General features: G+C 45.3%; 1 long non-coding RNA gene across 1 annotated transcript; it reads left to right on the top strand.

The window, feature by feature from the left end:
• Positions 1-24,230: 24,230 nt before the first annotated feature.
• Positions 24,231-68,372, top strand: LOC144825157 (uncharacterized). The gene is made up of 3 exons (XR_013609304.1): positions 24,231-24,544; positions 62,821-62,979; positions 68,234-68,372. It is a non-coding gene; the product is annotated as an uncharacterized LOC144825157 (long non-coding RNA).
• The last annotated feature ends 3,717 nt before the right edge of the window (positions 68,373-72,089 follow it).

Here is a 72,089-nt window from a genome sequence, read left to right as displayed (position 1 = left end):
GAATTATCCGATAATCCCCCTAAAAGAATGCCTGCATCCCTCACCCTGCCAGCCGCACCTAATGGCACGAATATATAATCCAATCTTGAAAATGATTCATGTGCTGCTGAGAAATATGTATAGCCCTGTTCCCCCTATGCAACCTACACCAAGACTCAACCCAGACCAATGCAGACACCAGGGAACAATATTTTTTAGCTTGACAAACTGTCCATCTATCCCTGGCCATATCCATCAAATAATTCCAGTCTCCGCCTACGATTGCCAACCCATCCAGTACATCTGCCCGCAGGGTCATAAGGTTTTCCACCAGTGGCCAAGACCATGGAGGGGGGCATAGACACGACCCAGCACCACCTGTTCTCCATACATAGTACCCTTAATGAATATGTACCTTCCTTGTGTATCTGCCCACGTCTTAGAATGTATGTATGGGACCCTTCAGTGAATAAGAATAGCAACCCCCCTGGATCCCCTCGTGAACCCAGAATGGAACACCTGTGAATAGCCACATCTGAGAGAGCAGAGGGCCTTGGTTCCCAGTAGGTGCGTCTCCTGCAGCATCAAGACATCAGCCCAATATCGCTTGGCCTGATGGAGGATGGCTCCCCTCTTCACCTTATCCAAAGCACCCCTAACATTCCAGCTCACAATCCGGATATCCCCAGCACGGACCTGCAACCTAGCTGTGGGGCCTGTCAGCTACAGAGAGATAAGTAGCAATCAATGAGCAGGACCAGTGACAACCAGCAGCCAAGCAGCGGTTCTAGGTAGCGGCGATGCAGTACAGTTTCATGTTCCCAGGTCAGGGAACATGAAACAAGTATGATCTATAGTGCAGGTAATAACCCTACATAACAATAGACCAGTGCAAACAAAAAACGTTATCAACCCAACTAACCCCCACCCCCACCCCAATACCTCAAAACTGCTGAAGTATCTGTTGCGGCGAAGTTGGCAGGGGGACCCCTACGGGAGCTCCCGGCCTGCCCCCACCAATAGATCCCCTGAAACCCACCCATAATATACGGGCAGTCCCCGGACCTACTGAAGGTCTAACGAAAGTACTAGCCCCAATACTCGGTTCGTCGGTCAAAGCGGATATTCTCGAGAGGTCCCCAACTGAGAGAGAGTTTCATTTTATTTACAAGGTCGAATTCCCTGACCAAGGCACAGAGGCAGATCTGCTGGTGTCGCTATGGGACTGAGAGCGGTGCCTGGATCTTGATCTTCTAGCCCCTTTGGGTTTAGGCTTAGGTGGTTTACTGACAGTTTCACCAGTCGAAGAGTCCGACTCCAGCCTGGGTGGTGTGTGCGGCCGCACCTTCACCGTTTCATCTGTCCAATTGAAAACATCTTTGGGCGAATGAAAGAACAAAGTGCGTGACTGATAGACCACTCGCAGTCTGGCAGGGTACAGGAGGACATATGGTAATTTCAAATCACAGAGGTGTGCCTTCGCCGCCATAAAGGACTGCTCCTTCTGCTAAACCTGTCTGGTATAGTCCGGAAATATGAGGATGCAAGTGTTTCCAAATGGAGGGGTTCCTTGTGTCGGGCCTGTTTCAGGATAGCGTCTCTGTCATGGTGGTTTAGGATTTTTGCTATGACTGGTCGTGGCCTGGCTCCCGGGGGTGGCTTCTGCATGAAGGCCCTAGGCACCCGTTCAATAAGAAAGCAATGAGACTTTGACTCCAGGGGAAGCCAGCTGACGAGCCATTTGGTCAAGAACTGTTCCATGTCTCTCCACTCGCACCCCTCCGGGAACCCCACAAAGCGCAGATTACTCCTCCTTGCCCTCCCTTCTGCATCTTCGACGTGAGCAGCTAGTCCTCTGGTAATGGTTTCCAGCATCGCCACTTTCTTTTTTAAGGTAACAACAGATTCCTCCACCTCTGAGACCCTAGTCTCAGCCCCCGTAATTCACTCAGTTGCATTTCGTAGATCTTGTTGGAGGAGTAGAACTTCAGAACCCACCTCCCCAATTTTTGTTTCCAAGGCGGTTCTGGACTGCGTAAGGGCCGCCATGAGGACTGCATTATCCAGGATCCCCTGGTCCACCGTCTATGCCCCCGGCCCAGTATATCGGCCTAACGTGCTTTGTTTAGTCGAGCCCCCTGTCGGCTTATCTTTCGTCATAGTGGTGATAGGACTCCAATGCATTGCGTTGCTGGCAAGACAGGCCCCCAGATGGAAGCTCCAGCTCAAGTATAGCAGCCAAGTCCAAGGCACATAGATCCAGCACCTGTGCGCTCTCACCCTACATGGGTCGGGTCTGGTATGGCAGCTCCGGAAGAGGTGTGACACAGGCGGAGATCTCCCACCCACAAGCCGCACCAAGCACTTGCTCAGCCGCCTCTGCTGGCACTCGAAACTCCCCCCCTCCCCAGTGGGTGTCCACCAAACCCCAACAGCTCAGGAGGGTGTCCCAGCAGTCCGCACACAAGGCCCCCCAAGCGTCCGTCTGCAATCCCATGTCTCACCAGGCCTCCGCCAATGACGGCGTACACATATGACTGCGGGCATTCTCTATCTGTTTGGTCCCACCAGGCAGCCACAGCCACTCCCTCTGGTAATTTACTACCATGCTCCCGAAATTTAAAATATACATCCCAGTGAGCCAGGACAAGCCCCGAGCAGGCCGGCTCATTAGCACCCAGCACGAACGTCCCACGACCTCAGAGGTATCGCAAAAGGATGACCCAGGCTCCGGGGGCACCGCTCCCGCCCCCCAATGTGCAAGTCCGCGCTCCCCACGTGACCCGATCCAGCCACCGAAATTCAGCCAGGGAACACTGGGGGGAGATGATACCAAGGCTCCACCAGAAAGGCCCCGGACAACCAGGAATGTAGTAGCCACCGAATATTGGGGCGATTGGCCAACCTCCTCACACAGCCGATCTGACCGCCAATAGGCTGCAAGGGGATGCAGGGGGTGGAATCCAGGCACGCAACAACCATTGGGCTCACGGGGCTTCAGCCCTCCCCCCCGTCGTGTGTGTCAGCCCGGGCTGACACAGCTTTGCGGGCTGGCGACAGTCTGATTGCAGCCGCAGCCGAGTAGTTAACAGGTCTTTATTTAAAAGACCATTTACTTGTAGAAGAGGCTTTTGCTATGTTTTTTCACCCCTTCTTACAGCCACTCTCTCTATGTTTTTTAGAATTAGCCCCCCCTGAAATATTTTTCAGCCCCCCCCTCCCCGAAATTTGGCTCTAGGTGTCCGCCTGGTGCAATCCAAGTCCCCCACTGAATCACTGCCACCGGCCCCAACCTCCTGCAGTCCTGGTCACAAGCCACTATGGGCCAATGCAGTAGAGAGCGAATCCTCGGGCCCCCTCAAGAAATTACCCAGAGGACCAGTGTAGCGTTTTGTAAGGTTACTACGCATGCAACTAGCGTGCACGAGCTAATGATCACAGCAGACGGTAATTCTGGTTACACACGCGGCTCCGACTGATTCGCCGAGGCCACGCCTCTTTATTTATACCTGCTAGCGTCTGACGTCACGTGTCAGCGCTGGCGCATTCCGGCAGCGTGGGTAGGCTAGCACGCCTCCTCACGCGCCGGACATTACACTCCTTCCAACCTTTATCAAAACAGCAAACATTAACACAGTAGACAAAGAAAACGATGGATCTGTTACCAGTCTGCCAGTCTCAGTTCTTGAGGGTTACAACAGGTAATCGGCCAGCTGGGAAGAGGGTGCTGGGTTGTTCCTTAGGCCATATCGGGACTGTCCACCTCTGGATAGGGCCATCTCCGGGGTCCTGCACACTGGGGTGTTATGCTCCTCTCTGGGTGGGGAAGAACTAGGCAGGCTACCCCTGGGCGAGGCGGGCAGCGACTTGTTGTCACAGTCCACTGGGTCTTCGTTGTCATTTAGATATTGGTCCACCTCCTGGTCTTCTCTCGGTTGACTTGGGCTCAGTCCCTCCGGCTCCAGCGTGGGACATTGAGGTGTTCCGGGATGGACTTTCTTGAAAAAAGATACATCTCTGGTGACGGTTTCAACTCCTCTCTGGGCGGTCACCATTGTGCCCGTCCTGCGGGTGACAGTCCATGGTCGGGGTTCAAATGGAAGTCGAAACTTGCTTCCTGGGTACCGGTCCTTGACATAGACCTGATCTCGCAGTTGAATGTTTGACTCCCTGGCTCCTCTCCGCCGGCTGGCTTGGTCGTTCGTGTGAGTCCGATTAGCTAGGGTCTTTTCCTCATTGGCCTGTGCCGGGACCCAGGTTGGGTGGTGTGGAAGCGTGTCACTCACTATTCGGCCCATGGTGGCCGTTCCTGGCACTGCCTCTGTCGTGATGTGAGGGGTCATCCTGTACTCTCTCAGGAAGCTGTAAATCGCCCTTTCCAGAGGAGATCCATTCGCCAGGGCAATGCGTATTGTCTTGTTGAGAGTGCGCATGAACCTTTCCACTTCTCCATTGGCTTGGGGCCAGCGAGGGGTCACTTTGCGATGGTGAATCCCCCAACTTTTGAGGTACTCTGCAAACTCTTGCCCCTGAAAGGGGGGGTCCGTTGTCCGTTTTGACCACTTCAAAGATGCCGTGAGTGGCGATGTTTTTTTTAACTTTGCAATCACCTCTGCGGCTGTCTGGCTCCCCACTATTTCAACCTCTGGGTACTTGGTGAAATCATCGATGATGACTAAGGCGTACCACCCATCTGGGAGGAGCCCGAAGTCGGCGCTCACACATTCCCACGGTCTCTGGGGGTTGTCTTCTGTCACCACTGGGTGAGGGCGATCTGCCTGTCCCGCCGCTTGGCACCACTTGCAGGTTCTCACCGTTTGCTCCACCAGGACGTCCATGCCGGGGAACCATACTTTAGCTCTCAGTCTGCCTATGGTCTTTACCATCCCCTGGTGTCCTCTGTGCGCTATGTCTACGGCCTGCTGGGTGCGGCTGGTCGGCATGACCAGTCTGGGGCCTCGTAGAAGACATCCTTGGCTGTCAATTGACAGTTCTCCTCTTACCCTCAGGATAGATTCCAGTGTCATTCGGGCTTGGGGTGTCCTCCTACTCAAAGACTCTTGGATGGCCTTCCAATCCCCCGACTTGACTGCGTCCGCCACTATTTGAATGCATTTATCCCCTTTTGAGGCTTCGATGATGGCGGCTAGGCTCATGGGGAGAGGTCGTGATCTCTCGGTCACCAACCGGACATATTCTTCTGTGTCCTCCGCCTCTTCTCTCTCTTCCTGGGTGGCTTTCTGCGGGTGTCTAGACAGGTAATCCACCGGATTGGTGGACCCCGGTTTGTACTCCACACGGTAGTCGTAGCCTTGTAGTTGGAGTATCCATTTTTCGATTCTGGGTGGCGGTTTTGACGCAGACCCTTGGAAGAGGGGTATGAGTTGCTTGTGGTCGATTGCCACCATGAAATGGTGTCCGTATACATAGACGTGAAAGTGCCGGCAGGCACAGTGAATGGCGATGGCTTCCCGCTCAATTTGCGAGTACGTTTGCTCTGTTTCGGTTAGGGACTGGCTGGCGTAGGCGATGGGTGCCAACTCTCTATTAGTTTGAAGTTGAGCCAATACCGCTCCCAGGCCATAGGGGCTAGCGTCCACGGCCACATTGGTGGGCTTTGCAGGGTCAAAGTACGACAAAGTGGTGTCTGCCGACAGGGCAGCTTTTGTCGCTTGGAAAGGTTGTTCTTGTTCGGGGCCCCACTGCCATATGGTCGTAGACTTTGTCAGTTCTCTGAGAGGCTTGGTAAGGTTGGAGAGATCAGGAATGAAGCGTCTGCAGAAGTTTACCATGCCCAGGAAGCTTCTCGCTTCTGAGATGTTTGTCGGAGCCGGGGCTTCTTGGACGTCTTTCACTTTGTCCGGATCCGGGGCCACTCCTTGATCAGAGAATGTGTACCCGAAGAAACTAATTTTGTTCTGCAGGAACTGGCACTTTTCGCGGTGCAGAGTCAGGCCCGACTCTTTGATTCTCTTGAGTACTCCCCTCAGATACTGGTGGTGTTCTTCGATTGTTGACGCGTAGATCAGCAGATCAACGCTCACGTTTAGTACTCCGGGGAGACCGCTGAGGACTTCTCTAATGGTATTCTGGAATACCTCGGCTGCACTGGAGATCCCGAAGTTCAGGCGCCGATACCATCTGAGGCCCACATGTGTAGAGAAGGTGGTTATGTATCTCGAGTCTGGATGGAGTGGCAGCTGGTGATAGCCTGATCGGAGGTCCATCTTGGAGAACCACTTTGCCCCATTCAACTCCCCTAAGATATCATCAATGGTAGGCGTTAGGTGTCGTTCCCTTTTTACGGCGGCGTTGGGGAGGTGCATATCCACACAGATGCAGACTTGTCCGGGCTGTTTTGGCTTCCTGGCAATGACCATCGGGGATACCCATGGGGTTGGTCCGCTGACTCGCTCTATGATGCCTTGTTTTTCTAGAGCCTCCAGCTCCTCTTTGACTTTCTGCCTCAGAAGGAATGCAATTCGCCTGTGTCTCAGCGCCACCGGTTGGACGGATGGATCGATGTGTAGGGACACCTCTTTCCCTTTCAAACACCCGATTCCTTTGAACACTTCTCCGAACTCCTCCATGATGGTGTCTAACTCCTCCTCTAGTATGGCCATAGCAAACGATATCAGTCTCAGCGCTTCGGCTGATTGCTCGCTCAACAGCATGCCGCTGCCTTCTTCCGTGACATAGATGGTGCTGTCTATCTTCGTTTCTCCGTGTTGCAGTTCAGTCTTGAAACACCCGATTAGTGGGAAGGGCTTCTTTTGTCCATACGCATATACTCTGATCTTCGCCTCTCGTAGCGGAGGCTTCGTGCGTAGTTGGTGGTAGACGTTGGCAGCCATTAGCTTAATTGACGACCCCGTATCGATGGTCGCTTTTACCTCCTGTTGGTGGATCCTGATGCGACATTTCGGAAGGCGGCGCTTTTGTCTTTGCGGCTGGTTGATTGCGAACACATAGTGGACTGGATACTCTTCGGTATCATCATCCATGTCCTCGCTGTCCGGCTCTCTTCGCACCGCCTGTGCGGCTTCTTTCTTGGCTCTGGTGGATCTGCACACCGCCGCAAAATGGTTCATCCACCCGCATGCGCTGCATTTCTTCCCTTTTGCTGGGCAATCCTGCATGCGGTGGGGCTGGCCTCCGCAATATCCACATTCCTTTTTCTTAGTGTCCGGTTGTCTCTTTCCTCCGGTTTGTCTCGCTTTGGACCTCATCGCGTTCACCTTCTCTGCCACATGGACTTGTTCCGTCTTGACGGGGCGGTGTAGGGCCGCTTCCATGTGCGATGCCCTCGCCTGCGACAGCTCCTTCGAGCGGCTTAGTGTGAGGATGTCCGCCAAGGGCTTGCCGTCTTCTTGGAGGATGGTCACTCGGAGCTTGGATGAGTAACACCCTTGGATGATCTGGCCTCGGATCTCCTCCTGCTCGTCACGAAACCCACATGTGCTAGCCAGCTCCTTTAGTCTGCCATGGAATGCATCCAGAGACTCTTCGGCCTCTTGCTTGGCTTGGCGTACGATGAATCTTTCGTAGACTCTGTTTGCCATCGGCTCGAAGTGGGCATTTAGAGCGGTCAGTAGCGTGAGGTACGTCTTCGGCGTTGCCTCCACGATGGTTTCATATATGCGGTGGATATCTTTCCCTCCTAGGTGTAGCAGTAGAGCCCTGCGCCGTTCTCTGGATATGCCTGCCCCCTCGAAGTAAATTTGAAGGCGATCGGTGCAATCCCTCCAGCGCGGGGCGAAGGATGACGGGGCACCATCGACGATAAACGGCTCAAGGGCGGGGATCGACGCCATCTTGGCACGTCCTCAGCGTGCTGCCTAGGACGTGTTCTACCCTTATCACCTTGGTAGTCTGGTCTAGTGGGCGACGCCCTATGTCTGCTCCGTCGGGTACTTTTACTTCCGCCTCTCACCGAGGGTGTTTATCCAGAGTTTTTTTTTTCTGTGGGGCAGGCCTCGGCACTGCAATCAGGCATGGGTCTGCCACCGGGCACCGGATGTCCTAGAGGGCAACGCGCCGCGTCTCTCCCGCTCTTGGGCTCGCGTGGGGTAATGTCTCAGGGGCACAGACGGAAGGAGTCATACTGCTAAGCTCAGGCGCAGTATCAGTGACCTCTGTTGGGCCTTCATGAGCGTTCCAGCGCTCCTCAGGAACACTGCAGGGCAGAAAATCACTCAGCTTAGCAGTGGGCAGGAATCAGACATGGTGGGTTCAAGACCATTCCCTCGTCGCCAGTATAGCGTTTTGTAAGGTTACTACGTTTGCAACTAGCGCGCTCGCACTAATGATCACAGGAGCCGGTAATTCTGGTTACACACGCGGCTCCGACTGATTCGCCGAGGCAACTCCTCTTTATTTATATCTGCTAGCGTCTGACGTCATGCGTCAGCGCTAGCGCACTCCGGCAGCGCGGGTAGGCTAGCACACCTCCTCACGCGCTGGACATTACAGCCAGGAGTGCTGCCTTCACATCCGCTACGCTCGGTGGAACCGCTCAACCCCCTGCATGGACCGGTCGAGCCGCCGCAGTGCAGGTAAAAGGCGCGGGAAGGAGAAGGGAGCCAACGGCAACACCTGGGATATCCAGCTTGTCAGGGGTGCCTCCAATTCCCTGCGTCAGTCGAGGAATAGACCCAACTCCTTGTTCGGCCCAAAGCAGCTGCTGAAGAACAGCGAGGGGGTGCGAAGAAGGGTGTAGCCCCTCGCCCACTCACAGGATTGCTTCCACACAGACACCACAGCCGCTGCAGCCCCGGGGCCAACCGCAAATCGTCAAGCTCTCCTCCTGCAAGGCAGGGCCACACCTCGATCCCGCCCTCGGCCACGTCCACCCTCTGCCCCGATCAGCTTCGCCTCGAGCTCAAGAGCCGGGCCTTCAAGCTGCGCACCTCGGTAAGGGGCCTCCAAAGTCACGGAACCGTCCTTTTTTTGCACTCGCCCCGTTCCCTGCTGATTCCTCTCTCACACCGATAACTTTTTGGCTAGAACAGATCGGGGAAGCAGGATTATTCAGGATAATTAAGACGGGCTCAGCGGAGCTCATCTAAAGCGCGATCATCATGCTGGCTCCCTAGACCACGCCCTGCACTGACTTCATTTGATTAAGATAAAAGCTGAGTGGTGGTAAAGTGTGGCCTTTGGATCTCAAAGCCTATGACAGCCCGAGACCAATTATAGCACTATATAACACAAAGTGCTTGTGTGTTGCTGGGTGGTGGAGCAGTTCAGAACCTTTTTATGGGATACCATTTTTGAGATGTATAACGACCATACACCTCTTATTTATTTATTGAATTGAAATGGCACTGGCAAAGCAGTAGCTAGGTTGGTTAGGCTTTTGGCATGTCTCCAGGAATTTTCTTTTAACACAAAGTACATTCCTGGAGGAAAAAACTTTAGAGCGGACTACTTCTCCAGAATGCCATTGGAATCTGATGATTTTACTCTTCTGGAAGAAGATGTTGAATGTGTAGTGGCGTCAGTAGATGCTTTCTTAGAGGACAAAGGAGTGGTCTCTAAATCAGAGCGGTTAAATTCCCTAGACTCAGATCTAGAACAAAAGAATGTGATGAGGCATATCAAAGAGGGTCGGCATCATATTAGGAACTTGTACATTGGCAACAGACATTTTGGAAAGGTTCCTGAAGAACTTTCAATTGTAAATCAGTGGCTAATGCATCAGGATCTATGCATTCTCCTGTCTGCTAATAGTACGAAGCACATCAATTTAGCACATGAGGGGCATTTAGGGTAAACATCACTTACAACGAAACTTTTACAACGCACTACCATTACAAAGCGGTCATTACAACGCAAACCATTACAACGCATTGCGCTGGGGGGCGCTCTAGGATAGGGAATATATTTAATTTACTATCCAACACCTTCCCTACTATCCACGGGGACTGGAGTTGGAATAGTAAATTAAATAAATTACTATCCAGCGCCTAAAAGCACTATGCGTTGTAAAGGTTTGCGATGTAAAAACCGCGTTGTAAAGGCAGGCGTTGTAATAGCCTGCGTTGTAACGTCATACATCCGGCATTTAGGCATCAGTGGTGCATGCAACAACCTGAAGCAATACTATTGCTGGCTTTTTAATGGACAACGCAGTAATTAAATGGGTCAACTAATGTAGTGTGTGTATCCATTCGAAGACTGCTGAGTCATCTTTGCATGTTGTTCCCTTACCTGAATATCCTTGGGACAAAGTTGCCTTAGATTTTTCTGGATCTTTTTGAGATGCTGCCGGCTGACAAAAAATGTTGACATTCATGGTGGATTACTTCTCACAATGGGTATACTTTGAGGTTGTACCTAATCCTAACACAATAATGGTAATAACATTACTGAAAATATTTTTTCAAACAGAAGATGCCGCCTCAGTTCTTGTCACTGACAATGGAACACATTTCACCTCAATGCTAATGAATCAGTTCATTGAATTACATGACATCACCCATCTTTGAGTGGCTTTGTATTCTCCCGCCGCTAATGGCTTTGTGGAGAGAATACATAGATTTTTGAAGGAGGGCAGTCAGACTGTTTTGACAACTGGTATTGATGTAGAAGTGTTCCTGAGGTAAAAGGCCTGGGCTTACCTAACAGCATTACATAGTACTACAGGAGTTTCTCCCATCATACTATTGAGGAAAAGGAATCCCAGATGTTATTTATTCCTGATTGGTTAAAAGGCACTGTTGCCTTGGATACTTGGGAGAATGAACTGTGTAGGAGAGTAGCAGCCACTGTTCTGTCGCGACAGAACTGTACCAAAGAGTGTTTTGAGAAAAGACTTAGGGGCATATTACCAACCAATAGAGATCATTTTTGTCTCTAACTTGTTTAGAGACAAACATTATCGCCGCAAATCGGCGATTTTTATCGCAGATAAACCTTGCTATTAGCAAGGTTTATCGCAAATGCGATAAAAAACGGCCGCAATGCATGAATATCGCTGAAAAGTCAGCGATATTCATGCATTATCGAGCAAATGCTCTTAGCCATGTTATCCACCTCCCATTGGATAACATGGCTAAGAACTGCTCCTGGGCAAGTGTTAGCTTTTGGAGATATTCGCGCTTAGCGCGAATATCTCCAAAAGTTGGTAATAGGAGATAGCGATGTTAGCGACTGTTTTCAGTCGCTAACATCTTGGCACGCCCACTTTGCATGTCATTAGTGATAAATATCACTGACATGCAAAGCGGGGCCCAAGATGGTCACTATCTCCTATTAGCTGTCGCTAACTGGTGTTAGCGACAGCTTGGTAATAGGGAGATAATTTTATCTCCGCTTTCTTGGCTTTTAAAGCCAAAAAAGCGGAGATAAAGCCCCTTGATAATATGCCCCTTAATATCAAAGAAATGGCGCTCAATAGTGGTGATTGGGTACTTATTAAGAAACCTTACAAGGTCTTGAAAGGAAAACCCAAATGTATGCCACCCAAAAGAAGCAGGCGGCACTTGATGAAATGGTCACCTGAACAAGCGAGTATTTTGCTAAACTCTGGACTTGTTAATGGTCAGGATGCTCATGATCAGGTCGAGGGTTCTAGATGAATTGGCATGTCTGGGAGTAATGATGGTTCTTCTATGGCAGAACTTTCTAATGCTTCAGATGTGAGACCTACAATGAATATTGATAGAACCCTTCATAAGGATGTTGTAGCAACAGAGTCGGGCAGTGCAGAATTGAACAACGAATTTGAACCTGATGTTGCAATTTCCAGACGTATATGCAAAACCAGTCTATGTATTAGATTTAAGGATTTTTACATGTGTTTAACATCTTTCCTCCCCTATCTTTAGCATGTAGTTTAGAATGTTTATATATTATATCACTTTTATTTCATTTTATTTTTTATTTTGTAAGGGGGAAGATGATGTACCAATGCATATGCATACTTACCATCTGAAATGTACTCTTGCCTGATTCGTCTGTGCTGATGCTTTCTCTGTAGAAAGTTAGTCGTTAGGACTTACCTTGAGTTTCACATTGTCGACTGGTCCTCTGAAGCCGCTGGGTACCGCTGGCTAGCAATTGGAGCTAAGTGTCCTTGGAGTCGTTGGCACTTGACGTGGGCACCCTTACTTCCAGCGCCACTGGCTCTCCCACAATTCCAGTCGCTGATGCCAAATCACTTAGAACATGTTTCACTTTGTGAAGTGGTGCTGGAGCAAGTTTTAGAGTGGGAGTGCTGGCCAGGAGTATCCGCTCACTAATATCATCAGGGCTTGAAAAGTCACTGAGGGGTAGATTTGCAAGGAAAGTGTCGCAAGCCATTTGGCTGCGCCTCAATGAGTCACTTTCAAAGCACAGATATGCAACATATTTACAACAATATATCACATCTCCGTGCTTCCCCCTGCACTGGCGCACAAACTGCTGAAATGCGCCGATGCAAGCACCCTTGCACCAAGGTGCAAGGATGCCTGCGTCACGCCATTTCTGATTGTGTATGCGCAGGAAGGGAATCCTTCCTGCACATAAACAATCAGAAATGGTGTTTTCCAACTTTTCTGTGTGCTGCATTAACACACATAGAACCTGGAAAAAGTCATTGTTTTACTGATCGTTTACGTGCAGGAAGGGACACCATCATATACATAAACAATCACCAGAGGTGATTTCCTCTTTCTAAGTGTTCTCCAGAATGCAGCTCTCATAGAAAGAGGAAACAACTAGGAGAAACAAATACATTTCTCCTCGTTGCGCCTCCCTACGCCTCCCCTAGGGAGGTGGAGCATTCAGACGAATTTCCAGATTTACGGTTTCTCATAAGTCTGGAAATGTGTCTGGTTCCATGGGTATTGCGTGGGAACACCCATGGAACGCCCCTTTCATGCAACGTGCTGCGTGCAAAGAGGCCATATTTACAAGAACAGGAAAAGGCGTGCAGGGTGGCTTTTCCTGTCCTTGTAAATATGAGGAAATAAACTGCGTAGCTGGTGCGTCACAAATAGTGATGCACCTCTGGCGCAAGGGGCTTGTAAATCTACCCCTGAGTGAATAAATGAGCGTAGCATATGAACAAAACTCATCCAGCCAGTTAGTGTGTGGCATCTCAAAGGTTTTTTTCTAATGTGCTGCTGTAGTGCAATTTGAAAATATTGTCCTAAATATACAAGTAAAATGTAGCATGATTGTGTGTGGTCATTTATAGTGACCATATTTTCTATGGAAATGGTGTTTGGATGCTAATAAATCACAAGACAAAAATCATTGGAGAGCCACCTGAGTGGGCTAGGTCATAATTGCTATTCACAACTCATTTGCTAAAGACTGTTTTCATCTAATATGTCACGCTTTTCAACAGTGTCCAGATACAGTAATCTCATGCAAATCTAAATGCATTTATATGCTCATTACCTGAGCGCTGTATCAAGCCCTGCTTTCGTAAGGCCAGGATAGGCGGCAGAGCCTTTGCGGTCAGCACCGTGAAGCTCTCGAATACGATGGGCCTCATTTATGAAAAGTGACGCATCGCTGCATGAAAACAGCAATACGTCACTTTTCACTGCGTCCTCCTTGCAACACCAATGATGCGTCATATTAACAGTATGACGCATCATGGCGCAAGGAGTTACAGATACGTCAGTATTTCTGACGTATCTGTATTGCGCAAAAGTGACGCATTGATGGAGTGTGTCACAAAAGTGACGCAACTCCAGCAATGGATCCTTTCACATGGGGCAAGCCCCATGTGAAAGGGCCTGTGCCAGTCTTACGCCTGCTGTGAGGCAGGTGTAGGAAATTGACGCATTTGTGTCCTAGAAGTGGCGCAGTGAAATCTTATATATTTCACTGCGTCACCTCCATGACCCTTTCTTGCGTCAGAACACCCCCTTGCATACATTATACCTGGCGTAGGTATAATGTAGCGCAGGGGTTTACAAAGTGACGCATCTAGGTAGATGCGTCACTTTGTAAATATGGTGCAACAAGGCACATTTTTTACGCTGCTGGTGCGTCACAAAGAGCGACGCACCAGCGGCGTAAAAGTGACGCATGGCCTCATAAATGAGGCCCCATGCCTTTTTATCTCTGTATGACGAAACCAGAACCAGCATTTAGAAAAGCTTTGAAGACCTGGCTATTCGACCGCACTTAGCCCTTTTCCTCTGCCGCTGTGTTAATCTGCTGCCTTAGCACCGGGACACCTCCGTTGGAGGTGGCCACACGCTCAATAAATGCTTAAATATGTGAGGGCACTATAGAGATATGTTTCTTTAACAGCCACTCTTTCTACAGTTAGTGTTATGCTCATCCCAAAAGTGTAATGCCAGGGAAAATAGAAAAAAAACTATGCTGCAACTTAAACTCTCACGAATGCACTGGCAGTAAAACCATTTATATCACTAATGCTATTCTCCAAGCAGAAATAATTACAAGAAGCATTGGCAAAGCCAATAGATCTTGGCTAATAGACTTATTGGTTTTGGCAATGATTTTTAGCCATGCTGTACAGCAGCGTGGGTGCTGTGCAGCATGGCTGAAAAAAATGGGGATAAAAACCACACAATGAGGTGGCAGTCACGTACGTCCTATTGTAGCTACAAAAGAAAGCCATCCTTTTTTCTTTTTCATTGCCATTCCGAGATGGATTAGTAAATAAAACGTTGCATGTAATGCGCTTTTTTAATATTGTGCTAATTAGTTTTTTGATATAGCGCTAATGCACTTAAATAATAAATAAAGAAATGGGGTAGTGGGTTAGGGGTGGGGAGCAGGTGTTGGCGAGTTAACAAGGAGGGACGGCGGGCAGGCAGGAGAGGCGGATGCAGTTGGGGTAGAGAAGGACAAGCAAGATTGAACAATAGGGAAGCACTCCGACAACAAAAGGTGGGGATGGGGAAGCACACGGACAACGCAGGTTGGGATGACAGCAGCCGTTGCGGGCACTGGGCAATCCCCCAGTGTGCCGCAAGGGTGGGGGCCGGTTTTGGGCCCCTGGGGGCCGTTTTTAGGTCTCGCTCGAGACCTATTGCTGTGGAGTTGGCTCTCAAGGGAGACAGACCGGGGCACGCATGGCGATTCGGGACCGTGGATGCGCACGTGCAGCCCGGAGCCGTGCACAACTCCTGTCCCCACATTTACTCGCAATCGCGCGCGCACTCACACAGCCACACTCACGCATGCACACACACAGACACGTATGCGCGCGCACACACACACACACAAACACACACACACGTGCACACACACACGCATGCATGCACACACGCAGACACAATCGCGCGCGCACACACACACACACACAGCCACACTCACGCATGAACACACACATGCACACACCCACTCCCCCTACAACTAAGCCCCACCCGCCCTCCCGCTCCACTCACCGGGCTACAGGCTCCGTCACGCGGGGCTTCCTTCTTGCATCGGCAGCCTCCGCTCCTGCTACGTGCCTTCTGCCCTTATCGTTGTTACATAGTAGTCTCAGCAGCAGTCACAGGAGGGCGGCCCTTGAGGCTGGAACTGCGCAGGTGCTTTGACGTACGGTCACGTGAGTCTCCAGTTCCGATGTCCGTGGTGCTTCCTAGTTTAATGAGCTGTCGAGCACTTTGCTACAGTAAAACGTTTCAATTGTGAAAAGTATTCCGTTAATACGTTGCACATAACTTAACAGTTACTTGCCTTTTTATTAAAATAAAACACGTTAAAGTTTTTCAAGATTACGATGCTTATGTTCGTCTTTTCAATAGTGTAGCATTTTAGGCATTGTTGTTGTCCATTGTTTGTTTTGCTACTTGTCTCACTTCGTCTTCCCACGGCGCAATGTCATAACTAGCTCCACATTTCCCAATCCATCATGGCTGCTGAAACAGTGTTGTGTGTCTTTGCTGGGTTACTGCTCAATGATATGAGATGGCGAAAAATAGATTCGCCCTGTTCCCGATCCAGTATGGCGGCGTGCCGGGTAGTGGTTGCTACGGGGGTAAGCCTCTGCAGTAAATGACATCCGCCGGGCAGCATGATGTGCGCGGAGATTCCCTTTCCTGAGCCGGTGTTCCGTCTATAACACTACAGCTGTTATGCCTCTGGATCTTGAAAGTGTCATAGCGAGGAGGGGCTCAGGCCCTGCCTAGCAGAGACAGCCGGCGATGTACAGGTGACCGTAGCCCGGGGAACAAGGGGTGGGGAGCTGCACCCGACCACTTTGCGGAGCTGGTAACTGTCCTTTCCAACAATAGTTGAAGGCAGCTTTCACTAACGACACCTGGCTACAGCCTTCCTGCAGCACAAATGTTGTACACCCCTTCAAGTACTACAGTTACATTTGATACAACTCTTCAGCCCAAACAATCAATCTTTAGCCCCCACGACGGATATCTGCCTTCTATATCAGTGAACGCCTACAGCCAGGGCTTGAGTCGAGGGTAGACGCGGTATGCTGAACTCGTCCAGGCGTAATTTCTTGACACGGGGGCACTTTCCGCAGGGCCTGCACATTGTCTGCTTTTGTTCTGAGCAGCAACTTGCAGGTGGGGATGGGGTTTATCAGATTCCAGCTTCGCCCATAACAAAAGCAGAGTTAATGGGCCATTAGTCCTCTTTTTGTTGGAGTATCCTGGCTTGGGGTTGGTCGCCCTAGTGCTTACACAAATAATTTAAATATCCCTATTTAGTTATGTTTCTTTTATTGTGCTTTAGCACTACTTATCACAATGCAGGGTGTCAGAACGCTTTACATCACATGTGCAGATTATACATTGACACTAAATTATATATGTGTACATCAATATAAAGGATGTGTTACATAGGACAGTTAGGGTTACAGGGTGTAGGAGCCACATGCCTTTCATACCTCACTGTGCTACATTAGGTGGTTTACAGTTTATGAACTGTAGTTAACAAAAGGATCTCGGTCTTTAAAGCAGTAACTCACTTACCCATTTACATAAAATAAAAAACTGTCATCTGCGTGTTACATAATGTGCTTTGCAGAAACATATTAACCCCCTATGCTACTTTGATTCAAAATTAGGACTAGGCAAAACACAGATCTCTCGAGAAAATATGTTATCCTAAAGAGTTATCTTACGATTATTATTATTCCCTGAGATTTAGCTGGCACACAAAGATCTCTGCAGCAGGTGCTTTAACCCCATACGATATTTTAAAATATAGACATTGCAACCAATTAAGCAGAACCGATTTAATGCCATGTTTCACCTTGTTTCCTATTTCTTTGTGGCAGGGTTTAACCCCTTCACTGCGGCGGCTATTCCGCCGCAGTGCTAGAGGGCGGGGGGGGGAGGCGCGGCTGGCCCACGCTTACGACGGAACTGCTCCGTTACGGCGCTCGGGTGAGCTGCGCTTGTGATGGAACGGTTCCCTCACGGCCCGCCCGCTCAATGAAATGCGCCGCGCAGGTGCGAAATCAGCGCCTCGCAGGCACGGCGAGCGGGCCGTTACTGAACCGTTCCGTCACAAGCGCAGCTCACCCGAGCGCCGTGAGGGAGCGGTTCCGTCACAAGCGTGGGAGGGGTTAAGGAAAAACACCACATCAAAGCCATCAGCCCCCCTCCCACAGGCATCTGAAGCTTCCCCCAGCGCGCGCTCGGCCTCAGGCATTTCTCCTCCCCCCTAATTATTCACCCCTGCTGTTGCTACCCACGGCCGTACTTTTTTTGTGCCTTTCTGCCCTCTGTTACACTCATTTTTTCCCCCTGTTTTTCTGCCCTTATGCCCTCTGTTAGACTTGTTTTTTGTGCCCTTCTGCCCTCTGTTAGGCTCATTTTTTTGTGCCTTTCTGGCCTCTGTTAGACTCGTTTTTCCCTTTTTTTCTGCCCTTATGCTCTCTGTTAGACTCGTTTTTTGTGCCTTTGTGCCCTCTGTTAGACTCGGTTTTTGTGCCTTTCTGCCCTCTGTTAGACTCGTTTTTTGTGCCTTTCTGCCCCCTGTTAGACTCTTTTTTTGTGCCCTTCTGCCCCTTTTAGACTCGTTTTTCCCTTGTTTTTCTGCCCTTCTGCCCTCTGTTAGACTCTTTTTTTGTGCCTTTGCGCCCTCTGCATGACAAAATCATCACTCAGCGCTACCCCAGCATCACTCAGCACCACCACATTATCACTCAGCACCACCACATTATCACTCAGCACCACCACAGCACCACTCTGCACCACCACCACAGCACCACTCAGCACCACCCCCACAGCACCACTCAGCACCACCACAACATCACTCAGCAGCACCACTCAGCACCACCACAGCATCACTCTGCACCACCACAGCATCACTCTGCACCACCACAGCACCACTCAGCACCACCACAGCATGACCACAGCACCACTCAGCACCACCACAGCACCACTCAGCACCACCACAGCACCACTCCGCACCACCACATTATCACTCACCACCACCACAGCACCACTCAGCACCACCACATCACTCAGCAGCACCACCACAGCACCACTCAGCACCAGTCAGCACCACCACAACATCACTCAGCACCACCACAGCATCACTCATCACCACAACAGCACCACTACAGCACCACCCAGCACCACCAAAGCACCACTCAGCACCACCACAGCACCACTCAGCACCACCACAGCACCACTCAGCACCACCACAGCACCACTCAGCACCACCACAGCATCACTCAACGCAACCACAGCATCACTCAGCGCAACCACAGCATCACTCAGCGCAACCACAGCATCACTTAGCAGAACCACAGCATCACTCAGCACCACCACAACATCACTCCGCCCCATCACAGCATCAATCTGTGCAACCATTCAACAACAACTGGTTCAAATATGTTCTCTCAATGTTTCAAACTTTATTACAAATGTCACAAAAAGATGTTAATATTTCACTTCTGTTCTTGGATTTTCGTCACAATAAAATACACTGATCATAATCTTCACAAAAGTTATTTAAAAAAGTTTAAGCTATTGCCATTATAAATTACAATAACTTTTATTTAAGTATTAATTATTAAAAAAATTAAAAGCAATTGTTATTTGTAATATCAATACATCTAAGTCACGTAAATACAACACATATTGCATTACAAATGCTATAGGTGTCACATTTGCGAAAGTTAAAAGTATTGGCATTGCAAATAACAAAGCTATTAATTTAGCTATTTTCAAAACCAACACATAAATTAAAAATAATTGTCATTTACAATACCAATAGCTCAAAGTTTCCTAATGCGCGACCTATTGCATTGCAAATGCTTGTTGTTACAGGGTCGTTTATGCAGCATAGCTGCAAAATCGGCCCTGCAACAAAATCGGCCCAAACCCGGCCCCGGCAAAGAGCTCAGACATTCCCCCGGGGGCCGGCCGAGCACTTTGCCGGGCCGGTTTTGGTTCCCAGTTCGGCCCTGGATGGTAGAGAAGGGGAGGCATATGGACAATGAAAGGGGTGGGGAAGCAAGAACAGCAATAGAATGTGAGTGGGAGGGGAGGAAGCAAGAATGGCAACTGAGGGAAAATGAGGGAAGAAACACACTGGCGAGAAAGAGGTACACAAAGTACGCAAAAGAGACATTTGGCAAACTTGTGCACTCTCGTAGAATGCTTAACTGAAAATAAACAATGTAGCACTTGACAAGGGAGCAGTGGAAGGACACAAGTAATAGGTCTATGCTACAGTGGAGGGACAAACACCAGAAAAGGAAGGAAAGCTCCTGGAAGCTGGTGAGTGAGAAGCAAGCAAATGAGAGTGCTAATCAAGTCAAACAGTGGTAGGCTATGGGTGGGCTGTAAGCCCATATTATATCTCAGAAAAGATCGCGTATACGCTGATTTAAGCTAGACCAATAAAGAAGTACAGGGCACTTGATAATGCCTCTGTCGCAGAACACTATTTTCAGGATATTGGGCACAGTTCATGCAAACACGACTAGTTCAAAATTCTAGGTTCAGAATTTTGTGTGGAAGAATTACATCTTCTTAATAGTTATCTACTCAAATTAAGATGATTTTGGTATTCTTTTCAGTATAAATCTCAATAGGTCACTCTTGTTACCTGAAAGCAATCAGATTAATAAGTATGTCTTACAAGTTCTGTGACAGTGTTCAATAAAGTTACTTAAATACATGTTTTTAGATTTAGCTAAGTAGGCCCATATAAACGTCATGCATGGTGACCATATGATGTGCTAGTTTGTTTTTTGCTAAACTATTACAGTGTAGGTCCTACAAATGCCCAGTCATGAATAGCGGTAGACTTGATAATGGCTAGGCACACTTTCAAAACCCAGGGACATATTTTCAAGCCCCTATCGCCAGAGGAACATCACTTTTAGTGACATTCCTCTGCGATATGGACTTGACCTTATTTACTAGGTAGCTGTAAGCCACTTAACGTGGCTTATCGCTACCTTATAAATAAGGCACCCTTTCATGTTATACTTAGCGTGAAAGGGGCAGGCAATGGGTGCTGGGGTGGCCGTTCCACAGCAACACCCATTGATTTTGACGCTGCCCCATATTTACAAGCGTGGCATAAATATGGGGCAGTTCCAAAATTAAGACCATGGAAAACCTGGTCATACCCTGCCGCAACGGGGAGAAATGTTTAATTTCTCCTTGTTTTCACTGTTTCCATGTCTGCTGCGTTGTGCACCACACATGGAAACAGCAAAATACCATCAAGTGTTTATGTGCAAGAAGGTGTCCCTTCCTGCACATAAACAATCATTCTAAAAAAATGATGTTTTGCAACTTCTATGTGTGCTGCATTAAGCAGCACACATAGAAGTTACAAAACACCAATTCAGATTGTTTATGTGCAGGAAGGGACAGCTTCCTGCCCATAAACAATCTTCCCCTGCAACACAAGCACCCTTGCACTGTGGTGCAAGGGTGTCTGTGTTGGCGCTAGGTGACTAAATCAGTGCCAATGCAGGCGGAAATGCAGGGCTGCACCATATCCTTGTAAATACGGTGCAGCCTTGCGTTTCAAAAGTGGTGGAGCGCGGCGTTAAGCCAAGGAGGCTAACGCCATGCTCTGTCACTTCTTTTGTAAATATGCCTCTGCGTTTTTCACAGAGATATGCCACAAGAGACATTAAGTACACTCTTTTTAAAAAAAAATAACTAGTCAGTAAGATCTCTGATTTAAACAGTACACAGACAAACAGTGTGCTTTATAAAATCCACACTTATTCAGAGACCTGCCCTGACTTGCAAAGAGCTCAGCTCATAACGCTACCAGTATGCATTCATTCTCAGTGGTGCTCTTTAACCCCTTCACTGCTTTTATGGTGTATGAATAAATAAATAGAAACTCTGGCAGTGAGAGGTTTAAAATACACAGATTTATTCAAAGCACTGCTTTTGATAGTCCTAAAAAACAGCTGTAATGTTGGGTAAACTCAAAGTCACTGAGAGCTGTGCTCTTGGGGAGATTCACTTTTATAATACAGACACACTCAAAACTATGGGGCTTATTTACAAGGCCCTTGTGCCTGTGGTGCTTCACTTCTAATATGGGAAAAAGTGTTGTACGGGCAACACAAGGGACTTGTAAATAAGCCCCTGTTTTCATAGATCAAATTGAAGGACTTATAGTAGCGGTGCGCCCATTAGGGTGCTGGGGCGTTGACCCACAAGCCGCACCTGCAGCTCCCTCGGTGGCTCTGTCTGAACTGACAATGTATGTCAGTCAGCATGTCGCCGGACCATCCACCCCCTTCAGAGTTTGAAGGGGTGGGCGGTCCGGCGTCATGCTGAATGACATGCATTGTAAGATGGGGAGTGGCGCAGAGCGCACAGCAGGCAGCCGCACAAGTGTACTTGTTAAGTTTAGGTCGGAGAATTTTTCTAACCAGCCCAGTCATGCGCACTAGTGTTTGCTCTGGCTGGCAGCTGCACATTAGAAGAGCGAGGGTTGATCACCGCTGCAACCCTCGGTATCCTAATGGACGAATGGGCAGCAAGTATCCCTGCTAAGCCAATCCTTGCGCTGCTGGGGCAGCGTCAGTATTAGCTGGGAGGGGTTGCCGCCATTGACGCTACTGTTCCTGTTTAATAGAATTGGAAGGCGCCAACGTGGGACCCCGGCCCAGGAGCAGAGGCGACGCAGATCCGGTCCGGTGATTTTTCTTTTCATGTAATTTGAAACTCCCTCCCCCCCGTCCCCCGACCCCACGCAACCCCGCGTGGAAAGAAAGTCAGGAAAAGAGGGAGAGGCAGAAAAAGACAAGCAAAAGAGCCATATAGATAAGGAATGACAGAAATATAGGTAAAGAGATAGAAAAGGAAGCCGGAAAAACAGACGTGAAAACAGACGGGGAGAAAGAAACGCATTTAAAGGTAGAAGCAGATGGAGAGAGAAAGGGAGAGAGGAGGCACGGAAAAACAGAGAAAGATAAAGAGGCAGAATAAGAAGGGGAATGAAGGATGAAGACGGGGAGGAAAAACAACAAGAGAAAGACAAGGAAAGATGGAGATAGGCGACAGCTGGAGGGCGTTAGGACGAGATAAAAACAGAAAAAGTCAGTATAGCTGCCTCTATCTCTTTGCACCTATATCTATCTGCCTGTTGCTCCGTCTGTCACTGCTTCTGTATTTCTCTTCTTTGTATGCCTGTCTCGCATGGCTACTATGTCCCTTTCTCTCGCTGTCCCCTTGTCTTCATTCTCAGTATAAGCACCAAGGGGCATATCAACAAGCGCATGTTAGCACCCGTTTTCCCGACGCCTAGCTTTGCATCTCTAATGAGATGTAAAGTGGGCATCACTGGGCAGTACTGCTTGTAAATTATCGCTGATGTGCACATCGCGATATTTACAAGGAGGCCCGTGCATTTTAGCAGATGTTAGTTTTTGGCGAAAACCGTTGTTTTTGCTAAAAACTAATGTCTGCTAAAATGCTAACTTACCTATACTTTACATTGGGGGTGGATTATGCTGATACGACCATAGGGTTGTATCAGAAAGATTATCACTGTTTTCCATGGAACATCGCTGGGAAACCAGCAATGTTTCATGGAAAACACCACTATCGCTGGAATATTTATCGCCATTGAGCTATGCGTTGTTAATACAGCGCTAGCATTGCGATAATTTCGACCGATAAAAAATTTCATGCTAAGCGCGGCCGGCGATAATTATCGCTGTCGCTTGATAATTTGCCCCAAAGTTTGGCTCACAATCTTTTGCTGGGACTGGTGTTTTCTAGGCTCAGCCTGCCTGACCTGTATCTGCTGGGCTGAAGTGCGTTCAGGCCCAGGGCACAATCTGATCGCGCATCTACGGGGACAGCAGTCTTGACGTTTATCATATCTTCATCTTCAGTTGTCAGTGGGTTTTAGGCCTTTTGAGTGTTATACAATTTTTAAAAAAACCTGAACACTTAAGTAATTTAAATACATAATAGCTGACTTTTTGGGGAAAGTCCAGGGGTGGGAGGGATTATGCTTACGCTGATGTGACCGTCTCCTTTTGGACACTACTGCATTGCACCATCTGTGTGGTTTTAATCTTTTAAATGTAATTATTCAAATGAAGCCTACCACATGTATTATAACCAGAATGCGGTGGTGATGTCCACAGTTTTAAATTTAAATGCCACTCCGGTGGCACATTGCTTCAAAGTACTTATATCAAAAGTTGAAGTAAGTTCTTTGTACGTTTTTGAAACTTAATCATTTACAACTAGCCGAAATGTTTCATTTTAGAAACTGTGGTTTTGCTCAAGGAGTATCTGCTTCTCCTTAGAGGAGCTTTGTTTTTGTCAGAGTTTATTGTACATTGAACGTTGGTGCAGTTGGTTTTTAGGTCGAGGACTCCGTCGCACTGCGTAAGCAGTGGGCGGAGCTCCGAAGACTTAATGTTTCTTAGAGGGGGCTTGGAACCCGCCCCTCTTCTCCATTGGCTGGCTTCCTAAACGGAGGCCAGCCATTGGAGGAGAGGGGCGTCACTCGGTTCAAGCCCAGTCTTTTTCGGATTCGGGGCGTTTTTTTAAGCTTCTTTCTATTTACTTTCTCTCCTCTTCCCATTGGCTGGAATTTTACCTTCCAGCCAATGGGAAGAGGAGAGAACGAAAACCACGCCCCCGAATCGGAAAAAGACAGTGCTTTCTCCGAGGCATTTCTGCATTGCCTCGGAGAAACATGGTGGTGTTCAGGGATACCTCCCTCTCGCCGAGGTCCCAGTCTATTCCTCATGTAATGTACCTTTTGCTACCTCTTGTATTTTGTTTGCTCACAATGGTCACTTTTGCCTCATGTAAGTTAACGTTTGCTTTTGTATCATTTTCCCCCAAATCCGACAAAAATATCGGCATAGCCCGTAAAGAACAACGGTTCGGGTGCCCACTGTGCTGCGGAGTCACCCGGTCGAACAAGGGATATGTTTCGGTATCTCTGCCCCGAGATAGACGGCAATGACTTTGGACTGTCACTACGCGACTACCGCTGCTGCTGCGGGGCCTGCGACCACAGGGATGCCGTGGAGTCGCTGCAGGTGGCTCCCGGGTTGATGGCGGCTGCCGTGGTCGTGGGAGTGGTGCTCGGAGTCGTCGCGTGGGCCCTGCTCTGCTTCTTCGTGTTCCTGCCCTGCTTGAAAAAGAAGGTAGTGTGCTCCCCAGCCGGGACTTACTTTACAGCTTAATAATATCCGCATTCTTACCCCTCTCAGAATCGCTTACATTTGACAGATTGTATTCCAGTGAAAACCACATTGTAGATGGTGTCATTAATGTTTATGCGCTCTTGTATCTTATTTTATTCCTCTCTCTTTGTTAGTAGGAGCCACTCTTCTAGATTTCTTTATTAAAGTGCATATTTATAGATTTGCTAATCTGTGCACATAATTGTAGTTGATTTTAATTTAGCAATACAAAGATTGAAAAAACATTCAGGGGAAACAAATCAAACTTTGTCAACAGATGACAATTCGGGAGTGCAGGACAGTGCTCCTTGAATTGCAGCATTTCATAGACTTTGAAACAACTGAGTAGGAATAACAGTAAAATAGCTCCCACCTTGAACCATATCTTAAATAGCACCAAGGGACACAGCCCATACTCCCTAGAACAGTTTCCTATACCCTTTCGGCGTCCTTCCTTTCACGTATCCATCCACACATCCATCTATCGATTCTCACGTTCACCCTTTATTCATCCACATTTGCATGCTTCCTTAATTGTCCATCCACTTGTCGGTATATGCATGCATCCATTTATCTTTTTAGCCATTGATCCAGTCACTAGCCCATCACCTATCCTTCCACCAATCCTCAATTCACTCTGCTACTCATCGTTCCATTGCTCCATCCATCACACCAATTGGTTCATTCTAAAGTCCATCCATCCTTCCACCCTTCACCATTTCTTCCTTCTTTGTTTCGAAGTTTCCTTCCTTCTTTCACTCTTCCTTTCCCCTTCCATTCTTGTCTTTCTTTCTGCCCATCTTACTTTTTCCTCCTGTGTAGATAGCTTTTTTTGTAGGTGGCTCTATGTGTGGGTGGCTCTGTGTAGGTGGTTCTGTGTGTGTGGGTGGCTCTATGTGAATGACTCTGTGTGGGTGGCTCTGTATGTGTGTGTGTGTGGCTCTGTGTGGGTGTAAATGCAATAGGTCATGCATATGCGAGCGATTAAGCTATTGGCATTGTAAATGACAATGCCATTTATTTAACGATTGAGCTATTGGCAATGTAAATGACAATGCTATTTATTTATGATTTTAAAAAAAAAATGTCATAAGCAATGCCAATAGCTCTACCTTTAATAATGCTGAGACCATTGCATTGTAAATGCTTGTTATTTCATATTGGCTAGTTGCTTGAAGTTTTCCACCCACATGGACAAGGGAACTGGCGGCCTCCGTAAATACCTATTTAATCTACTGAATATTGTAAGGCCATCAAGGGTATTTTTATTAAATTTCCAATCCCAATTGAATTAAAAATACGTTGTGGAGGACAAGTAACTGTTTGCAAAACATTTTGTCAATTTGTAGTAACACGAAGTTCATTTTTGGATGCCTCTGCAATGGTCCAGGCTAGTTTTGCCCTTTTATTTTCTCTGCTGTGACACAGATTTTTCCGGATCTGATAACATGCTTCCTATTGCATTTCACGTTACCCTGTGCTAAGCATGTTTGCATAAGCTGTGGTTGATGTTTTCGATTTGTTGGCATTACACCTTTAATCAATAAGGAATGTGATAGTAAAACGGTCTTGAAGCTAAAATGAGCTTTTAACCATCCTAAGTATGACATAGGATCATACTATGCATTATCTAATGGGATGTCTGCATTTGGGCGACTATTGGAATCAATAAATGTGTCCTTTATGTTTTGTGTAGAATGTTAATTAAGGAGCATCTGATTCACAATTGCTTCATTAACCTTCCTGCTATCTCAAATTTGCTTGAAAATGCACCATTTGCCCACTCTTTTTTCAAAATTTTCTCAGGAGAAGAACCCCCCCGAATCCCCTGTAGGAGGTTCAGGCTCGCCCGCAACATTGAAGTACGGCTATTGTTTTACGCTTACCACTTTCGAATGTCACCAGCCGCCACTGGGGACTTATTTCAACCCCCCCGCGTTGCTGGTGTGTTGTCTTTAACATGGGAAAAAGTGATGTACTGGCGGTGCAAGGGGCTTGTAAATAAGCCCCTGAGTTTCCAAAACATTTTTGATGATACACAGTCACTCAGAGATCTGCTGCTAATAGCACTCAAATTCACTAAGAGCAGGGCTTGCGGTTGCAGCTTGGTTTGCCCTGTTGGTAGAGACCATTGCCAGAGGAGCAACATTTTGTGGCCTGTTGCATCTCACGCAAAAATAGATACCTAAAAAGTGTCTGCCACAAAAAGGCTTCACAGTCAATGGTCGTTAATAGTCAACAGACAAGCACACTGCCTTGGGAAAGAATTGAGCCTAGCATCTCATTTACCATCCAAGGGAGCCACACAGCACCCACAGCCTTTCTCTGCAACTTACAAAATCAAATCTAATTGTCTCAAACTAAATACATCATCTAATTTTATGCTCTGCCTATAAATTAATTCGCTTGTGATAAATAGTGATTGGTGGCCACCTAATAGATTTCGAGTGGCTTACATTGTCTTAAAAATAATGTTTTTAAAAAATGTGTTTTAAACTTTCTCAACGGTGTTTCTCTGAAACGTGTGTTGCATGGTAAGCCTTATGATCTTGAAAACCAATGACCAATGTAAAGAGACTGTGTTGCATGGTAAGCCTTGTGATGTTGAAAACTATTGTCCAATGTAAAGAGACTCTTTCTCTTCTGTCCTATAGCTACATTTATATAGTCACTCATTCTGTTTGCTAGCCAGTCAGAATGAGAGATTTCTGGGTGGACAATGAAACAGCAACTGAGTGCCATTACATCGTATGCCAATTTAGTAGTTGTGTGTGCCTGCAGCACAGACATACAATTTCAAGGAGAGGAAAAGACCCACACCAGAGATTACATAACCAAAATCAGTAGAAATTCTAATTACTTTTTGTAAGAAATTGAGTTATTGTGAAGGGCGTGTGTTCTTCACAAGTAATAAGTCGGCAACTTTTAGTCTATGGGGAACGAAGAACCCCATTATAGCACTTGAGTCTCTCAGCTTTCAGGATAGTGAAGCAGATAAGTTTAATACCTATTCAGGAGAGGTGGTGAGGGCTAGTACTCTCAGGTCGCTGGTAGTTAACAATACTCAATAAATACTTATCAGGTCAGTATTTTTGCTTATAAAAAGGGAAAGTACTTTATTACACACATTCTACTAAATAATATGCAATAATTATAAATATACACAATCAGGTAGATGGAAGTACCTTTGATGACACCTTCAGAACAGTTCACAACCCCCAGCAAGCCCTGAGCCCATAATCACAACCTCCACCTATTCTAGGTACAATCTCACAATATATAGGGGTGTCATTATTAATAAGGCAGGCAGAGAGGGTATCACCACATTAGTAAACACAGGAAACACGTTATAATTCACCATTGCAAATAATGGGGATAGTAACAACATTCAATGTTATTTATTCTAATGTAAAACCTTGCATTATCAAACATCAACGGTGTCAATAAAGCATTGTAATGAATAACATGTCCCAGAGTCTTATTTCTACTTTTACTATGCTGCTACTGCAGCTTTAGAACCAGCCAACAGTTGTCCCCACGCTCCAGAGCCCATCTACAAAATCACGGGCTCCATTAGTGTTACAAAACGTGAAAAGTGTCCGTGAGGATCGGTAAGCTTGTAAAAACTTTAGTGGCACAATTATAGGTGATTGCTTCACTCTGGCAGGGCTCAAAACCTCAACAACATGTTGGTTATGACCCTGCCATTCTGGTGCAGGGGAATATGCAAATTTGCAGCGCCTCGTGTGGGTTTTTGCAGTGCTCCTTCGCCCACAGGCCTGAATACGAGATGAGCCGTTTTGCCTCCTTTCAAAAAATTCATTTTGGGTATTTTTTCGAAATGCAGCTTCATGCCTCACTTTTCAATTCTTTTATAAGGGTTGCTCACCCTTGTTCCTGCAATGGTCTACCAAGTTCATGCACAATGCTGGGGCCACATGTGGAGCCCACTCCTATGCAGCCCTTCTGGCTCCCGTAGCCAGAACAGGAGTCGTGTGCCAGTGTGGAGGCAACAGAGCTGCTCTGTGCCAACGTTTTCTTTTCTCCCCACCCGTGTCCAAGTGGGATAGGAGATGTTGGCGGTTTGCTCCCTGCTTCCCTAAACATAGGCATGGAGAGCGGTATCCACCAGGATAGTGTTTCTCTGCGTCATGCATGGGGGGATGGTGTCCCCGTGGTCAAGGTTAGCTCAGGGTGGGCTGCCCCACTCATGCTTTCTCTCCATAAAACATTATGAACTGGAAGTTGTGCTGACCCTCGCAGGATTGGACCACAAAGGGGGGGGTAGTTGATGATGTTACAGCAGAGTGCTATTTGCTCAATTTCCCACTCGATCCCCCTACGGGACCAAGCTTCAGAAGTCATTTTCTACAGCCATGTAGGGCCAGTATTCATGATATTAGTGTGGTTTTGCTCGTTGTGGCAAGCTTTATGCAACCTGGAGCATTTTCTTCAGGCCTCTTGGCCTCTAAACTTGATTTTCATTAAGGAGCTTGACTTTTAAGGCTGCCTTCACTAGACCTGTCCTCTGCCTGTGCTCCTGGTGCTCTCTCCTGATGGGGAGGGGGGAAACATCCTTTTCAACGCAACTTTTACCACGCAGTGCCTTTACGTCGCAACTATTACAACGCATGTCATTACAACGTATTGCGCTGGGGGGCGCTCTAGGATAGGGAATAGTTTTAATTTACTATCCAACACCTTCCCTACTACCCACGGGGACTGGAGTTGGAATAGTAAATTAAACTATTCACTATCCAGCACCCCTTAACGCTATGGGTTGTAACAGCATGCGTTGTAAAAACTGCGATGTAAAGGCATGCGTGGTAAAAGCATGCGTTGTAATGTCATACATCCGGGGAGGGGCTGTCTTCATCAGCCCCTCTACCACCAACACAGGGAACACCATCTTTGCTGCAGGTCCCAAAGTCTCCTAGCTACTTGCAAGGAACCTCTGTGTCAGAGAAGTCAAGGGGAGTACAGTCATTCTAGGGGAACCGTCCAATGTCCCCCAGCAGGTCCATTCCCCCTAATGTTCCTCAGGGGGCATAACAGGGCTGGCACCACTGGCCCTGGAGAGAACCATTCTAGTCCTGGGTGCCAGCGGAAGTTTAAGAGTCCCAAAGGCCTTACTCACAGAGGTTTAGCAGTCTTCTTACTTCCAACTGGGCATTATTTCAGCATTGCATCCCCAAGTTCAGGTTATTCCTATGTATCTCTCACATGTTGAAGGGTGTTTAAGTGGGGGTGGAAAAGTTCTAGGAGCTAGTCTCCCCCGCACAATACTAGGATGCCACATCATCATTTGTTCAATGTCCCAACCTTTATGCACTGAATTCTTGGACAATTCAAAATGGTGACCTAAAGTGGTTTATGCAAAGATCTTCCATAGAGCCTAAGCCCTGACCGAAAATGGCACTTCCTGAAATTTCCTGCCAAAATGTCAAAGGGCTGTCCCTCCGGAGGACTGACATTCCTCCTTTGTTTCTGTGGAGTGGGGCTTGCCCACGCCTGGTGCAGTCTGAGGAGTTAATTAACACATGCAGAATTCCACCCCACCCCTTGCTTTCCCAAGACCAGGGTCAAGGTCTGTTAATGGCACTATTTTGTGGGGAGGCCTTCTATCCTCTTGCTGGCTAACAGAATAATTAATTTGGCCAGTAGTGTTTAACCCAACCCCAGTAGTAGGGATACATTTCTGGAATCTGATTATGGCTGAGTCAGGAAAAATGAACATTCTCAGATAGCCATTAGGAGAACCGATATCACAAAAGTGACAGTGGCTCTGCCCATGTTGTACATGTTTACCCTAAAATTGTTACTTGACTGCTATCACTAGGACTAAGTATGGAGAAACTGTGCAGATGCATAGGTTTCACCCATATGGTATAATGCATTGGGCACACACACTTTCCAATAAGTACCACAGACTTACACTATGAATGCCCACTTACATTATAAGGCTAACACCAGGTCAGTACCAATCCCTGAAGGGTTGCTACTGTAATAGGCTCTCTGTGCACAGATACCGGGATGAGCCAGACGGTAGTCTCACTTGCTCAGCCCTAATATGTGTGCACATGCGTGTGCTCACATGTTCTTGTGGCACCAGCCCAGAACTCTTAACCTTGCTGCACAGCAGTGGCCTTATCTTAAAAGGCAGACACTGGTGGTAACACTCTCAGTCCATTTTCACTGGTTTTACCATGAGTGAGACTCAAGAGATGAGACTCAATCACAGTAAAAGTTCAAAAATGCAAAACCAAACAGCTAAAAATCCAGGGAGATTAAATACTTGGAACCCTTTCCCTATATTCTACTGTAGCAGCTCCTTAAAGAATGATAGACAACGAGCATTATTCACAAAGGTTTCATGAATCACAGCTTAATACTGGCCATTATCTTGCAGAAATGTCAATTTTTTGGGGGCGCTAGGTGGTGCACTTGCGAATGGCCGCATGTGAGTGTGTGATGCATTCCTATAGGTTCTGTATCGATCCCCCTGTATCTGACCCTGTTCTGGTTAACAAACTAACTAGCAGCCATCCCATGATGCAGAAACCGTTATCTGATTAAGCCACACCACGGCACAGGAACGCGTTATCTGATTAGGTCATAACGCTTGCCATCTAATTAGGCAAGCAATATTCCTCCAGCCCCTGATAAGGCATACGGAGTTCTCAAAACAAATCAAACCTATGACAACCTGGGAAAATCCCTGCGGCCATTGTTTTGATTTCAACCGAGAACTTCAGTAAAAGAATGTGCTAACGACCAGTTCGTATGACATCCTTATTGACGTATCTATGTCCATCCTTACGTCAATCTCGGCACCTTACAGGTATAAATATTACCGATATTGCCTTAAGCAAACACACGCGGTGGTGACGAGATCGGAGCAGCGAGACTTGCCGAAGAGGCCAGCACAGAGCGGACCCCGCTGGCACTGCCCCGCCTTCCTGACACGCTGAGAACGAGACGCTGCTTTCTCCTGCCGAGAAATCCAGCTCCGGCGCTTCCAAGCAGCCCTTGCAGGCAGCCTGGAATATCGAGACCAAAGACGAGAGATACCATTCCTCAACCATCCTAGATCTCAGGTACAGAACTGAATAACCCCTGGCAGAGAATTCTTGAGTCAGTCACTTGGCAAAACAAACTTAACTTAAACTGCTACTTTCTATTCCCGCCCACGTATTAGGCTTAGGTCAGGTACACCGGGATAGGCGTAGTTAGAAGCACCAGTTGAGTACGATTAGTCAAATGTATATATGTATGTATCTATTTTATCCATTTTTAAACCATCATATGGCTTAGAAACCATATAAATGTTTTTACAGTATTATTTCATACTTCTGCTTTTATTGTATGCACTTTACTTAACCATAAGTATTGCAATAATATCGATTCATTTCTCTTGTACGAGAAAAGAGACTGATCAATAAATAACATCTTTTATTGAACACGCCCGTCTCTTCCTTTTCTCTACAATCTGGTGAAACTAAGAATACACGTACTGACTGAGTAAAATAAGTTGTCTTTTGTTTTCACACGACTCTAGAGATACACTCTTGATTAGGGGAGAGCAAAGTTGTCATGTTCTATGGTTGTCAGAAACTAAATCCCTTCTTGTCTATCCAGGGAGGTTCAACTCCTCCTTGCCTATTCGAGAAAGTTTCTAGTGAACTCTGAGCTAGCTGGCAAACCCAAAACTTTAAGTCTAATATCGACAATAGAAGACCTAGTTAACGTCTGGTCTAGGCCTATACTATTGAAGGTATTATTCCAATGTGCAGAGCCTATCGGGATAATAGGAACTACACTACAAGTGAGGCTCTCGCCGTCCGGCGACCTTTATCCTGCAATTATCCTATTAAATGACCTCCTCTGCGGTATCGACAGCCACCAATTGATAGAGCTACCCCTCCAGTTGTTGCACGGTGAAATTCGTGCAGATCAACTGTATCCGGCGCCCGCAAGACGCTGCCAGAGATTGACCCAGGGTGACCGGTGGAGCTGTGTGCATTTGGACGCCGGCCTCGGAGGCTACGGCAGCCCGCGGCTGCACACGCCGCGTCTAGGCCGCGCGGGCTGACTATCTCCGGGAAGTGGCAGACTAATCCTTGACCCCTGCTGAGCAGAGATCACCGTCGGCGGGACCCTTTGCGGGGGACACGACGTCTGTGGCATCCGCATTGGAGAAGAGATTGAGGAAGAGCCCTGGGTAGTGGCGGTGAGTGTGGGGTCACAACGGCCCTAACTATAAGCAGAGGCTGGTGTGGAGCAATAGTGAGGCACAGGAAATTTCAGACCACCTAATCCCCCCCACCCCCCCACCCCCGATGGGCAAACATTGACGGCTGCTGTGGCCTGCGAACTGCTCATCGGGATATCTGCGCTGCCCTGAGCTGGTTAAATAATTGCAGCTGACGCTCCCAAGGGACAGGACGTCCTGTAGTGGTAAGTAACCAGGAAGACAAGCCAAAGGGCACCCTAGCATCGGAGGACACGTTTAGACGGCGATAGTCGCGGCGGCTGGGGATAACCGGGGTCTGCTTAGAGGGAACTGCCCCTGTGGGGTTGGTACTGCCGAGACATCGCTAGGCGGCAATGTTAGGCGGATGACGCAACAGTGACCCCGAGACATCTGCACCCATCTGTGAGGAGGTATTTTATGTCCCAGAACGCATAAGCTGCAAGCTGATACCGGAATTGTGTGGGGGCCTCTGTATTGTCCTGGGACGTGGAGGAAGCCACGGCGAGCGCCCATACGGACTGAGGCATAGCACTGGCTTGGGGGGACCCGTCAGAGTATTGGCAAGAGGGGTCCTAGTATATTGATATTGAAACTTCGCGGCTCAGTTTTGTTCTAAAAGCAACATTGTCCCCGCTGACGTGGTAGTCGAACCACGGGTCACAAGAAGAGTCCGGAAGTCCGCAATGCAGCGTGTTTTTGTTTTGTTTTGCAAGCCCAGAGACAACATGGGCAAACCGACACGAGGCAACCAAAACGTAACTTTGGCGCCGTTAAGAGAAATACCCGCACAGGGCAAGAAGGTCAGGAACGTGCTGTAGGCGGTGGATCCCAGGAAGAAACTGCTGGACAGTCTACTGAGGTACAAGATATCCTTCGTGAAGTCCGTCAAGGGTTTGCCACAATAGTGGATAAGGTCGACAGGATGTCGTCGCGGATGGATGCCATTGCTCACAAATTAGATGGACATGACGAAAGGCTCAAGGAAACAGAACGGCGCATCTCTGAAGCAGAAGACACGACTGCTAGACACACGTCGCAGCTCTCCCGCATGGATAACTTGCTGAGGGTTATTGCGACAAAGAACGAAGACGTGGAAGTGCGCAATAGACGCAATAACATTCGCATTTTAGGTATACCGGAAACGACCAACACTGGACGAATGGAAGACTATGTGGAGAAACTGCTTCTATCGGCGATTGTCTCGGAAGCCTTGTCTATCCAATTTATTGTGGAGCGTGCTCACAGATCGCTGAGCCCTAGGCCCAAGCCTGGCGACACTCCGAGGCCCATAATTGCAAGGCTCCTAAACTACAGAGACCGAGATGTGGCGTTGAGAGCTGCGCGAAGTAAACAAACCTTGTCGTATGATGGCAATTCCTTCTCTATTTATCCTGATTTCACGCCTATGGTCCAAGAAGAGAGACGTAAATTTATAGATGTCAAGAGTAAATTGCGGAAAGCCCAGATTGACTATGCACTCCTGTATCCAGCGCGGTTGAGGGTAACGCATCAAGGCAAGCAAAGGTTCTTCACGAAGCCAAAGCAGGTGGAGAACTTCCTCAAGCAACTTAAAAAAATGAGCAGAGGCGGAAGACCCCCGGCGGTCCCCAGTGGCAGGAGCGGATGAGGAGGCACAGTGATGGGTCCCTTGCACGTCGTGCAACTGGTAACGAACTGTTATATCCGAGATCTGTACTATGTTTGCTGGGGGGCGGCTCAATTAGAAGTTATGTGTGTTTCAGGTGAGGAATCTATGACATAATATCGACAGACAGAATATCTACATACAAAAATATCGACACAATAATATCGAAGTCAAAAATACCGGAGTTATATCTTCATAAAGGTAAGTACAAAAATATCGAAAATTTAATATCGTACTACAAAAATATCGAAATTAAAAATATCGTTTTTTTAAATGTATTAATAATAATGTAAAAATATTTTAAAAATACATATAATTTTACAAATATTAAATAAAAACATTAAAACATATTAAAAAAATTATAACTAATACATATACTTTTAAAATAAATTAAAAACTCTACATATAAATTAATATATATACGTACTCCACATATTGCAACAGTAGGAAAATTGCTGGATAGCGTAGGGGTAAAAATTACTATTCCCACTCCAGAGGGTGCAACAGTAGGGAAGGCGTTGGATAGCGTAGGGGTTTAAATGATTATTCCCACTCCAGAGGGTGCAACAGTAGGGAAAGCGTTGGATAGCGTAGGGGTAAAAATTACTATTCCCACTCCAGAGGGTGCAACAGTAGGGAAAGCGTTGGATAGCGTAGGGGTTTAAATTACTATTCCCCCTCCAGAGGGTGCAACAGTAGGGAAAGCGTTGGATAGCGTAGGGGTAAAAATTACTATTCCCACTCCAGAGGGTGCAACAGTAGGGAAAGCGTTGGATAGCGTAGGGGTAAAAATTACTATTCCCACTCCAGAGGGTGCAACAGTAGGGAAAGCATTGGATAGCGTAGGAGTAAAAATTACTATTCCCACTCTAGAGGGTGCAACAGTAGGGAAAGCGTTGGATAGCGTAGGGGTAAAAATTACTATTCCCACTCCAGAGGGTGCAACAGTAGGGAAAGCGTTAGATAGCGTAGGGGTTTAAATAACTATTCCTACTCCAGAGGGTGCAACAGTAGGGAAAGCGTTGGATAGCGTAGGGGTAAAAATTACTATTCCCACTCCAGAGGGTGCAACAGTAGGGAAAGCGTTGGATAGAGTAGGGGTAAAAATTACTATTCCCACTCCAGAGGGTGCAACAGTAGGGTAAGAGTTGGATAGCGTAGGGGTAAAAATTACTATTCCCACTCCAGAGGGTGCAACAGTAGGGAAAGCGTTGGATAGCATAGGGGTAAAAATTACTATTCCCACTCCACCCCAGAGGGCCTCTACATTCGCATCTAGATGGGCTGCACACAGAGTTTTCTCCTCATATTCAAGTTACGCCAGAGGTACTGCCATATTGGTTAAGAGACAGGTGCCCTTTCATCTAGCTGGAACCTCCAATGATTATGAGGGGAGGTATTGCTTGGTTTGGGGGCGCCTAGGGTCAGAGTCAGTCACTTTGGTATGTTGTTATGGACCCAATGTAGATGCTCCAGATTTCTTTACCTCTTTATGGGGGGCGACAAGAGAAATAGGCTCGATCACATCATATGGGGTGGAGATTTCAATGTTACCCACGCTCCAAATCTAGATAGGTCACACCCTGCTCCACATCATCGCACTAAGGTAAGCATCATACTAAAAGATATCATCGTAGATAACCACTTGATAGATGCGTGGAGGCACATTAATCCCCAAAAACATGAGGAGACACACTTTACAGCACACACCGCATCCTGGGCGCGACTAGATTATTGGATTATATCCCGGGGACTGGGGCCAGCGGTCTGTATGGTACAACACTTAGCTAAGACATACTCCGACCATGCACCTGTTAAACTCACGCTCTCCTCGGTTGATCTTGGCCCCCCGCGCAGTGCTTGGCGGCTTAACCCACGTATTCTTTTAGACACACTGTTTGACGACGAACTAAGTGACGAGATTCAGGACTTTTTTACACGAAATAAAGGTGCGGTACGGTACATTGAGACCATTTGGGAGGCATTTAATGTCACACTGAGAGGGTTTTGCATATCCAAAGGGATGGGCGTGCTCAAAGATATTACCAACACACTCTGCAGATTGGAACGGGAGCTCAGGGCACTAGAGACAGCATTGGCGCTCACACCAAACGGGGATACACAGCGGGAATTTAGGACCAAACTTACAGAATACATGGAGGAGGCGCATAGGGAGACAAGTTTTAGAGGCAAACATTGGAGGACCCACCGGTATGGGGAGGGGGAGCGACCGGGTAAAACTTTAGCGGACACGCTGCGCTACTCTAATTACGTAATAGAATTGGAGAGGCCGGACGGAACGCGTTGTTGGGACACTGCAAGCATACTTGAGGATTTCACTGGTCACTACACCGCTCTACATACCACCACCGGAAGGCATGACCTAGACTTGAATCCCTACCTTAGGGATGTCACTTTCGGCTGGCTGAGCGACGTACACCGACAATTCTTGTGTGCTCCATTTTATGTTAGACGAGGTTTGAGATGCCATCATGAGTATGCAGTCCGGGAAGGCCACTGGCTTGGATGGCATTCCGATTGAATTTTATAAGAACTATGTGGATCTGATGGCTCCAGTTTTGTGCGAGGTCTGTGAGGAGTCTTTGGAGGTCGGTTCCCTATCTCCATCGATGAGGGAAGCCCTCATTATTTCACTTTTGAAGCCCGACAAACCGGCTCACCTGTGCGGGTCTTATAGACCGCTCTCCCTTCTCTATTGTGATGCCAAGATTTTGGCAAAACTCATTGCTACTCGACTAAGCTTGTTGTTAGAGCACTTGATTCTTCCGGACCAGTCCGGGTTTGTCCCGGGAAGGGCCACTTCCCATAATTTGAGGACTCTTTTTACAGTTTTGCATAATATCTCCCCAGAATTGCCTTTGGCAGCAATCTTTCTAGATGCCGCTAAGGCTTTCGATTCTATTGAATGGAATTACATCTTTGGGATAATGCTCTGGATGGGGTTCCCACCACTGTTCCTATCTTGGATACGCTTATTGTATCATCAACCGGGGGCCAAGGAGTTTATTAATGGGCATATGTTTCAAAGATTCTCGATTAATAGGGGTTCTCGGCAGGGGTGCCCTCTGTCCCCCTTGCTATTTGCCATGGCGACAGAACCACTGGCGGCATGGTTGCGTCAGCATCATAATGACATAGCCTTGCGGTGCAACATGAGACAAATATTGATTTCCATGTATGCCGATGATATTACTTTATATGTGAGAGACCTCCAAAACAACGTGTATACACTCCTTTGAGAGTTCATTGTATTTGGTCACCTATCAGGAATCCAGATAAACTGGGGGAAGTCCTGCCTACTTCCGTTGACAGATTCCGTTGTGCGCTTTCCTTTAGACTAACCGTTGGAATGGTGCGAAGACGAACTAAGATACCTGGGTATTGGCATTACTAGAAATAAGGAAGAACTTATTTATTATTTATTATTATTATTACACAACTAGCAGCCGAACACTGGCTTGTGCATCCAACTTCGATAGAGGGAGTCCTATATGCTGCCCTGAATGCCCGGGAGCGCACGCAGAACACCGTCTATGTCACGATCACGGCATGGAGACGCATTGAGCACCTCCTGGCGGCCCCCATGATTTACTCCCCACTACTACCGCTGGCATATCACCCAATCATGCCCCTCCTGCAAGAAACACTTTTTCATAAATTTCAGGAGCGTACGTCCCTCAGAACTTGGGGTGACTTATACGAGAATGGACAATTCCGAGACTCAGAGAGTGTCTTCCAGGATGTACAGCGCACTCCATTGGATACCTTTCTGTATATACAGTTTAAGCAGGGGATCCGGTCTTTAAATTCAGACTTTCTGAATGAACCTCAGGTACTTGCACCATTGCATTTGCCCCTACAGCAAACAGCGCCCAAATGCCTAGTTTCATTGATTTATCGAGTAGTCCACACACAGCGAGAGGTAGAGGCTCCACCGTCCCGCACATGTTGGGGGGAAGAATTAGGATTAGAATTAACAGATGGCCAATGGGAGTACTGTTGCTCGCAGACTGAGCAGATACTGGCCAGCAGCAGACTGCACATTATATATTACAAATATCTACACAGGCTGTATTACACGCCGGTTAGAATGCATAGACACCACCTACGTGACACAGATAGATGTGATAGACCTGGAACTGCCCAGGAGTACATGAATATTGGGGACACGTGTTTAAAGCCTTGAACCAGATGACCAACACGCATATAGAGGCCACGCCACTACTGGCTTTACTGAGTTATGTTAAACATATGCCCTTGGCACATCACCGATACATAGCCCTTGCACTACTGATGGCCAAGAGACGGATAGCCTGTAGATGGGGCAGAGGGAGAGCACCCAAATTTAAGTATTGGCTCAACGATATGGTCTATTGCCAAGAGCAATCTGCTATTTACGCCGAGTTGCTGCCTGATGCGTCCAGACCTAGAGACATCTGGTCACTACTAACGTCCAACTTACTGACAAGACCCCAGGAAAGTGGCCACTTATAAAGACCCATATGTAGGATATTCCAAGTTAGCCGCATTTACTGACACACACAAGGGCTTGTGTCACTGCTGGAACAGTCTACTGTTTAGAAAATGTAGAGACGAGAGAGGATTTGATGGTTACAGATACGCTCTCTGATGTTTTTCTACAATGACCGTTAATGTTGTATGTAACGTATTATAATGCAATAAATGATATGTAGCGCTGAACTTTAAGCAGGAACCGAATGCATCAATGTGAATCACACTGTAAATCTCTATTGTTGTTACTATTTATGATTTCCTGACAACCAACACAGATGTCTTTCAGTCTAATTGCTTCATGTAACGCGGCCGGCTCGATGCAGTTGTAGGCAGCTTGCTGTGTATGCATATACTGCTAAAAAAAAAAACGCTGCCGGCCGTTATATGGTTGTAGGCAACAAGCCGTGTATAGTGTTGTATACAAATAATAAAGGTTTTTTGGAAACTTAAAAAAAATGTCAATTTTCATATGCAGCACCTGCCACACCCCACCATCCTGAGTATCCTCTTTGATGCTTTACCTCTGTAATGCACAGTGGAGAATGAGAGAGAGTTAAAAGAACTGACGCATGCTTAGAGGATCAGTGAGACTAGGAATTACACCAGTAAAGCATCAGAATAGCTGTTGTTCTAGGTGGCCTCTGAGCCTTGGGAGGGGATGACATGTTTCCGCATGGAATAGAAAATGGATGACTGTTGGGCCTCATGGGATGTGGAGCGGCTCTAGGGGCAAGGGGCTTATAAGTCCATCAGCAGTCACTCATACATTTTGTCCAAGCATTTGCAATCAGCAAGTGGACACTGCTCCCATATTTCACCCCAATTTCAAATTAGAGTCCACTTTAATCCTTTGTATCTGCAACCATTTCACACGAACGAACAAGACACCAATGTTTTAAGTGGTTTGCACAGAGGGTGACTTGGTGATCATGTATTATAAGGAACAAAATACCTCCTACCATAGGATATTGTAAGTCACCATAGAGCTCGGTGCCCTTATAAAGGAACTCAGCCTTCAGTCTTGTTCCTCTCTATGGTCACAGAACTTCTCATTGACTTGAAATATTCTTATAATGTTTGGCAGGGGGTATGTTATCCCATATATAATTATAGTATGTGTGTTCAGCCTTCAATCTTATCCTCTATATGGGTACATACCTCCTCAGTGACTTGCCATATCCTTATATTGAATGGCAGGTGGTACTTTATTCCATATTTAATTACAGTAGGTGTGTGCAAGCTATTGTCTGGTGTTAAAACTAAAGAAAATAGTTTCTGCTGTGCACATTGATTTAAATGCGAGAAGCAATTTTGAATATGTAAGATGTGACTTTTCTATTTCTGGGGCACACTTGGTCAATGTACCTTATTTCTATTCATGTTCAGTCATGAACGCCTATAAATGGTCTTATAGCCGCTGGTTTTTGTCTAGAATTAAAGTGCACTCACTGGGCGTGGCTTACGCGCCGAGGAGAGATGACGGCTTCTCCGTGAACTCCGTGGAGGTATGGATCTTCAAATGCCATAGGAACCTCTTTTAGCGCCTCTACAAGCCTGCTTTGGGTGTGCTTCGACGGCGGAGGATGTTCTGCACACGGGAAAAGCTTCGGTTGCAGGTTTCCTGCCGATTCTGCAGCATTTTCGGACAGCGGTAAATCTTTCCCGTTTTGGACGCGGGCGGCCGCCATTTTGTGCCGCTGAGCCCACGTTCTCCTTCAGCACTGCGCAGTTGCCGCTTCTAGTAATGCTTCCTCCTCTGGACACCTTATCTATCGCGTAGCCCTACTACTACCATCACCATTTTAAGGTATGGCATAAACCGCGATGTCCTCGTTGTGTTAAGCTGTGTTCCATGCCAACTGCCTCTATTTTTCAGTTTCTGTGAGGTGTACGGCCGCCATTTTAAGTATTGAAGAGAAATTTGGCACTGCCTCCGATGTTTCTGTTGTTTTGCTATTCACTCTGGAGAATACTATATCTTTGTGATTTGGCAACACAGGACATAGAGGCTGAAGTACTAAGTCTCAAGTCCCTAAAAATGAACGCAAAATATACAACTACTTAGTTAAAGTACTAAGTTAGCTCTACCTCCGATGTTTCTGAAGTTTTGCTCTTCACTCTGGAGGATACTTTTTCTTTTTATCAATGACTCCTTTTTCTCTTTCTCATGAAAGCTGTTCTTTTTGATGCTTACTATTCCACTGGTTAAGTAGTGGCACCTGCTTACGTTCTACTTTGGCTATGTCACGTACTGTGCTACTGTGTTAATTTTTGAGTGAGCATATTTGTAACTTTCATATTTTGAGCTAGTGGAGGCCATTTCCGCGGTATATGCCTTGGTAATTCTGCAAAGTATTCACCTCTTCCCAATTTTCAATACTTCTCGCTATTTTTGGCATATTCTCATGCTCTCAACATGGCTCATGACTCAGGCAATAGAAAAACATCTCATACTGGAACTAAACCTAAGAGACCAAAAAATGATCCGCCTTCTCCTATTGTTTCCTCTTCAAATCCTGTTCTGGACTCCATTTTAGAAGAGGTTCGTGATCTCCAACCTTTTATGTCTGCCACTAATAAAAAACTCAAACAAATTGAGGAACGATGGATTGTTATGGAAGGCAAGGTCTTGAATCCCTTTGTTGGAACAAGAGATGCACAAGCTGAAATTGCATACTGAGGACCTTGAAAACCGCAATTGCAGGAATAACCTACGCATTTATGGGATTCCGGAAACTGTTCAGGGTCCTGACATGGTGTTATTCCACGGAAATTCCTAAATGAGCTTTTGGATCTTCAACCCTCTTCGCATCCTCTCAATATTCAGAGAACCCATCGCCTAGGACGTCCTAATTCCAACGCAACTAAACGTCGTGGCATCATTCTGCTATTTCTTGAATTCACAGAGTTGATGAATTTACTGAAGGCCGCCAGGCTCAAACAACGTCTCATTTGGTCTGGTCTTAATATCTTTATTTCCCAAGATCTTTCGACCTCTACAAATGCTCGGCGCAAAGAATTTTTGAATCTTCGTTCTCGAATGAGACAGTTGGATATCCAGTATGGTATCCTACATCCTTGCTTTTGTAAGATTACACATAATGGTCGTACCCGCTCGTTCGATGATCCTCAGAAGCTTCGCGAATATTTGCAGAGTGTCTCCTCACCAAACATGGACACTACTAATTGATACTTTTCCTGGCTATCATTGTTATGCTTAATGTGATCACTAGGACTCCTTTTGGATTTCCTTGTTAGAGGAATCCTTTCTTGAGGTTCCGTCTTTACGTTCTTTTTCTTTCCCTCTCATTTCTTCGGCTGCTCGTTGGGGTTCGTGTCCTCCTTGGCATCTCTTCGCTCCTGTTGTCTTGGTTTTTCTGTTCTCCTCAGACCTGGCTCTTATGCCTTGATCTGTCTACTCATTTCTTCCTCTATTTCCTTTCTCTCTTTTCTATATCATGCCCTATCTCTTCTGTCTCCCTTTCATTTCATGTTCACTTCTCTACTATTCTTTTCATGAACAATCTCTTATTATCTTTATGCATTTATTGCTATTGTCCATTCTAGTTCTAGCATCATTATATTCTAACAATATGAGTATATTGGGAGTTTTATCCATATGTAATGTATTTGTTTATTGTACCCTTTTTTGTAGTTGTCATCTTGAAGTGTGTCTACTCCACGTGTCTCTCATCCTCTCTCCCTTCCGTCATGTGTAATTTTGTTATGTGGAATGTTCGAGGTCTTGGACACCCTGTCAAGCATCAAAAGATACTGTCCCATTTATCTAAGCTTAATTCTCAAATTGTTTTTCTCCAAGAGACCCATTGTACGGATGTTGAATCGATTAAATTAAAAAGACAGTGGGTGGGCCAAGTTGTTTTTTCTCCTGCTATTAATAAAAAAGGGGGTGTTGCTATTTTGTTCCACAAAGCATTATCCGTTCAAATTCTCTCTTCTCAAAATGATGATGAAGGTTGTTGGGCAATGGCTAAGGTTGTGATCCAGAATAAGACATTGGTCTTACTAAGCATTTATGGTCCTGTAGACCTGATCCCAAATTCTGGAATGATATTAAAATTTTTATCTCCTCAATTGATTGTTCGAACATTGTAATTGCAGGTGACTTCAACCAATTGGTAGACCCTTTTTCCGATAGACTCTCCTCAAGTAAATTTCAACCCGACAAATCCCATAAATGTTTCCAATCCGCCATTGCCTCTCGTCCACCTTATGATACTTGGAAATTGTGTAACCTTGACTCCCTTGAATATAATTTTTTCTCGAATGTGCATCATACTCGCTCAAGGATTGACTACATTTTAGTTAGTAAATGTTTACTTCCCTCTATTCAAAAATGTGAAATTGGTTCTATTTTTATTTCTGACCATGCACCTGTTTATGCTGTCCTAGACCTTTCGCTTACCTCTTCTAAATTTAGTCGCTGGAAACTTAATACATTTCTCCTGTCTGATACTGTTTTCATGAAAGAAATTGCTGTGTTTTTTTACTGAATTTTTCACTTTTAACAACCCGTTGGACACCACTATTCCTAATAATTGGGATGCTTTCAAATCTGCACTACGGGCCTTCACTATCTCTTATGTTTCTCAAAGAAAGAAACTAAATAGGACTAATTATGAAGGCCAAATCCAGAAAATTAAACAACTTGAGCATTCTTATTTCACCTCTAAGTCTACCTCTGCCCTTCAGGACCTAATCATAGCGAAAACTGAACATAATAAAATTATCACTAATGAAGCGTGTAATACCCTGCTTAAAGTTAAGTCCAAATTCCATGGAGGTCAGAACAAGGCGGGTAAAATGTTGGTAAATTATCTAAAAATTAAATCTGAACGTAAAAATGTTGGCCCTATTTTTAATGATTCGCTTCATAAACTAGTCTCGTCCGATGAAGATATTGCAGAAGTATTCCATAATTATTACCAATCCCTGTACACTGATGACACACAACCCTCCGATCAAAACGTAACGTCTTTTTTTGATGGTCTCCCCCCACCACCGTCACTTCCTGATGAATTTGCCCAATTAGAGAAAGACATTTCTCTTCAGGAAGTTCTTCGGGCCATTAATTCTCTTAAAAAATCGCAAGCACCAGGCCCTGATGGACTCCCTGTTGAATTTTACTCCACTTTTCACACATTTCTTGCACCAAAACTTCTACAACTTTTTATCTCCTTTATTGCTGATGCTAAAGCCTCTGGTTCTTTCCTGGATGCACTAATTATTATAATTCCCAAACCTGATTAAGATCACTCCCAATGTAAAAATTACCGTCCTATATCATTGATTAATTATGACTGTAACATTTTTGCTAAAATCCTTGCTTCTCGCCTCGATTCTATTATCCCACTTTTGATTAAAACAGATCAAGTGGGGTTTGTGAAAGGCAGACTAGCCGCTGATAATGCTCGTATGTTTTCTAACATTATTTCACACAGTAAAAATTTTAAGGACCCTTTGGCTGCCCTATCTTTAGATGCAGAAAAGGCCTTTGACCACATTAATTGGCAATTTATGTTTCGCACACTCCATTGGCTTGGATTTGGTCCCTCGTTTATTTCCTTGGTCAAACTCCTATACTCTTCTCCCCGAGCCAGTATTTTTGTTAACAATCAATTTTCAAGGTTTTTTTCATTAACTAGAGGTATGAGACAGGGATGTCCTCTTTCCCCTTTATTATTTATCCTTTGCCTTGAACCTTTTTTAGAACGAAGTCGTACTAACCCCAACATTGCTGGCTTCAAACTCTCATCTATTGAAATAAAAATATCTGCTTATGCGGATGACATATTTGTTTACATGGCTAACCCTGTTACGTCTCTTCCATATTTTTGGGATGAAGTCTGATTATACTCCTCCATCTCGGGTGATAAACTCAACTTATCCAAAACGGAGGTTCATCCCCTAAATGCTGTTTGCTACCAATATATGTTTAACAATACAGATTTTGCAGGGTGTCCTTCCAATACCTTGGCATTTGGTTCTCGTCATCCCTAGCTGATTCACTTAAATTTACTTTTGATTCCCTTTTGAAGAAAGTCCAATCCCTCCTCCAACTTTGGTCTCCCTTATATCTGTCCTGGTGGGGTAGACTTGATACTATAAATATGATGATTACTCCCCATGTACTCTACACTGTTTCTATGCTCCCTCTAAAGATTCCTAATACATATTTTAATCGCATAAATTCTATTTGTACTAAATTCTTGTGGAATGATAAACACCCTCGCATTGCCTTAGCTAAGCTTATTCGCCCTAAGAGTGAAGGTGGTGTTTGTTTCCCTAACTTTAAAACATATCATTCTGCTTTCCTCATTAAACAATCCTTTTCCTTAGCCTATGATTTCTTGGACACTCCAGTGCCCAGTTGGGTAGTTCTTGAACGCTCGTTCTTACAGGATTTTTCATTACATCACACTGTTTTTATGTCAAACTGTTCTTTTTTGACTAAACACCCTGTTCTAAAATACTCCCAAACATTGCTTCACAACATCTTTTCTACGGACCTTTCCCCTCTTCAATTTTTTTTATCATCTATGGTGTCGTATAACAAATTCCTTAAATACAAGGGCAAATCGTTCTATTACAAATATTGGAAAGAAAAGGGTATTTTGTTTGTCCATCAATTTCTCGCTGATAACTCTATCATTCCTTTTCATGAGCTGCAAAATATATATCAATTGCCTGCATCTTGCCTTACTGAATATAATATTATCACGTCTGCCATTCAATCTCACCTGTCTACTCTTTCAATACCTGCTACCTTACCTTCCTTCACTCCAGCTACTCCGCTATATCCCTTGTTTTCAACGCAACAACCTAAAGCTGCCCTTATATATAAAATATTGTTATCAACTGTTATTGATCGTCCTAAATCAACTACTGAGATTGCTTGGAAACTGATTTGTCTGTTTCTTTACCTGTTGAACGTGGGATCGTTTATGGTCCAAACTGTTTAAAGTTTCTATTGCTGCACGTATCACTCAATCTTTGTTTTTTATTTATCATAGAGTTGTTATTACACCTGTTAGTATCCATAAGTTTTCACCAACTTCCTCCCCACTGTGTTGGTCATGTTCTAAAGTAACAGGTACGCTTAAGCATCAATTGTACGATTGTCCCTCTGTTATATCCTTTTGGAATTCTGTTTGGAATATTTGCATGCAAATGTTTTATTGCTCTACCGCTTTATCAATATTGACTGTTTTTTTAGGTTCTTTATCACCTGATATAGATATTGCATCCTCTAATGCTAGATTGTTTGACCTTTTTATTGCTATTGCCTTTAAAGTGGTTTTATCGTGTTGGAAAGATAATTCTAAACTATCTGTGCTTACATGGTGGAATTTCATTTGTGATGAACATAGGATTGCTATCGCTTCATCTTCCTCTGTTTCCTTAAAAATTAAATCTGATCTTCTTTGGCTCCCCTTTACTACTTATCTTTCTTCCAACTCTCCCAACTGATCCCTTGGTTCTTCCTTCTTGCAAATATTCCCCTTATGCATGATTTAATTCTCTCTTTCTCTTCTCTTCTTTTCTTTTCTTGTTCTATTTCCTCTTCCTTTTCTTTATTCTTTTTCTGTCTTTATCTTCCTCTTCTCCTCTTCTTTTCTTCTTCTACCATATATTTTACACTTGTCATATGCCATGTGTATTTCTCTCATTTTGTTGCTCACTTACTTCTATATGGCTTCATGTATTGTTTGTCTTTTTATAAAATGCTAATAAAAATTTCTTAAACTGAAAAAAAAAGTGCACTCACTGCAGCATTGTTCGGAGCATCAGGAAAAAATAGACCAGTGGATTAATATACATGACCCTGCACCTTGCAAATGTGCTACTACCTCACTGACCCTCTTTACCCATGCGACCCTGAGCCATACTAAGTTTCTACAACTATTGCTGCTCCAGAACCCCATTAGCATTGTCACAGTCCTGTACTCATTTAACCATCCCACTGCTCGCCATTTGCAGCTCCTCACATTGGCCGTCAGTGTGGGAATCTCTGAGTGTCCACCAGGGTCTGCTTCCTTCTCTGTCCACGAGTTTCTCAGACCAGTAATGGAATGAAGGCAGATCCAGCTGAATCCGGCAGCTATTATTGAAGTAGATCAAGGATCCATCTGGATCCAGAGAAATATGCTGAATTTGTCCTGGTGTAAATTGCAACACTGAGACACAATTCAGCAGCGCCTACTTATTGTCTGCTTTCTGTTCGGTTCAGTAATGTACTGGCAGCGAAGAGGCTTTTTTATTTTACACCCAGCTGGGCCCAAAACAAAAGTATGAGTAAAAGGAACACCAACCCTCCTTTTGTTTGAGTATTATCCTGGATGGGAGCTATGTGAAGCCTAACACCTAGATACCAATGCAGTGGAATGAAACAAGGCTACCCAGCTTATCATTTCACAAGTACTTAAGGGAATCTGCAATTTGGATTCAAGTGTTTAACGCTTTCTATCACCCTTGCAGTGGATTTTCTGTTAAAGACTCATTCCAACATGGCTGCTGATGTGTCATGATGCATTTACACACATTCGTCGGGGCACGGGTGTAACTCTGCGTGATTACATGTGGCAGACATTTTTAATTTAATTTTCTAACATGGAAGATGACATGTTGGAAGTGTATATTAAAATGTAAAAACAAATTGAATAGGAAATGTGGCCAAGCCGCAAAAAAGGATGCAAGAGGCGCGGCAGCACTTTGCATTTTCCAGGCCCTGGTTAAAAAAAAAAAAAAAAAAAATAACCCTGGCAAAGACTTGGTTTTTGGCAATGGTGCACGCCTCCACATACCGTACCAGCAGCTATTACCGCCTTTGAACAGGCAGTGTTTAAAGACCTAGAGTCCTGCCAGAACCCTTAAACGTTTGGCAATTTCACGACAGCTGAATACCAAGCACTCCAACAATTGCAGAGGGACACCACAATAACCATCAAGCCGGCCGATAAAGGTGGAGGGATTGTCATACAAAGTACCATAGACTATGATAAAACCTGTGAGGATCTATTAAGAGACAATAGGAACTACACTCCACTGACTAATGATCCAACTGCTGACCTAACTAAAAAGATCACTACCCTAGTAAGACAGGCTGAAGAAAGAGGACGCCTGTCCAAAAATGAAGCAGAATTTCTGAACAGCAGCAGTGATGTCATACCATATTTTTACACACTCCCAAAGATGCACAAAAATCGGTTGCCACCACCTGGGCGTCCCATAGTGTCAGGGATAGGCTCCCTTTTGGAGCCTCTGTCGCGTTTCTGCAACCAATTCTTAAAGCCATTGGTGCAGTCAACCCCGACCTATCTTAAAGACACTAAGAGCCTATTACGGCTCCTCGCAGATATCACCTTTGAAGAAAACTCAGTCACTCTGGTGACACTGGATGTTGAAAGTCTCTACACTAGCATCCCCCAGGACAATACCATTAAAGTCCTGGGTGAGGCACTCAACTCAATTGAATGGAGATATCAGACACCCAAGGAGTTTATCATCGAGTGTGCTACTATAGCACTCAAAGAGAATTTCTTCTCCTTCAAGAACAAGCTGTTCCTCCAATGCTCAGGGACATCTATGGGCAGCACTTTTGCCCCTAGTGTGGCCGGACTCTATGTGGCAGATTTTGACGCCAAATACATCTTGCCGCCAACCACAGAATTCAGGCTTCCATGCTTTTATGGAAGCGCTACATTGATGATATTTTGCTCCTATGGACAGGCAGTGATAGTGACCTTGAGTCATTCCTGGTGTGGATCAACACCCTTGACCATAACCTTAGGTTTACTAACACCACCAGCAAAACTGACATTGTCTTTCTCGGTGTAGTAATTTCTGTGTTCGGCACGTGTTTAACGACAAAAACTCATCACAAGCCAACAGCCAAGAATAATCTACTAGAGTTCAGCAGCTTCCATCCCCGCCCTCTAAAGGAGAATCTTCCTTATGGGCAGTACTTAAGGCTGAGAAGAAATTGCAGCACATTAACAGACTTCAAAGAACAGTCCTCACCATATAGAAGCTGCTAAAAACTCCAGCAAACAGCTTTATAATGTTGCAAAAACCCTTGCGGGAAATGCTCCAGACCTCAACCCACCCCCATCACAAACATTATGTGATGCCTTGTCAGACTTCTTCTTCACTAAAGTCAATGACATCTATCAAGCATTTAATCTGGATCAGGTTCATAGTAGTGCTTCCACCCCTTTGATTATTTCTTTGACCAATTTAACTAGTACTACTATGACCTCTTTCAATGCCCTCACCACTGATCAAGTCACGAGCATTTTTAACACGATAAAAGCAGGATCAGCCTTGGATCCTTGCCCCTCTTCTGTACTAGCCACAGTACCAGACACAGTCGTCCCTATCATAACCACCCTCTGTAACATTATTCTAGCATCCGGTACCTACCCTGACTCACTGAAAAATACACTTATTAAACCTCTGCTTAAAAAACCTGGGCTAGACAAAAGTGAACTGAAGAACTACCGTCCCATTGCTAGTCTCCCTTTTCTAGCAAAGGTCATAGAAAAGGCTATGAACCAGCAGCTATCAGCTTATATAGAGAACAACTATCTGCTGGATGATACCCAGTTCGGCTTCCGCAAATACCACGGCACGGAAACCGCCCTCATCAAAGCAGCTGACGACATAAGAATCATTCGTGACCAAGGAGGTACTGCTGTATTAGTCCTCCTTGATTTGTCGGCTGCTTTCGACACGGTCGACCACAAGATCTTGGTCGACCGTGTCGAGAGGATGGGCATTCAGTCCACTGCTAGAGACCTGCTGGCTTCGTTCCTGACCAACAGAACTCAGGCGGTCACTATGGGTTCCTTCCAGTCGGCCAAGCTGTCGTTACCGTGTGGGGTCCCACAAGGCTCATCCCTGAGTCCGACACTATTTAATATATATGTGTCGGACCTTGCTAGTGTCATCAAAGCATACGGGATGGGCCTGACCTCATACGCAGACGACACTCAGTTGGTTCTGGCCATAAAGGGAGACGGTCAGGAAATGGCAGAGAGATTTCAAGACGGGATGATTGCCATTGGTGAGTGGATGGCAAGAAATTGCCTGAAACTCAATTCTGATAAAACAGAGGTGGTTATTTTCGGCAATCTCTCCCCAGCCTGGTCGGCAACCTGGTGGCCAACGGCCATGGGCACTCCTCCATGCCCCACGGCCAAAGTTAGAAACTTGGGTGTCACTTTCGACAACCAGCTCAACTTCATGGCCCACGCGAATAAGGTGGCTGCCAATGCTCATTTTAAGTTGCGAATGGTAAGAAAAATTACTCCTTACTTGCCAGAATCAGCAGCAAAAACACTGGTTTCTTCACTAGTGTTGTCCTCACTGGACTACTGTAATGGTCTGCTGCTCAATGCCCAGAACAGAGTCATTAAAAAACTACAGACAGTGCAGAATGCCGCCGCCCGGGTGCTATCAAAAAAACCTAGATTTGCTCCCATCTCGGACACGCTTAAACAATACCATTGGTTGTCCATTCACAATCGGGTCAAATTTAAAGCGCTGTGTATTGTCTTTAAATCGCTCCAGAAACTAGGACCCAGATTTCTTAGAGAGCAATTGATCCCGTATAATCCCCCAAGAATGCTCAGATCTACCTCTCTAGGTCAACTGGTGATACAACGCAGTCGTACAGCTTCCTGGGGAGATCGCCGCTTCTCAACTGCGGCCCCTAGACTCTGGAACACCCTGCCCATTCACATAAGAACAAGTCCCACTCTTCTTCAGTTCAGAAAAAAACTGAAGACTTGGTTGTTCAATCAGTGATTTTATTCCGTATTACCGCTCCAGGGTGAAACCTAAATGCAATTTCAGCGCCGAGACGCCTAAGGGTAATTGTATGCGCTTTATAAATAGCATCAAATAAATAAATAAATAAACTGATAAACTGAGAGATAGGGGGTACCCAATATCAACCCTCAATAAGGGTTTCAAGAGAGCAAGAAACCAGCCGAGAGAAGCCCTGCTGGATGAAAAAACCAACAACCAAGAAGCAGTACCACTCACATGTGTAACCACATTCAACAGTCTGTCTAACCTCATGAAGAAGACAATAAATAAACATTGGAGTATCATAACATCAGCCAAAGAGGATTGGGAAAAGCCTCTCTTCTCTTTCAAAAAGGGTCGTAGTCTGAAGGATGCCTTAGTCCACACCCGTCCAAAAGAAAATACACCCCCCAAAATCCCTACAGTCACTGCGGCATGGGGTTTGCCTCAAGTCATAGGGCACTACCCCTGTTCAGATTGCAGCGTGTGCCATCTAACGGAGGCTTCAAAAGCACTCTCGTTGGAACAAGGGAAAACCTGGACGCAGATTGCACACACCAACTGCAACTCAATGAATGTGGTGTATCTAATCACATGTCCCTGTGCCTTACGTTATGTTGGCATGACTACACGCAAAGTCAAACAGCGTATCTGCGAACACCGTAGTAATATCAGGTGCAAAAAAGCACCAACAAAGTTGAGTCGTCACTTTTTGGATTCTAATCATACCACCAATGACATGAAATGGACGATTATTGAGGCAATCACTGGTACCACTAATGTATCAAGCAGGCTTTTTGAAAAGGAGCAGCGCTGGGTGTACTGTCTAGGTACCAACATCATTGGGCTTAATGATGACATCCCGTGGAATACGGTTCTGGGTTAACAAGAGGATCTCAACTACCCCAGAGTCTCTATTTGTGCTCATGTATAGCTATATTTGCAAACTAAAACCCAGTACTTCCCTTCTTTCTCCGAAAGGTTACTCTCTAAATGAATGACCATCCCACCACTGAATAACCTTATTGTCACAATGTTTGCATACTCGCAACCCCCCCCCCCTTTTTATAATATGTGCATAGCTATGAACACTGCCTGGGATACCCTCACAGTAGCAGTATCGTAGCCAATGAGGTTTTCTATTTTTTTAACAGTCTAGACAGCTTACCCCACTATGTATTTATGGTATTAGGCACCTTGGCATCGAATGGTTGCAACAACTCCCACTCCTTCGTAACTCGATTATCACAAGATCTGCACATCCATGGCACCTCGTGTATTTATTTATGCTCTGGGTTAGTCTTAACGTGTTTGACACCAGGGGTATTTTCACCCATTTCTTTTAATAAAGTCTGCACCTTTGGACTCAGTGCATCCCATGATTTAAATTCATACAATTCTCAGCATGTGATGATTCGCAACATCGCCCCTATGGCTGCTTTTACTCACGCATCGTGTCTTGGATTGTTACATTGTTATGATCGATTAAAGCTTTCTACCTTCAATCCGGTTGGTTCTGATATTCAAGCCTCGTTGTGGAGACACGCTGCGCCCCTTCAACCAGGGCCGGCGAGCTCCAAGCCTCGCTCTTACTTGGGACACGCCCACCCGGAAGAGCGCGGAAGAACGAGGAAACGCTTTTTTAAGCCCATTCACCGGCCCCGCTCTCCATCGTCGGGGTCCGGTTCTGAGGCTATGCGAGGTGCAAAAGCGGGCTGAGAGCGTTGAGGGCATGAGTTACACCACTACCACGATCTGCCTACTTCGACAAGATCGAGCTAAGTAAAACCCGATCCTGTGTATTTCTAGCCACTGCTTTCTAATTTCAGGATGTGCCAGGTACGCTCCAACCCCCCTCCCGAGACCCATGGTGCAGTTAGCGCCATATTCTAAAGTGAGATATGATTTGAATTTATGAACCTTTCAGTGGGGTCACAGACCTTTGGTCCATTGATCCCTCCTATGGAGTACGTGTATCGTGTTTTTAACCCCTTTCTAGCTATTTTGTGCGTTTTAAACACCTTTTTTCCACTTCACTTCCCAGAGTTAGTGGTATCATCCCTATAGGGCTATATGGATGGTGTTAATTCTAGTGTTTATTTGGGAACACAATTTATGCCACAACTATGGAGCACCCTGGACGAAACGCAATGACCCATATTTACAACTAATTGTATGTATGTCTTCTGTGTTTGTCTGTGTTATTCGCTTTACAGGTGCAGAAACACTCCGCAACTAGGAGTATTTTTGGAATGAGCAACCTGCTCTTCCCCCTTTTTTATGCACTTTATCACCTTTTTTGATTTTTTTTACTTTCACGCCCCCAGGTCAGGGTGGACGATTAGAGAGTCCATACCGCCGGGGTTTAATCCTGTCCTGATGAATGCCTAGGTAAATCAAAACCACTGTTAAGGCTGAAACATGTTGACTGACTAATATAGATTCTGAATTAACCAATCCATTACCTTTGGCAGTAAATTCAGACACATAACCCTTTTATCCGTGTCCTAGGGATCAATCATTAAACATTTTTGTAGATACCCTTTAGACACTTTTTATCTTTAATTAAAACCTCACAACACGCCCTTTTCACACAACCAGCTCCGCAGTCTTCTGGCGTCGTAGCACACCAAAGAGGCATTCGGCCTCTTTGGTGGGGCCCAATGATGAAGCATGACACTGACTAGGTTGGTGTGTGAGGGCTTTCTTTTCCACCCAATAAGGGTGTGTGACCCCCCAGTTGCTTCGCTCCGTCTCTATGGCTTCTTGAGACTTTAACCTCTCTTTTTTTTGTTTATTTGCACAGGATAATGATGCAGGAGCGGCATCATTTTGTAGGCGTGCACAGGTGTGATGATGTGTGGACATATCTGTCACTATGCATGTGTGAAATGATGCATAAGCTATTTTTTACTGATCTGAGATGGATTGCTAAATTAGAAAAAGAAAAAGAACATGAAAAATAAGTAGAGAGAATGGGCTTTTTTTTTAAGGAGGAGTGACCAGCAACAATTTGCTGCCTGGTCCCTCCCCACACACAAAATAATATATTGAAAAACAAAAAATACAAAGGGCTTAAGGAACAACGGAGTGGTGGGTTGTGGGAAAGCAATGGGTAGTGGGCAGGGAGGAGAAAAGCAGAACATGAAGGAGAGCGTTATAGGGTGCGGAGTAAAATGCATGCGCAAGAGAGCAAAACAGCCTGTGGTGAAAGCAGGGAGTTTAGCTGGAGGAGAAGCACATGAAAGAGACCTTGAAACGTTAGGGAGATAGCAACACGGTGCACGGGAGCGTATTTAACAGGAAGAAGCACACGAGAAAGACCGCTGGAAAACACATGCATTCTTATGGAGTGCTTAAGCAAAAAGAAAAAATCCTTCCCTTAAAGTGTGCAGTGGAAGGATAGAAGCCAGCCAGTCAGAAACATAGGAAAAGAAGTTGTGATGTAAGAAAGAGACAAACACAATTGAACATTGCAAGAACAAGATGCAAGTAAATGAGAATGACATAAAGCCAATCAATGTTAAGTAATGGGCAGTTTATAAGCCCCTGCAAGGTCTTGGCAAGCCCACAAGAGGAATTTTGCAACCAGGCATATTGCACTGTCTGGTAGGCTCAACGTAATAAATACAATTTAGAAAAATAACAGAGGGAGCAAGATAGGAACTGGGGTGAGGCGCATCAGGGAGATGCCGGGGATGTGGAAACGGAAGAACCAGGGGGAGAGAGCCTGGTGAACACATACACTCCCATGGAGTGTAGAATAGAAAAAAAGCAAGCCCCTTCGAATAGGCTGTGCACGGATACACCTTATCCATTTAGAACATGGTTAGACCGAAATGCTCCTAGGTGACACAAACAGATTCCTGTCATTGGAGGCGTTTATTGCCCTGTGTGTGATTTTATAGCGAGAAGAAGATCCATTGCGAACGGCAAGGACGACAGAACTGATTTGAGGGAACTATAAAGACAGTCTGATACCCAGTATAAAATAAATACAGGAAGGGTTTCGAGAACTGTGACCTTGGATTTGTTTTAAAGAGGCATATATCGACCTTACCATTCTCTAACCATTAGATGCAAGAAACACAAGGGTTGGAGAAAATTCCACTAAAACAGTAAGGGTGACCTATTGGAAGTGAGGTTTTTCAACCCCCCGTATATACGACTGTAAGGCAGATTCTGCAGTTGTTACTGGACAGATACCTCATATTTAAAACAGATTGGTGTTGTGCTTTGGGAGATAGTTTCTTTTGTCCTGAAGAAGGTGGTGTTTAGCAGTAATACCCACCGAAACGCGTTGATGCTCACTTTTTACAGGCATCTATAGACTGTGTCGACATTTGTTATTATAATTGAATTTATTGTACAAAAATCAAATGTCATAGGAATGTATTTGGTCTGATGTATTTTGCCAGTGCAGATGATTAGAAACATTTATTCTTGCAGGTTCTCCCATTATTGTATTAATTTGTTTGTTTTTTAATTGTGTCTGTATAAATCTCTAAATAAAGTTTTTTATCTTTTTAACTTTCCTTAGGAAAGAGTTTCTATAAGTGAGATTATATGTCTAACAAAAAAAATGTTAATAAAATGTTTTTGTATTATTTCTACACTTGGCCTTTGATGGTGGTGGTGTTATGTTCTGGTGATATGGTTATATGTATGAATGTATATGTTGAAGTGAATTAAGTTGCCCAAGGGGGATTTCTTTCTGACTGAGACACAAACAGAAGAACAGGAGGACAACTGCTGCATCAAAAGGAGACAGCTGAGACAGGCAACAAACCCACCCAGGCTCTAGCAAGGGGCTGTCCCAATCCAATTCAAAAATACAAGTTATGCATTGGAAACAGCAGGCATGCCTATAGATAGCTTAAAATAAACAGTATTGTTTGGCTACCTCCAGGGCTTTAAGTGGGTCGGATCTCACCGGTGCTGAGCACCGGCAGTTTATTAAAGGAGGTCTTAAAACAGGTGTCTATCGGGCTCTGTTTTGTGCCCTGGCACAGGCGTCCCGTTTTTTATCCAGACTGCAGTGACAGCATGCACATGGATGTGCGCATGCTCACACTGCTCACTTCCCACTAATGGAGAAGGTACAACATGACGTCATGCCAGGTGAGCGTTCTAGGGGAAGGCAAATCCTTTAAAGAGAGTAATTTTCTCTCTGGATTTCCCTTCTCTTTTTGAAACTCAAGAGCAGCAACATTGTTGTGGTGTCACCAGGGCTTTAAGTGGAAGCTCTTTCAATATTAAATACAAGCCGTATTTGCTGTGTATTTATCTTATGCAACTAACAACCACTGAAAAGCCAATAGTCCTGACTTGTAGGTATGTTACTTGTTGTATCATATATCTGGATGCAATGACAGAAACAGCCAAATACAAGTCGGCGGCACACTATGCTAAGCACAGATGTATTATAGCTAACGTGTTTTTAAGCCACGCCCTTAATTACATTGGCCACGCCCCTTTGAGAGACCCCCCAGTTTTTTTCATCCCACCTAAAGCCCTGGCTACCTCAATGCCAATCCCTTCCATCCTGTAGTGTGCGAAAGTAAAAACGATGTCACCAGATGTTGAAAAAAGACGTGACCGTGATGCGCAGTGTACACGCTCCATGTGGGAGTAGCTCAACCTTTTTTTTGTTACATCCTGGGATTACAATTCCTTTTTAACTTATTATAAAACTAGTACTCCACGTCCCAGCATTCGCAAACTGTATGAGCTACTCCTTCATTGAAATGGGAAACTGAGAAGTGTTTCATGTCAAGTTATCAAATCACATGCAGGACGTGAGAAGCTGAGCAATTTTTTTAATGTGTGTTTTGGTGCCTGTAGTCCTGCTTTTATAATCGAACGAACACAAATTCAAGTACCAGAATGTGAACAAAAACGAGGCCCGTATGAGATAGTCACATTTGGGACGAGGCTACGTGCGATCTCTCAAAAAAGGATATTAAACTGTTTTGAAGGCGACGCGCTGACTGCACATTCGAGAAGTTTCCGTCATGTGTCAGAAAGACAACTCCCATCTAAATGAAACCTTTTTTCAATAAGCATCTCTGGCGGTTCCTTAATTATTCATTGGCGCAAGCGGATCTGGGTGGGGGAGGATGGGCTGAGCCCCCCTTCTCACATCTCTCAGCAGATTCCCCTGCAAGCTGATCTGGGAGTCTCAGTGTCAGGGCTCAGGTGAGGCAGGTGACAGGTGCCGGAGGGGGACGGGAGTGGGGGGTGGGATGTGCGCAGAAGCAGCAGTACCCTCGTGTGCCAGCCCAGTGGCGGGCCGCGTAACACAGGCCCCGCGGTCCGGTGGGGGCAAATTCCAGGGGGCCCCCTCAGCACAGCTCCTTAATGAGCCCGGGGATCCTCTCCAAGTACCTTGCGGTGCCCCCCCCCCCCCCCCCCCCTCGAGTTTCGTTACGCCAGTGTGCCAGCCTCCACCTCGTGCCTGCTGTGGAGGGCACATGGGCGAAGAAGGTTTCTGTGCTAGGCCTTCTGAAATCTTCCTTCGTGTCTCCCGAAACCTCGTGCCACCTTGAAAAGAGAGATCTGGTTTAGGATTGTGGAGTTTATTTTTTTTAATCCAAATCTCTTCTGTCCCAAAGTTGGAATAATATTCAAGCTGACTAAAGAAAACTCTTCAAGGGAATCCCTGAACCTTAAGGCAAGATCACTGCTGAACTGCTGGACTGTCTCACTGCAAGTCCGTGTCACTACTAATTCTAGCTCATTTCAAGCCTGTCTCAGTGGGGTAACGTAAAATGATGGCCACTCTTTTTCAGAATATGAAGAGGGACCCCTTATTTCCCCACATCTCAAACATATGCTTTGGCTTTGGGCTGAATGAGGCCTGCTGAAGTTTTAGGGGACCCCTGAAAAGTTGTCCTTTTGCACCACAGGGGATGCTGGGGCTTGCTAGTGTTATGCCCCTGGTCTCACTATGGGATTGGCTTATTGTGGATGCGCTGCTCACTATCGGTGTAATCTTTTCTTAAATGCTAGAGCCAAGTAGGGCAAATGAAACATTATTTCTGAGCCCTAAGGGCAGTGTGTATAAAGAGATTCCCTACTTTGGAAAAAATATTAGCTTTTTCACATTGTCCACCCTTCCAATTAACAAATACACATTTAGGACAATCATAATGCTCTGTGTAAACTGGCCACAGAGTTTCTACTACAGCTCTATCATGTAGTGAAGCAATTGTTGGAAATCAGCCCTTTCTGCAGGGTCACCCCATATTTTTTTGTCTCTTTTAAACCTTATTTTTATTGGCTATATACCTCTGTGCACTTTACTCTTGCTAACCAAAGGTAAAGTGTTTGTGCTCCTAATTTCAACATGATGACATTGTTATACACCTGATTGGTGCATTTATCTTAAATATACATCCCTAATGTATGGTATCAAGGTGTACCAAAAGACTGTAAGCTAAATGTCCCAGGTGGACTGCAGCATCCACTGTCATATCCACCACAGTGACCATATAAACATGACTGTAGGCCTACCACCAGTAGCCAGGATGAACCGTGGGCTTGGCTTAAGGACTTGATTAACTTTAAAGAGGGTTACCCTCTCACAAGCTGTTGTAGCTAACACCCAGGCCTGCACCCTTCTTTTATACAGTGAGACCACCCTCCATCACAGTGGGCCTCTTGTGATATCACTTTGTCAGATCCGGTTGTAGCGTCAAGACCTGCCTGACCGGTCTGCTGGGGTTTTTCATATGAAATCTGGGGCTTACTTTCAGTGGCGGCTCCTTGAGGGAGTGCTGTGGGGCGGTGGGCCGGTGGGGCTGGGGAGGCTGGGGAGGGGCAGGGTGGGGGGTAGTAAACTCTGGAATGCGGCCGAACGGAGTTGAGTAAATACATAAATAAAACAAATTATATTGTGCGCTGCATCGCCGATTTGGCGTTGCAGCGCGTGCATTGTAATTAGTTTTCTTTATTTATTGACTCAACTCCATTGTGCCGTATTCCGGAGTTTACTATCAGGCAGCAACTACTGAGGCAGCAAGAGAGAACATGGCGTACCAACTACTGTCCCGAAGCAAGGATAGCATACTGTCTAGCTCGTAAAGCCTACCAAAAGACATTGCACACTCACAAAACTGCTTATTTCTCTTCTAAAATACTTAATGCGACTAACAAGTCGAAAGAAATTTTCAGGATTGTGAATGAGTTGTGCAATGATGAGAGAACTTCCCCCCCGGTTGTCCCCTCACAACTGCTCTGCAACTCATTGAACGACTATTTTAATGATAAAATAGTGTTGATCAAGGATACTCTATCCAAGCTGCCAGTTTGTGTCCCGATAGACGACACCTTTTTTAACCCTCTTACTTTGCATTCTTTTCCTTTAATCACTGATCAAACCTTTCAAGATTTGCTCACGAGAGTTAAATCAGGATCTCCTCAGGATGCCTGCCCTCCCCAAGTAATGAGAGAAATAGGTCGGGCACTCCCAAGTAGCCTGATTCCATTGCTTAATAACTCCCTTAAGTCAGGGAATGTTCCTAATAGCTTTAAACAGGCCTTACTGATCCCTTTAAAAAAGAAACCTGGTATTGATTCCTCAGACCTCTCTAACTACAGGCCAATATCGTTACTGCCCTATTTTTCTAAAATATTGGAGGCGCACGTAACCAACTGCCTATCAAGTTTTGTGGAAGCCTCTGGCTATTTACAACCTAACCAGGCAGGGTTCCGGCCTGGTCACTCGACTGAGGCAGTGATACTGGCTGTTCAGAACACCTTAAGGTCTAACGCAGACAGGGACCTGCACCAGGCACTGGTGTTATTGGATCTGTCTGCTGCGTTCGACACGGTTGACTACAACATCTTGGTCAACCGTGTCGAACAGGCCGGCCTTCGGGACTTGGCCTTGGCCTGGCTCAAGTCCTTTATTTCAGGACGTACCCAATCGGTTCGACTGGGTTCTTTTACAGCCCCAAAAAAAATTTCTTTTTGTGGGGTTCCTCAAGGATCCTCCTTGTCTCCCTTATTATTTAATTTGTATATGCGGCCTTTGCTGTTCTCTTTACGAGAGTTTAAGGTTGATGTATATAATTATGCAGACGACCTGCAGTTGGTTTTTGTACTAAACTCTCACAATGCTGCTGAGGAATTCCGAGCAACTATGTCTCTTATCCAGAGGTGGATGTCCCTAAACCACCTCAAGTTAAACCCGGGAAAAACAGAGCTTATCTTACCTGGGAAGAGTGAGATCAGTTGGAGTCCCAGCTTTTGGCCGTCGGATATGGGCTCTCCCCCAAAAAAATCCCGCACGGTAAAAAGTTTGGGAGTGACTCTTAGCGAGGATCTCACCTTGGCAAGTCAAATCGGAACTGTGGTTTCCTCGGGGTTCTTTCAGCTGAGGAAGATTAAAAAAATCGCACATCTCCTCACAGGTTTGGCCTTAATTCAAACAGTTAGTGCCCTAGTCCTGTCTCATATTGATTTCTCAAATGGCCTCTACCTGGGGGCGCCTATCGGCCAACTCAAAAGACTGCAATACTTGCAAAATCAAGCTGCAAGACTTATTTGCAAAGTCCCTAAGTGGGAATCAATTAGACACGGACTAGAGATTTTGCACTGGCTGCCTGTGGAACAGAGAGCCACATTTAAGGTGGGCTGTATTGTGTTTAAGGCTCTGGAAGGTAAGGGTCCTATGTTCCTTAGATTGTTACTGCGCAAATACAAACCCTTGCGCAGTTTGAGATCCATCCACAAAGACCTTCTTGAGGTCCCTCGTTTCAAAAAGAAACGTCAGGGAGGTAGCAGTTTTCAATTTTTAGCCGCCTCATTGTGGAACTCCCTCCCTCTGACTCTGCGACATAGTAAGGATCTTCTTGCTTTCAGGAAGGCATTTAAAACTTTTCTTTTCTCTCAGGCTTATGGTAAACAGTGATTGTATTTCTTTTATGTACTGTTATGTTGACTCTCTCACCAGCGCCAAGAAGCCCCCGGGCGTATGTGCGCTTAATAAATAATAAATAACATAACATAACATAACATACTACCCCCACCCTGCTCCTCTCCCCGCCCCACGACCCTGCAGCACTCCCTCGAGCAGCCGCCACTGCATAGTTTCAAGGAGGGAAACAAAATGCCAAAACAATTCTTATGTATCGACTGTCTGGTTGCTTATTGAATTAGCTTTCTAACAGACTGCTGTCTCTGAGTTTGTTGAAGGTGCAGGATCTCCCTAAAACTCGATTTTAGTGAGAGACCACGGTAGAACACTTGGATTACTATAGTACACTTCCTACACACACACACCTAGTCATCGGAACCTGTGGGGCTCCTTTACAGGCCTTGTGTGCTGTCGGAACATCAGTTTTTGTGTATTGCCTCGCACTACGATGGGGAGGCATGCTGTGGGCATTACCATGGATGTTCCCACAGAACACCAATAGCATTTGACACATTCCCAGATTTGCAATATGATGTTAACCTGGGAATGCGTCAAAAGTCTACCCCTCCGCAGGGGAGGTGCAATGAGGAAAAATAACATTATTTCGCCTAGTTTTTCCTCCATTGATTGTTTTTGTACAGGAAGGTGTCCCTTCCTACACAAAAACAGTTATCCCTACAACAGACACCCTTGCACCAGGGTGCAAGGTTGCCAGCGCTGGCGCAAGGCAGCCCTTTGAGCACCAGCATAGAGAGAAAGGACAGGATCGCGCTGTATCTTTTAGATAAGAGGCCCTCAGGAGTAAAGTGGAATTCATTCTTCAACCAACAGTGCGCCAGGACATGCGTTTGCAGAGTGGTGGAGAAAGGGGACGTGGCCTCTGACAACCTCTTAGCAATCCCGCTGTGTGGGACTTACTGGAGGTAACAGGAGGGCTTGTTGGGCCCCAAGGACCCTCTGGACCCAAGTGGAATTAATCCCCCAACCGGCAGTGCACCAGGAGGCGCGTTTGCAGAGTGGTGGTGAAGGAGGCTTTTTTCCTCTTTTATTTCTTCATTTTTTTATGGAAGGTAGGCTGCTTGGCCCGCCTTCCCCAGGCCAATTTTGGCCCTGTAGACCCCAACCACTGAGGCCTGCCCCTTTTTTTCTTTCTGTTTTTTTTTTTTGTAAATAAAGAATGGGGGCCGCGTGACACCCCCTCCTTAGCTTATTTCGGCCCAGGAGCCTGACTTTTCTTTAGTTTTTTAATAAAAGGGAAGGGGGCTGCGCGTCCCCCCTCTCTGGATGATTTTGGCCCAGGGGACGCCATCCTCGGGGGCCTGGCCACTCGTCTGGGTGCCGTGGTCCCATCCAGGGCACACACTTTCTAAAAGCTGGGGACCGAGGGGGAGCCTCAAGGGCCCTGAGGTCCCTGCAGGAGCCGGCATTGCTTTTAAACATAGGGAGCTGTTAGCATTCAGCACCCTGTGTGTAGAAGCAATTCTGCTCCACTTCTAGTAAGCAAGAGCATTTTCTGCTCTCACTTACTAGAAGCAGAGCAGCGTGGGCTATGGCCTGGCTCCTGCTAACCCCTAGCAAACTGCAGTGTCCCTGGGTTCTGCACCCTGGGAAATTGGAGTAGTCAGCCCTGGGTGGTGGCAGTCCCCAGGGCCATCTTTGAATACAGGAGGGGGAACCTTTGTTAGAAGTTTTCCCGGGGAGGTGGTGGTCCCCGGGGCTTCAGGGGCCACACAGCCCCCACATACAATGTACATAAAGCCTCAGGGAGGTAGCAGTTCCCCGGGCAGGGAGGGGGTCAAAGAGGGCTTCCAATTTATTAAAAAAACAACCTCATAATACAATAGAAAAACTCCAGGTGGGTAGGTTTTTTTAAAGATACGCGGGAGCCCGCACGTATCTTTATTTTTTATTGTGCAGCAGAATTGTGGTTCCACCTGAGAATCTGCAGCAACATTTGAAAATTATGCTTTTAAAAACTGATTTTGAGTATATGAGGGTTTTAAGTATTCATTTCAAACTCACCCATTTGCAATATGTTTGTTTTGCAGGCCAGCACTGTGATAGGTATAAAGGGCATCATCATAGGATCCTGCGTAATCCCTAGAAGACTGGTGCCAAAGACGATTTCTTGTAGAAGTGATGTGCATGAGCTGGCATCCAATGAAGTTTTCCAAAAGCAGCAGTGATTTGAATACCTACACCCAATGGTGAGCACTCATGCGTCCAAGCCTTTGTAGGGCAGAATATTGAGGACCAAAATATTGATTGCCACAATATCATGATGGAAAGTATGTAACTTCACATGTTTATGCAGTGAAGATACATATAACATTAGGGTACATATATGTGGATTTAAATATAGTAAACCTATACATAACAATATATACTTACTGTCACGATATTATGGTAGCCAACATTTTTTACACTAAAATCTCTATATTCTTCGAAGGGCTATAGTGATGCAGGCACGTGTGCACTCATGGACAGTCAGTGAATCAGCTTGGACGGTAGATGATTGACAAAAGTGTGCCCTCACAGAATATCAGCGAAGCTTCTTCGTAGGAAAGGTGTTACAGCATAAATCTTTGGGTAAACACACTTGTGGCAATTCAATTCTTACAGAATGCAGACAAATTGCATCTCTAAATACTGTAAATGTACTTAAAAGTGTTAAAAATGCACAATATTAGACTTTAGAGAAGGTAAATAAATATGCTGACAGTAGACCATGGTGGAATGAGCCACTGCTAATCTTTCCATCTATGCCCCAAACACCAGTCAGGAGTGATTTATAATCTCTATATTGGATATAGTGGAGACAGGGAAGCCCAGAGACCCTATAATACATGGAGACTTTAATTAGAAAGATACCCCCATGATAGAGATACCCAGCGGGCAATGTCTAAGAGATTAAGAACATAATTTTGTGAATTGGTCCTGGATGATAATTTGGAGGGAGACTCTCATCCCCAGGACCTCTCCTACACATTTCCCCTCCTTGTTCAACATTCATATTCTAGGATAGATCACGGAATACAGTCCCTCTTGAGGGACACCAATTGGAAAGACGTTGGATTAATATCTATTGCAGACCACACTATGGTAGCATGGTCAGTTGAATTGGGCACTGATCCTAACAAAAGATAAACTTGGAAATGTGATAGATTTCATGTAAAGGATAGCTTAATTGTTCATATCTTAAAATCGTCCATCCAGTAATACTTTAACAATAACTAGAATAATGAGATTTTAAAGGAATTTCTATGGGGTGCTTTTAAAGCCGTGATTAGAGGACATTGTATCTCTGCTTGAACTGAAGAAAGAAGGGTGGGGACACTAATGAGAGACACATTGGAGGAAGAGTTTGAACATGCTCAACACAAATATAAAGAGATGGCAACCCTCAAAATATTGAGGGAGGTGGCTACTAAATTTAGTCACCACTGAAATGAGTGAGAAAGTTTTCCTATGCTTAAAAGCAAAAGTTTTATGAGAAATCCATAAGACCAATTCTCTGCTGGCGAAAAATTTAAAATGGAAGGTACAAATAGTAGCATCCCTAACATAAAAGATCACGCAAAGAGAATCAAAAAAAGGAAAGTATTTCAACATTGCTATCAAAATTCTGTGCTTAGAAGTCAGTGGATGATGCCAAGCGGGAGACTTTCCTACAATTACTTTGTTTGCCTAAGCTAACCTTTTCTGTGGGAGAAGCATTGGAGCTCCCTGTATTGAAGCTGGAATTCTTATTGGTTTTAAAATTTCTAACGATTAATAAAACAAAGAGTCCCAAGGGTGCTCCAGACTCTTTTTACAAGCTGGTACGAGAAGTATTACCCAGCAAACTGCCAGATGTTTTTAATTTATTCTTTCAATATAAAACGTTAACACCAGCTATGGCACAAGCAATCATTACATTGATTCATAAACCTGGAAAGCCAGTGGAATTTGGCTTCTCCTACATACCTATCACCTTTCTAAACTTAGATGTAAAAATGTTGATGATAAAAAGGATACGATCGAGTCAACTGGAAATTTAAGAAACTAATACTAGAAAAAAATCGCCTTTGGCCCAAACATAAAGCACTTTTATTTTGGCTAACTACTAGTTCTGCATGGCCAAACTGCTTACTAATGGTATGAAGTCACCCCTGGTTAGACTACATATGGGGAGAAAATAGGGTCCAGTCTTTTATTTTTGCTACAACTATCGAACCATTGGCAGCTAAACTTGTAGGCACACTAGAAATAAAGTGAATGCCTTTTGGAGATGACCAGTATTAAATACATTTATTTGCTGACGATGTTTTACTTACATTAATAAATCCCACAATGTCTTTAATAGAGGTATATAGTATAAATTCCAGCATCAAAACTGATCAAGAGAAGTCGGAATTGCTGAGTGAACGCCTTAATCGAACAACCAAGGAGAAATGTATTGTGTTTTTTGCCTCCAATGTGTAAAGCTAGGACTAAGCTCCTAAACATTTATATTACCCTATCATTGTTGAAGCTATAAAAGCAACTACCTTAGACTCTTTGGCACTATAAGAACCAATCTTCAGCATTGAAGCCCTTAATTGTTTTCTGGTTGGATAGGATCTCCACCGTTAAAATTAATATTCTGCCCTGATTATTATATTAATTTCAAATGCTTCCCATAGCAATCCCTCCAAAAGTCCTTGAGAAGCTCCAAAATGCCTTTGATGTGTTTATTTGGGCAGGCGGGAGACCTGAAATTGCTAGGAAAATGATGAAAGCACCTAAAGAATCTGTAGGCCTCACAATACCTGATCTAGATGTATACTATTTGGCAGCCCAACTCTACACTATTTTTGATTGTCCACTAGTCGAATCTGAGAAGCACTGGATACATATGGAAGAAGCGATCCTGGGCAGAGCCCCATGGCATGTTGCACGACTTGTCATGAACAAAACATTCTCCGGTAGGATACGTCTCCGTTATTTTGAGATCTACACCGAAGGCATGAGATAGAGTGGACAGACTAAATTCTGTTGCTACTTTCCCTTCCACATTCACTCTCCTCTCTCCTTCTAAGCTCTGATTTATCTCCTGGAGTAAAGGGAGACCAGTCTAGCTGCTAGGAGAAAGGGGGTTATTGGATGCTGAGGGATCTTTATCATAAAGGAGAGAGTGAGTTCTCCGAATCATGCAATAAGGAGTATCCCCTGTGTGAAACAGAGAGGATGCATTATTACACTGGACGATGCACACAGAACATAGACTTGCAGCGTATAGGGAGCTGACCGATTTTGAATCCCTGTTCACTAAATATGCGTTCTTGAACTTACAAAGTTTTTATCTCCTTTGCCTCTGCTCACAAATGGCTGTATATGGCACAGTGGCAACAACTCTTGGGCTGAGAAATTCGTGCAAGAATGTCAGAAATGTTTGAAACTATGCCTAAGATAAGTACTAACGTTCAGTACCTTGAAACAATGTACACGTTTCTTTGCCCTATTACCCACTAAAGGTCAGAGGAATGTTTAAAGAAAATGTTGGTAGGTATTGCAGTGCAAGTGGACAGGAAGACAATGTACTTCATATCTGGTGGCCATGACCTGTTACAGAAGTTCTTGAAAGGACATTCTGAGCCAAATTAGTATTTAGATTTCTGAGATATCCCAATCTCACCGATCCAGCGGGAGTGATGCTGTCTATGACTCTGCAGAAACTATTATGTATAACTAGATCTGATAGGGATATAATACGCAATATGACAGTAGCAGCTAAACAATTGGTTGCTCTTAAATGGAAAATAGAAGCCAGTCTGTCTCTGAACTAAACTATGGAATATTCTAGCAATGCCTGACTGCAGACTTAAACGGGTACGGTAATACATTTAAAAAAAGTTCTCTAGTGCCCAAATGAAGGCAATTTTGAAATTCCCTAGGTTATTATGATATCTGAGGTTCGAGGGTGTTTAGAATCTCTCTTTATTTTTTAAAGATTTGCTAGTTCTCAATTCCCACCCCCTAGGACCCGTAATGCTGTGTGAATGGTTTGTAACAGCGTATTATTGAAGTCAAATTTACTCCTGGTTGTGGGGGTGGGAGGGATGTTGTAATGAAATGTAGCAGGTAATATGATACTGGCGTTGTTATTGTGGCTCTATGGTTGAAAATCAATAAAATACATCTGGAGAAAAAAATGCACTATATGTTTGCCAACCACCCCTCACTAGAGGAGGCAACCACCCCTCACTATCCTGCCTATCTGATTGAATTAGACATAATATATTAGCTTTTAATATGCAGGGTAAGGAATTAAAAGAAACTATTTACCAGGATCAAACCACCAGGACAAGGTAATTTTCAAAAGAAACAACAGTATTTATTTTAAAAACACCACACTTAAGGGTACACTACAGAAAGGTGGCAGAGAAAATATACACCTTGGGGATCTAAGTAAAAAGGTTTTAACAAAAGTCTGAAGTCTGTCACTAGTCCGATATGAACAAGATGTGGAGGGAGAAACATGGTAAGAGGCAGTAGCAGGCCGTGGTGGGAGTGCTGCTGGGGGCTGACGTGGGGCGGGGGAGGGCCACGGTGGGGGGAAGTAAACTACGGATAACGGACAATTAGAGGTAAGTAAACATTAATAAATAAAACAAATTGTGTTGCATGCGCTGCATCACATTTGGCGATGCAGCGCTCAACGGATTTAAAAAAAATTATTTATATGTTTACTTACCTCTAATCGTTCGTTATCCATAGTTTACTACCCCCACCCTGCCCCTTCCCATATCGCCGCTTTAGTGGGAATTTTTCCTGCTAAAGCGGCGATAATTTTATTGCCCTATTACCTAGCTGTCGCTAACACCAGTTAGCGACAGCTAATAGGCGATAGCGGGCATTTAGGGGCCCACTATGCATGTCAGCGATAATTATCGCTAATGACATGCAAAGTGGGCGTGCCAAGATGTTAGCAACTGGAAACAGTCGCTAACATCGCTATCACCTATTACCAACTTTTGGAAATAATCGCGCTAAGCGCGATTATCTCCAAAAGCTAACGCCTGCCCAGAGCAGTTCTTAGCCATGTTATCCAATGGAAGGTGGATAACATGGCTAAGAACATTGTCACGATAATGCATGAATATCGCTGATTTTACAGCGATATTCATGCATTTCTGCATTTCCCACGATTTTTAACGCTTTTGAGATAAACCTTGATGATATCAAGGTATCTCAGCGGTAAAAATCGTCGGAGCGCGGCGATATTTTAATATCCGCTAAGCAAGCTTAGCGATAATTATCGCTATAGCTTGGTAATATGCCCTTGTGACTGTTGATCTCCACCCTAGCACCAGCCTAAGGTAAATTGATGAGACCTTCTACAAAGTGGATGGCTTTGAAGACAAATTGTTTAGATCCTATGCAATTCATTATCTTGAGACTGAAGTCTCTTTTTAACCGAAAATGGCCTTTACTTCACAGGCAGACTCGGAGCCATGAGTGCCATTTCACCGCAAGCGTAACCACGCTTGCCTGAACCACGCATCAGCCTTAACCACGCAGATAGCGGACTAGTGTTCAGATGGGCGGGGAGAAGAGGAGGCATTGGAACAGTAAGCTCCAGACGCAGACAGGTAAGTGGGGCTGCGGCCAGGTTTGGGGGTGTAGTTTTTAGGGGTGGGAGTCGGTTTTAGGACTGAGGGAGGGGGGATCGGGGTAGTTTTTGGAAGGGGAGCAATGTTTTAGTGTTCAGATCGGGTTAGTTTTCAGGCCTGAGGTGGATTGGGGGGAGTTTTAGGGGAGGGGTTCAGTTTTAGGGCTCAGGGTGGCGGTGTAGGGATAGCTTTTGGAAAGGGGGCAGGGTTTTAGGGCTCAGTGTGGGGGAAGGGTTCAGGGTAGTTTTAAGGGCTGGTGCTAGGTGTGATTGGGTACTTTTTAGGGGTGTGGGTCGGTTTTAGGGCTCAGGGCAGGAGGGTCAGAGTGGTTTATTTAATGGGGTCAGGGTTTTAGGCATCAAGGCAGTGGAAGGGGAAGGTGTAATTTAAGGGCAGGGTGGGGTAGGTTTTAGGCCTCAGGAGCGGGGGGGGGGGGCGAGGTCGTGGGATGAGATTTTAGAGCTTAGAGCGGGGATGGGGGTCAGGGTAGTGGTAATCTTTACTATGCATATCCCTTTACCAATCATGCCTTTACCACGAAAATGCGTGGTAAAGGCATGTGTGGTATAGGAATGCGTGATTTAGACGCTTTCATGAATAGGACGCAATTGTAGAGGCACGTGTGGTTCAGCCATGCGTGCCTCTGTCATACAACCCTTTTTAACAGAACTACATACTACACTGTGTGTGAAGTGTCACTTTCAATCGTAAATAATCACCCACTGACTGCAGTATCACTACTTTCTGTCTTTGTAGGCGCATCTCTAGACAATCACAACATTTTTAATTTCCCCTCCTTTTCTTCAGCTTCTCTTCAGCTTCTCACTGTAGCCCATTTCACCACTACAACTTCTGTTTATCGTTTCTTCTTTCCATAAGTATCTGATCTATGGAACAGTTTAACTACTGCTATTTGCTACTCACCTGCTTCATCCTTGTTTAGAAACAGGCGGAATAAAAACTCCTTATTACTCACCTTATCACCATTCTGCGGATGTGCGCTGTATAATTTTCTAGGCAGCACTTTGAAGTATTGTATATCTTGGTAGAAAAATATTGAAAAACGAACAAATGAAAAAAACTGGATGGACAAATGTGGACTTTTTTTTATAATAATACCATCACAAATGTATACATAAAACATAGTATCCAAATGATGAACTATTATATGCCAGAGTTTGGTTTAATTTAATTAATCCTGTAACATTTCAATCACTGCAGCACAACATTTAATTATGTGTAATGGTTTTACGAAGATTGCAATGGATAGTATCTGTGAAAAACTCCTTGCCCTAAATTTTACAAGACTGATATTTAAAGTTAACTTATTTAGTACTGGAATGCTTAGCTGCATTTAGAATTATTTATTTTCTAATGTAGAATTTCGACCAAACATGTAAAGTAATGTAAAGGGTGAATTTTCAATCAATCTTTTCTGCTGAAAGGCGTTTCAACCGTTTCCTTTCACTGAAATCACCAATTTCCGATAAAAGCATTTCATTACTCAATTTCAGATAAATTGGTGAATCTATATTTCAATAAGTGGGAATGGGACTCATTCCTAATATTCCAGCATCATCAGGTGACAACACTTGGGGCCTATTACAGAGAAATGCACCTTTCAGGAGCTTGTAAACGTGATATTTCTCCCATAGGTCTTACACACTCATTTTCACCTCCGTGCCGTTTGAATAATTAAAGAGAAACAGAATTGTCAACATATAAATTCAATCTGTCAAAGAGCCTTCTAAATCGCACAGTGCCTCCTTTACCACGACCCCATGGCCATTTCGTTAGACTGTGAGTAAGACTTGGCTTTGCAGACAGCTAGAGTCTTTTTCTTGGGAGTCCACCACTAGTACCGCCGAGTACTGAGTTTACTGAACACCAAGGCTGGCTAAAATCAAGATTTCCGAGTTTTGATTGCTTCTGATGTCTCCTTCTTCCACCCCATAAAATTCCTGCCTCTTTATCTCACACCTGCAGATTCTTTTCCATCCCTTTTCTCATTCTGTCACTGTATTTGTTTATATTACTCCTTCTTTCGACCTCTGCCATTCTCTCTCTTGCTCTGGGTGACAGTGTTTCCATATAAAATAATTGCATGTCGCTAAAAATGCGAGTGTCGGTGCTCATTACCTAAAACCACGGGCACAAATTAAGCACCGGCCACAATACAGATGGCAGGAGAAAGGCAGTAAGCACTCTGAGCAAGAGCCAGCCAGCCAAGGCACAGTAGGCAAGTAACAGTACAAACGTGGTGTGTGACCCGAATTTCTGATCTGACAATCTAGACACCTAGGGTTTTCCCAGCTTGGCCGAAAACCTCAGAAGCACAGTAAACTATAACACGTGGCAAGTGACACAAAGCCATGACACAAAGGACATGATTGAGTTACCCACAAGAAAGGGCATTCGGCAGTCAGTCATAAAAGAATGTCATAAGAGATCCAGGTTTGACAAAGGGGAAGAAATAGCCTTCTATGTCTCAAAGGGCTAGACAAAGTCAGCTACGACATAGTCAGTGAGATACCTTGATGAAAAAGGCCAAAGAGCATTAGCAACGATACATAGGGCCAGTTTATGATCTTGTTAGGAAAGCCCTCTGAACTCCTCGGTTCCAAGGAGCTTGGCGAAGGAATCGTGCTCCGTGAGTCAGAATGAACAATTTCGATGTGTCCATATAGTAATGGACTCGGAATGGGAACCTGTGTACCGAACGCGTACACAGGCTCCAATTGTAAAAAGGGGTGCAAGGGTAATAACATGCACCCTGTGATGGGCACCACATGGAAAGGGGGGCCCATGGGTAGCCCCCTGCGACTGATTCGGAAGACCCCAGGTGAAGGGGGTCTGCTATGGCCCCCGCATTCCGATTCCCACTGCCATTTCGTCTTGTTAAAACCGAGTCGGTACAGCTGTCGGAATCAGGCATTGTAATCACTTGTTCGGAAAACCAGCCCCATTGAGCTGAAAGAATCGGCTCTGAACGAGTCGAACTGACTGATTCGGGTTCAGAACGATTGGCGAGGACGGCTTCCTCGCATCGTTCTTGGTCATTCAGAACAGGGGGCGATTCAGTCAGAAACATACGCTCCGAATTGGATTTGATTCATCTGAATCTCATTTGGAGACCTTCTGAATGACATTGGAATAGACCCCATAGAGTCAGAGCATGGTAGTCACCACACGTGGCAAAACACAGTCAACCACAACAAAGAGGTTAAAAGGCCACTACAAGATATGGAACAAGAAAGCCAGGACCACTCAGAAAAAGAGATATTGTCACAACATGAAGTTCAAGAGACAGCCAAACTTGAGAAAAGGGGCAACACAGAGCTAACCAAAACATAAGGCACAGTGCAGCTAGCATTGACTTAGATTTGACATAGATAGCTATTGACAGTCAGATAAAAATACAAGATATGGGATTGCAACAAATAACTTATGACCAGAGGCAGCCAGCCATGAGAAAGGCTGGACAATACACACCATGCTGGGTCAGGAACAGCCAGCCACGTCAGAGTCAAGTGACAGAAAGTAACAGTAGTGAGAGCAAGAGGTGGTTAGCTATCATTCAAGCTATCATATATACAGACAACCAGCTATGATGATGGTACAATTGATTGCCAAGTACGACACATAAAGTAAACAATCGCCATTCAAAAGAAAAGGCAAGAAGC

Source organism: Lissotriton helveticus, chromosome 3_1, assembly GCF_964261635.1.
Source record: "Lissotriton helveticus chromosome 3_1, aLisHel1.1, whole genome shotgun sequence".
Classification (NCBI taxonomy): Eukaryota; Metazoa; Chordata; class Amphibia; order Caudata; family Salamandridae; genus Lissotriton; species Lissotriton helveticus.
The sequence above is the reverse complement of the archived record's forward strand: the minus strand, read 5'-3'. Positions and strand labels throughout refer to the sequence as shown.